The sequence below is a fragment of the Nerophis ophidion genome, linkage group LG02 (genome assembly GCF_033978795.1).
Source record: "Nerophis ophidion isolate RoL-2023_Sa linkage group LG02, RoL_Noph_v1.0, whole genome shotgun sequence".
NCBI classification, from domain to species: domain Eukaryota; kingdom Metazoa; phylum Chordata; class Actinopteri; order Syngnathiformes; family Syngnathidae; genus Nerophis; species Nerophis ophidion.
This window is the reverse complement of record NC_084612.1, coordinates 18,548,273-18,609,220: the sequence shown is the minus strand read 5'-3', so window position 1 is coordinate 18,609,220 and position 60,948 is coordinate 18,548,273. Positions and strand designations below refer to the sequence as shown.

General features: G+C 37.5%; 1 protein-coding gene across 5 annotated transcripts; it reads left to right on the top strand.

Annotated features, from left to right (window-relative positions):
• Window positions 1-22,536: 22,536 nt before the first annotated feature.
• Window positions 22,537-30,998, top strand: LOC133569766 (insulin gene enhancer protein ISL-3). 5 transcript variants are annotated; one of them, XM_061922385.1, is made up of 6 exons: window positions 22,537-22,680; window positions 22,883-23,072; window positions 23,172-23,443; window positions 26,058-26,350; window positions 28,853-29,024; window positions 30,237-30,998. In XM_061922385.1, exons 1-6 carry the CDS (start codon window positions 22,623-22,625, stop codon window positions 30,248-30,250), a joined length of 999 nt encoding a protein of 332 aa, XP_061778369.1. In that variant the 5' UTR covers window positions 22,537-22,622; the 3' UTR covers window positions 30,251-30,998. The 5 variants fall into 5 exon arrangements, with proteins under 5 accessions (XP_061778369.1, XP_061778366.1, XP_061778356.1 ...); XM_061922382.1 differs by having other exon boundaries at window positions 23,172-23,437; window positions 26,058-26,338; window positions 28,853-29,020; window positions 30,237-30,997; XM_061922372.1 differs by having other exon boundaries at window positions 26,058-26,338; window positions 28,853-29,020; window positions 30,237-30,997.
• The last annotated feature ends 29,950 nt before the right edge of the window (window positions 30,999-60,948 follow it).

Sequence of the window (60,948 nt, the reverse complement as noted above, 5' to 3'; positions counted from 1 at the left end):
TTTCTCCAGATTCTCTGAACCTTTTGATGATTTTACGGACCGTAGATGGTAAAATCCCTAAATTCCTTGCAATAGCTCATTGAGAAATGTTGTTGTAAAACTGTTCGACAATTTGCTTACAAATTGATGACCCTCACCCCATCCTTGTTTGTGAATTAGTTAGCATTTCATGGAAGCTGCTTTTATACCCAATCATGGCACCCACCTGTTTCCAATTAGCCTGCACACCTGTTGGATGTTCCAAATAAGTGTTTGATGAGAATTTATCAACTTTATCAGTATTTATTGCCACCTTTCCCAACTTCTTTGTCACGTGTTGCTGGCATCAAATTCTAAAGTTAATAATTATTTGCAAACAAAAAAAAAGTTTCTCAGTTTGAACATCAAATATGTTGACTTTGTAGCATATTCAATTTAATATGGGTTGAAAAGGATTTGCAAATCATTGTATTCCGTTTATATTTACCAACTCATATAGAAACGAGGTTTGTAGATCTACACATTTTTATTTAGTTTATCCTATCAAGTAAATCGATCTGTCCATGCAGCTCGTTAGTTTCACTTGTTTTTAATATTTTTCCTCAAATCTAATCATGACGGGGTTCCAGCCGTCCTCGTGTGGGGTGCAGTGCCGATCGTTACAGGACGCATCATAGCAGGTTTGACTCGAGTTTATTATTTCAACAAACATCATGTCTTGCCAGTCTGTCGCGCCAATTTCTGGCTTGCTGGCTCTTCCTGGTCGTCGCGGCACACCTTTCGGTGTCCGGGGGCTGCGTCTGCTGCGGGGGCTCATATTTCTCTCGGTTGATCCCGTCGCTCTCGTGGTCGTTGTTAACGGGTTGTTCCTCTCCTACTTTTGTCCCAATTGCTCCTCCCTCGCCCTCTTTATGCTGCAGCAGAAGATGTAACGATTGAGCGCAGGTGTGTGGTGTACGCACCTGACGCTGATGGCTGCAGAATCGCTCCAGGCATGCCTGGCCTCTCCGCTCTGCTGCATGCCCCGCCTCCTGGCCGCCATCTTGGTCAGGACAACCATTTGCCCTGTCCCGCTGTCGACTCCGGCTCTCCACACGAATCTTTTGATCTTATATGTTGATGGCTCTTTTTTTGCAGTGCATGAAGTCAACTGCTTTCAACAAGCCTCCCTCTCCACTTAATTAAGTTATTTTACTGTATTTATTTTTTTAATAGGCATTTCCTTCTTTTTTCACACTTAGCTCAGTTAAAACAATTGTTACAGAATATCACACATTAAGTCATATGCTTGTACACTAAAACTACTAACTGCTATGACATTGTTTTACATTCTGGCTGTTGGACCGGTGCTGAGGCACAATCAGGGTCCCGGGTCGGACTCGGCCATGCTTAGGGTGTCTGCCAGGACGCTTGTGTGTGTGTGTGTGTGTGTGTGTGTGTGTGTGTGTGGATGGGGCGCCTGCAACATTTCCATGCAGCCTCTGGGGAGTCACACAGCAATTGCGCTCAGCTAAATGCACTCACATATGAATATTTCAGTTCAATTTAATGTTGCAGCTACAGCCCCACTGGAGCAGAGCATCAATTTGTGAACACAGTTCTCTTGGAGTTAAAAGCCAGGCCAGATAATACACTATGAAAGCCAGTGTCAATCTAAAGGGGCACATACACACACACGCAATTAAAAAAAAGAAAGAAATGCACTTCACATTGCAGAATTCAAATGCTTTTGTATATTTTGTGCAGGCAGCGGCTGTTTAAAAAAAATTAAGGTAATCTTGCCCAGCTTGGTCAGTTTTTCTTTAGCTCTCTGGCTGCTTATCATTCGGTCTTTATGCACACACACACACACACACACACACACACACACACACACACACACACACACACACACACACACACACACACACACACACACACACAGCTGGTGGAGGGAAGAGGGTCCAACAGCCGCAGCATCAGCAACGGTGCACCTGCTGTCCTGTTAATAAAAGACCCCAAAGTGATGCCGGAACGTCTTCTTTCACACAGCCAAGGTCCCCTCAGGTGTGAGAACATGTGTGTTGTACAAAAGACACACACTGTCACACTAACTAGACACATCACCGCCGAGACCGCCGCTGTAGTTGATGATTATTATCATTGTCATCTTGGCCTTATATTTGGAACAATACTAATCATGTGTTTATTTACTCAACTGCCGAGAATGCCTAATAAGGCAAGTATTATAGAGAGGCCTTTTATTTTTCCCCCAATAATAATACATAATAACAATAATGTATGACAAAAAACACTATTATGTCTATTAGTATTATGTCCTCATACTAAAGTCCTTAGTGGCCACAAGCGTGGACAGCACCTTTTAGCGCTTGTTTCCAAAATTGTGTACACTACTGAATTGGGGTCTTATGGCCCTTATGTGGACACTTATACTGTCACCTGGTGGTGTCAGAAGAGTATAAGATACAATGGAATTTGGAAAAAAAAAGGGTAAAAATAAAAATGAGCATGTTACTACACATGAAGTACACGTTTGTATACTCATGGACCAAGTACATCATATCAAAAGATGATTTTTAGTTTTTATTCTAATTAGGGTCTAACAAGCCCAAATAGCGAAGAAAAATTAAAAAAAAAGCATGTAAACAAACAGCTTGGGCCTTAAGGGGTTAATTAAGGTAGCTTTTTATTTTTTGTCTATTTTAAGGGGGTTGGTAGAGCGGCCATGTCAGCAACTTGAGGGTTGCAGGTTCGATCCCCGCTTCCGCCATCCTAGTCATTGCCGCTGTGTCCTTGGGCAAGACACTTTACCCACCTGCTCCCAGTGCCAACCACACTGGTTTGAATGTAATTTAGATATTGGGTTTCACTATGTAAAGCGCTTTGAGTCATTAGAGAAAAAGCGCTTATTTTATGTTGCATTTCAAACTGAAATATAAGAACTATCTCGCAGTGTCACCCCAGTAGACTACGATCACAATGATAAACACATTTTCTAGTGGGGAAGGGTGAGTAAATGTGACGTTTTATCGCAGATGATGCTAACTAATTGGACTTTACTGGCTTAAAGCAACAATACGTAACCACATAAGCTTCATGTTGACTTCCACATTCTCTTGTCATAAGGTGAATTGCATCTCCTGTTACCATGGTGACCCTGCATCCCCTATTTTAGAGGAGCGTAATATTCGTGGACCAGCCAAGAAACCCTCCTCTAGGTTATGCTAGAAGTAACACTCATTTTGTCTTTGTGTGTGCACACATGGTGTGTATCTGCTGTCTATAATATAAATATATATAAATCATATGATGTACGGTATATAAAATTAAATTACATTTATATAGTGAGTTTTCCTTCTTGCCCTCATTAAACTGGTCACCTCACAAAATGAAATAATAGAATAATAGAATGTTAAAGTGTGTTCAAATGCACTTGTTTTCATAAATGTGAATAACATATAATGTTGAAGTAAAAGTATACACATTTGTACATACTCTACTGCGCATCCGGAAAGTATTTACAGCACTTCACTTTATTCACATTTTGTTATGATGTAACATTTTTGTTCTCAAAATTCTTCACAACATAATGCCCATCCATTCATTTTCTACCGCTTATTCCCTTTGGTGTCGCGGGGGGCGCTGGTGCCTATCTCAGCTACAATCGGGCGGAAGGTGGCGTACAGCCTGGACAAGTCGCCACCTCATCGCAGGGCCAACACAGATAGACAGACAACATTCACACACTGACGATGTGAAATTTTATTTTTAGGTGTGCCATGCATGTGGCATTGTATTAAAAAATATTTTAATTGAAGGCTATAACTGCTGCCAGTGTTGACCAAAAGCTGTGAATACTTATGTGACTTTTTTCTTCAATTAGACTTAGACTTAGACTTGGACAAACTTTAATGATCCACAAGGGAAATTGTTCCACACAGTAGCTCAGTTACAATGATGGAAAATGTAAGGATGGAAAGGACAATGCAGGTATAAATGGACTAAATACAGCGATATAAAATATAACATATATACGTAATTTTTACATAATATATATGTTGAGTATATTATATATACTGATATATTATATTGTGTCTATATCATATAAATGTGCAACATTTGAAAATAAAGTAAGTATTGGGTATTGTCTGCAGAATTTTGAGGACACAAATGAATTTATTCCATTTTGTAAAAAGGCTGTAATAAGACAAAATGTAGAACAAGTGATTACTTTCCAGATGCACTGTAAGGGACATGGGCTTGGCATTATTTTAATTCTAAATTGTGTATCAATATTTGAAAAATGTTGTGATCCGATATCCGGATCATACCATATTTCTTGTTTTGTTCCATTTGTTTATTATAGTCTGCCAATGTTTGCATTAGTTCCTTTCTGTATCACATTCTGTTGTTTGGACTTCCTTATTTCCTGTTTATTCTGTCACCATGGTAGCTTATTAGTTCACCTGCCCCTTGCTTTTTACGCACACCTGTTTCTTGTTATCACCTCCCTTATTTACGCTCGCCCCTTTTCGTCATTCATCCTCGGACTCTAATTTGCCTTTGTGCAACAAGTGACGACTGTTTCATATGTATATTCTCGCTAGCTTACATGCTTTGTTTTTTCCTAGCTCTCATGCTAATGGTTTTGTTTTCCCTTTTTGTGCCTTCGTGCCAAGTTTAGTGTATCTGCTCGTTTTTCCTAGCTTCCATGCTAGCACCATTTGTTTGCCTCTCTGTTCAGCTCCAGTGTTTCTGTTTCTAGTCTGTTTTATTAGTTTAATAAATCTCTAATTTTTTACCTCACGCTGTGTCCTTGCCCGATGCATCCCTGGAGGAACAAATCCGGCATCGCTATGCCGCACAAGTCTCACAAAAAAAACTGTACACAAGTCACATGATTTATGCTGAATTGAATTGCATAATCATTATGTGCTGTTTGATGTCTTTACTAAAGTGGTTCAAAAGCACATTCCACTCCACCATAGGTTTTCCCTTACCGTGACTTTCATTTCACAGTTGGTTTCTTTGCATTAATGCACGATATAAAGCACTTCATAGACAATGTCCCATGAATGCAAAAAAAAAAAAACCCTCCTGAACAATCCTAAATTGTCAGTCTATTCCAACCTATCCCAACTATAAGGACAAATTATGTGTAGGTGTGCAGGAAGAGGACCGCAAGTGCGTGACGCTAAATGATGGCATTGTTTTGACTGCGGCAAACACACAAACGTGCCGGTGTGGTCATTGAAGTGACACGGCTTCTTGTTAGCGCCGCTGATAAGCAGCAAGCCAGGACCACAAGCCTCTGATGCTGAAATACAAGACAGTGCATTTGTAAACTAAAGCAGGCGACTGACAGTTACACTAATAAGGTAATAATGGCCGCCTAAGCAATGCAGCACTGCCCTTAGGCGCCAATCAAAAATTAATCCTAATTATCGTGTGAATACTGCATTAACTCTAGCATTGCTATGAATTATGGATCTGCATTGTGCTTCTTTTTCCTCACAAAGGCCTCGCTGGCATCAGGAGGGTGCACGCAATAAATAACTGATAGAAACAAATAATGCTAATTATGTCTTCAACGTACAGTATTTGCAAGGTGATGGAGTTTGTACTGCAGTGATTCACCTTCAGTCCACTACTTGTTCACCTCCGCTTTGTTTAGATCATTTCTGATATTTTTGTCAACAATATCACAAAATGTGGTCTAAACTCAACTGCAATCACGCCAGATTTTAAAATGACATCCGGGAAAAATGTCAGGTATTTCGCGGTCAGCCTTGGACATGGTTCTTCTGAAAAAGCTCCGAACCTGTGGGATGCCTCAAGGCTCAATCTTGGGCCCCAGTGTGACAGTACTATGGAGAACAGGCATGGGCAATTATTTTGACTCGGGGGACACATTTAGAGAAAAAAATGTGTCTGGGGTCCGGTATATCTATTTGTAGGAACACTAATACAAAACCTCACAATAATGTCTGACTGAATGCTAAAAACGTTATGATAGACTGCCTTAAAAAACATAATGGAATTTTACATTTTTCTATGAAGGATAGAACACTGATGTCATGGCTTTGTGACCATGTTCTGTTTAGTATAGCCTGGTTGGTAGAGTGGCCGTGCCAGCAACTTGAGGGTTGCAGGTTCGATCCCCACTCCCGCCATCCTAGTTACTGCCGTTGTATCCTTGGGCAAGACACTTTACCCACCTGCTCCCAGTGCCACCCACACTGGTTTAAATGTAACTTAGATATTGGGTTTCAGTATGTAAAGTGCTTTGAGTCACTAGAGAAAAAGCGCTATATAAATATAGTTCACTTCACTTCACTAGTTATGTTCTTTTTTGTTTTGACTCCTGATTTTGCGCACCCTGGTTTGTTTTAGCTTCCATGACAACCTTTAGTTTCACCTGCTTCAATTTTTTGGACTCACGCACCTGTCAATAATCACAGCACTATTTAAGCCTGTTGTTGCCAGGCAGTTAGCCTGGCGACATCACTCTCTATGCACCCTTGATACCTGATTGCTCACTTCTTGCCATAGATTCATGCTTTTCACGTTACAATACGTGTTTTCGTTATTGTTGTTCATAGTTCTGCCATTGTGCGAGTTTTTGATTTCAGAGCCATGTTTTTGTACCTCCTCTGTGAGCACCTTTCGTTTGTACCTTTTTTGAGTTAAGATTAAAAGATGTCATTACCTTCACGCCATGTCCGGTCCAGTCGATTTGCATCACGGGAAAACAAACCACACCAAAGTCCAAGTCATGACAACTGAATATTGACAAAATATGAACGTCACACCTCATTTCGATCGACATATTTTACAATCAAGTGAAACGCAACAAAAATGCAACAAACAGTGAAATACAAACGCGAAGGGTGAAAAATAAACCCACCTACAATCTGATACATCTGATATTTGCTGAATTTACCCCAGGGATCAATAAAGTACTTTATATTCTATATATCACTAAGCTTTAGAACTTTGTTGTGAAAATCTCTTTCCGCGTCTGTGGAAACGCTTCCAGCCCACACTGCTTGGTGGCTCGTCTGAGCTGCTGTAGCAACTAGTTAGATGACCATGGTAACTAATTAGATTACCATAGTAACTGGTATATCATCCATTTGTGCAGATTACAACCATTGAAGTACTTTGTATATTTCAAGACTTACGGTCATTAGAAAACATCACTGCACATCATAATGGTAGCTACACTTTCCATCCTAAGCATCTAAAAACATTATTTGGGAATGTCTGGCGGGCCAGATTGAAAAGGTCATTGGGCAGCATGTGGCCCCCGGGCCTTAATTTGCCCAGGTCTGATGGAAAAGGAGACGGTACTGAGGCAGGGGCGTCTATAGTTTGAGAAGTGTTTATCAAACACAAGGAAGTGGAGTGTGTAATGAATCTAAATAAGTATGGTGTGAATATGTGTTGTGTTTAACTGAGTGTTACCAGGAGTTGTTGAAGGTGCGTGTGGAGCGAGAAACGGAAGTCCGTGGGCAAGCGAGAGGTCGAAGGTAGGAGCGAAGCGTCAAGGTTTGTGTCCAGGCGTGAGGTCAAGATCCAGGAAGGGAGCAGGGAGTCCAGAGGGGATCCAGGGAGATGAGATACACAACTCAAAACCAGATATGGGGAGAAAGCTGCGAGATAACGACACAGGACACAAGACAATGAGCACAGAGGAGGGGAAACACAGAGAGAGCGAATGCACATATGAATAGCTAGAGACGTGTAGGCTTACAGTACTGAGACAGGTAGCTATGTTCTGGCACTGAAACGCTGGACGCGCTGGAGTGGTGTCCTCAACAGAGCAAAAAACATTACCAAGGACAGCACACACCTTGGCTTCCACCTGTTCGACTGCTACCATCAGGCAGGCGCTACAGGTGCATCAGAGCCAGAAAAAACAGGCTCAGAGACAGCTTCTTTCCCAAAGCTGTCACCATATTGAGCTCTAACTTATAACAATAATAATTCACCCCTGTACAATATCCTGCCCTAATACCCTACTGTGCAATACAACCCTTCGAGTGCAAAACGTCCGACACTGATTGTTATTTATTACTTCGGTACTCTTGTCTTGCTCTGTATATTGAACAGTATTTTGTATTTTGTACTTCTACAGTGTTTTGTATATTTTACAGGATCGCTTATTATTTTTATTGGATAGTAGTCTGTTGATTTCAATTGTTAGTTTTTCCTTTTTACTACTTATGTCATTTATTTCACCCCATATTTGTTCCCACTACCGCACCTTATATTGGAGTCTTTAATCTCGTTATATGCAAATGTAATGACAATAAAGTTAATTCTATTCTATTCTATTCTACTCATCAGCGTCAGGTGTGTTGATTTCAAATTTCTTGCTGCAGCACAGAGGCAGGAGGGGAACGTCTGTGGGCGTGTCCAGGGGCGTGCATAGATGAATGAGAGGCGGCAGGAGTCTGAGCCGTATTAGCCAGTATGATTTCCACAGGACACGTCGCGGCTGTGTCTGTCCGTTTTTATTGAAACCAGCGTGTCCGTTTCTACCGCCTGCGATACGCCACCGCCATGGCGATGCAGTACCGTTCTATTTTTTGCCGTTTTCAGCAATTCGGCGGATCAATTCAGCTAAAATTTGCTTGTGTTGGAGAGGAAGTCAAGCACAAACACAAAATAAATGATCTGGTTTACTTTCAAAATAAAATAGTCCATCTTCAAGGCAGCGCAAAACTGTCGTCTTTTTCACGAGTCAAGTAAAGTCAACCCCCGCCTGTGGGTGCTGATGGATGGCAGAGCTTGAGACGGGTTTACTTCAGTGTTTACATTATCAAGTGATCGCAAGATCTTGTAAAAGTCTGCGCTATTTCCCTGTACCGTGGAGCCGCAACAGAACGGCGGTGAAGATTGCCAGAGGGCAAATAGCAATACAGGTCTGCGGCGATTATGCACCATAGGGCGTCTTCTGGAAATCAGGGGTTATTTTCCCTCTACAACGGGGGTGTACAAACTTTTTCCAACAAGTGCTGCTGACTGAAATTGTTAAACATGCAGGTGCCATTGTACAAACCCTGTTTCCATATGAGTTGGGAAATAGTGTTAGATGTAAATATAAACGCAATACAATAATTTGCAAATCCTTTTTAACCGATACTCATATGAATGCACTACAAAGACAAGATATTTGATGTTCAAACTGATAAACTTTTTTTTGTGCAAATAATCGTTCTTTAGAATTTGATGCCAGCAACACGTGACAAAGAAGTTGGGAAAGGTGGCAATAGATACTGATAAAGTTGAGGAATGCTCATCAAACACTTATTTGGAACATCCCACAGGTGTGCAAGCTAATTGGGAACAGGTGGGTGCCATGATTGGGTATAAAAACAGCTTCCCAAAAAATGCTCTGTCTTTCACAAGAAAGGATGGGGCAAGGTACACCCCTTAGTCCACAACTGTGTGAGCAAATAGTCAAACAGTTTAAGAATAACGTTTTTCAAAGTGCAATTGCAAGAAATTTAAGGATTTCATCATCTACGGTCCATAATATCATCAAAAGGTTCAGAGAGTCTGGAGAAATCTCTCCACGTAAGCGCCATGGCCAGAAACCAACATTGAATGACCGTGACCTTTGATCCCTCAGACGACACTATAAAAAACCAACATCAATCTCTAAAGGATATCACCACATGGGCTCAGGAACACTTCAGAAAACCACTGTCACTAAATACAGTTGGTCGCTACATCTGTAAGTGCAAGTTAAAGCTCTACTATGCAAAGCGAAAGCCATTCATCAACAACATCCAGAAACGCCGCAGGTTTTTCTGGGCCCGAGATCATCTAAGATGGACTGATGCAAAATGGAAAAGTGTTCTGTGGTCTGACGAGTCCACATTTCAAATTGTTTTTGGAGATATTCGACATCGTGTCATCCAGACCAAATGGTAAATTAAATTCATTGTTGAATGACTGAAGCTCTACATAAAACAAGAATGGTAAAGAATTCCACTTTCAAAGCTTCAACAATTCGTTTCCTCAGTTCCCAAACATTTATTGAGTGTTGTTAAAAGAAAAGGTGATATAACACAGTGGTGAACATGCCCTTTCCCAACTACTTTGGCACGTGTTGCAGACATTAAATTCTAAGTTAATTGTTATTTGCAGAAGAAAAAATTAAGTTTATGAGTTTGAACATCAAATATGTTGTCTTTGAACTGCATTCAATTGAATATGGGTTGAAAAGGATTTGCAAATCATTGTATTCTGTCTTTATTTACATCTAACACAATTTCCCAATTCATATGGAAACAGGGTTTGTATATTTTGTAGAAAAAAAAAAAAAGATGAAAACTGACGCTTTTCATATTTGACAATAAAACATTGTTATTGGTGGCAAAGCATATGATTATTATTTATTAGTATCACCATTTCAGGTTGTTCTCGTTACCGTATTTTTCAAACCACAGGACGCACCGTATTATAAGGCGCAGTGCCGATGAGTGGGTCTATTCAGGTCTTTTTTCATTCAAAAGGGGCACCGGATTATAAGGCGCAATAAAGAGGTCATATTATTTTTTTTTTTTCTGAATTGAAAACACTTCCTTGTGGTCTACATAAAATGTAATGGGGGTTCTTTGGTGAAAGTGTTGCCTATATTATGTTTTACAGACCATCTTCAACTGTCTTTCTGAACGTTTCTTCTGGATGCGCCGTTTTGTGGGCGGTCTTACCTACGTGGCTCACCTTCGACAGCGTCTTCTCCCCGTCATCTTTGTTGTAGCGGTGTAGCGTGCAAGGACGGGAGTGGAAGAAATGTCAAAAGATGGAGCTAACTGTTTTAAAGACATTCAGACTTTACTTATATCAATAATCAATCAATCATTCAAAGTTGACTCATATAGCCCTTAATAACAAATAAGCTCCAGTACTCTGGAATGCCCTCCCGGTAACAGTTCGAGATGCTACCTCAGTAGAAGCATTTAAGTCTCATCTTAAAACTCATCTGTATACTCTAGCCTTTAAATAGACCTCCTTTTTAGACCAGTTGATCTGCCGCTTCTTTTCTTTCTCCTATGTCCCCCCTTCCCTTGTGGAGGGGGTCCGGTCCGATGACCATGGATGAAGTACTGACTGTCCAGAGTCGAGACCCAGGATGGACCGCTCGTCGGGACCCAGGATGGACCGTTCGCCTGTATCGGTTGGGGACATCTCTACGCTGCTGATCCGCTTGGGATGGTTTCCTGTGGACGGGACTCTCACTGCTGTCTTGGAGCCACTATGGATTGAACTTTCACAGTATCATGTTAGACCCGCTCGACATCCATTGCTTTCGGTCCCCTAGAGGGGGGGGGTTGCCCACATCTGAGGTCCTCTCCAAGGTTTCTCATAGTCAGCATTGTCACTGGCGTCCCACTGGATGTGAATTCTCCCTGCCCACTGGGTGTGAGTTTTCCTTGCCCTTTTGTGGGTTCTTCCGAGGATGTTGTAGTCGTAATGATTTGTGCAGTCCTTTGAGACATTTGTGATTTGGGGCTATATAAATAAACATTGATTGATTGATTGAATAACAAATAATAAATAAATGGGTTGTACTTGTATAGCGCTTTTCTACCTTCAAGGTACTCAAAGCGCTTTGACAATACTTCCACATTTACCCATTCACACACACATTCACACACTGATGGAGGGAGCTGCCATGCAAGGCGCCAACCAGCACCCATCAGGAGCAAGGGTGAAGTGTCTTGCTCAGGACACAACGGACGTGACGAGGTTGGTTCTAGGTGGGATTTGAACCAGTCACCCTCGGGTTGCGCACGGCCACTCTTCCACTGCGCCACGCCGTCCCTTGTCTCAAAGGGCTGCACAAGCCACGACAACGATAACGGAGCAGCATCTCCTCATCTTTGGCTCAATAATGCGACATCAACACCAGAAATTGTCCCGTGAAAAACTGAGACTGGAACCCTCTAATAACTAAAGTTCCGTGGGTAAATTATGTAAACCCACCACAGTTTTTAGGGCTTTGATAGCTAGTTTACTGACAGATATAAGTAAGAACTTTACATTATTTCATATTAGTAATGGCAACAGTGGAGGATGAATGTCCCATAAGAAGAAGATGGAGACAAAGAAGAAGCTTATGACTAAAGTGTCGCCACGGACTGCAATGGCGGACACGCGCTAATTTTCAGTAATTATGCAGATCCAAAATAAAGATCAGCAGGTACCAGAAGGTAAGAGAAGTTGGTTTTGCATAATATTGCAAAACAAAACACTAGATAATGTCTGCTAATAGGTGCCATTTTGCGGTCCTTATACACGTACCATGGTAATACGTGAAGTTCAATGCGCCGACAATCCATCAAGCGGTGTGGCTTCATAGCTTACCAAAGTTGGACTAGAAAACATTTTGACAGATTTTTGAGAGCTGTGTGTAATGTTCTATATTCTCAATTGAACTGCCGTCTACTAGTCACACATATCATTGCGCCATGTACCACATAAAATAGCTTCGAGGTCGGTAAGCACAACAAGAATTATGCCGTTTATTAGGGACACTGGGTTATAAGGCACACTGTCCATTTTTGAGAACTTTTAAGGATTTTAAGTGCGCCTTATAGTCCCAAAAATACAGTACATTATTTGTTTTTGCTCTTTTTTTCTTACATTTGTACTGTTTTTTTTTTTCCGACAATATGCGGCGGTCCAACAAAATCCGATCCCAGGCTACACTTTGAACACCGCTGCTCAACATGCTTTAAAAACCACAAAATCCCTTTAAGTTTTTTTGCTGCTGATGCACCTTTTAATTCTAGAAAGGACTCACTTGAAGCGCTACCACAAGATGTAAAAGAATGCACGTCCAGAAATAGTCTCAACTGAAATTACAAAAAAACACAACTAAACAATAGTTGTCATTTTTGGCAAAGCTGACCTGAGCAGCGCCCCCTGCCTGCTCATTATAGTCATACTGCTGCCTTTCTGCAGAAAGTCTTGGTGTTTTTTTTGATAATTCTTTGAAACTGCACTAGCAGATAAGTTCAGTAGGCCTTTAAACGTGCTTCTTCCAGGCTCCTTAGGAAGGTCAAACCCTACCCGTCCACATATCAGTTGTAGATTACCATCCTGCTTGGGCTAACTCTATAGTACTTGGGCATTAATCAGTCGTGCACTTGCTTCTTATAACTGCTCCAAAATGTGGCGACACTCTCTCACAGGAACCAGAAAACCTGAGCACATCACTTTTGCACTGGTTTCTCTCCACTGGCTGCAAGTATTTTTTTATTTTTTATTGATAAATCTCCAACTTTTTTATACAAATTACTTTTTTTGCAGCTCTAAGGTCGTCTGACCAGAGTTTCTTAGACTGCCTACGGCCCAGACTGAAGACCAGATGAGTGGCACGGTTCCCTCTGAATCTTAGAGATAGTATATCATCTCTCTGGACTTTTAAATCAACACTAAAAACGCACTTGTTTGATTTTTTTTTTATTTTTACTTTTTGCTACTGTAATGGATATCATTATTTAGTTCTGCTGTTTACTTTTTTTTTTCTTAATCATTTTTGTTGTTTTGTTAGTTTTATTGTGTAAAGCACTTTGAAGCAATATTGACTGTTTTAAAAAGTTATTAGAAAATAAAATTGGACTTTAATCATATTTTTTTGTTGACTTTGTCGCATGTTAAAATCAGCCTCAAAGCACAAGAGTCTGCAAGTTTTTCATTCAGATGAATCTTTTACATATTTAAATTGAATCAATTTCAATTTAGTCACTTAAGTAAAAGTTAATATATTGCTGCCATCCTGGATTTAATTGTGTAAAATAGTACATTTGAATGTGCAAAACCTACGTATTCAAATACTATTCCAATGCTTATAGTGTTGTTATAGTTGAAGTTCTTACCTAATTCATCTTAAATGATGTGCAGTAATTTACCTGTAGTGTTATACAGTAATTTACCTGTAGTGTTATACAGTAATTTACCTGTTGTGTTATACAGTACTACAAATTGTAGCATTGAAGAAAATAAAATACAGTGCCATTTAAAAGTTTGAACACATGTTCTCGTTCAATAGGATACCAAAAAGTCTGTAAACCTTTGACTGCTATTATATAGGTCATGGTATAAACACACAACAAGAATAAAGCACCAAATAAAGTATTTTACATTTAGAATAATTCAATCGTTTGAAAAAAAAAAAAAAATTGTGTTTCAACTTAAAAAAAACCCCATACAAATAGAAAATGGTTTAAAATAATAATGGACATGTTTTTAATTCAATTATGGTCATACGTGTTTCTTATTTTGATAGATAAAATGTTCATTATTTTTTACGTGTATTTTGGCAAATCAAATTCAGATTTAATGTAATTGTACAACTTCTTTTTTTTATTAGAAAATTGAAAACAGTATTTTCTTCATATATGTTTTTCCATGCCACCAAATAGTATTGATGATCATAATAGTTGAATAAATAAATATACATTTTTTATATACCGTATTTCCTTGAATTGCCGGCGGGGCGCTAATTAATTTAAAACCTCTTGTCACTCCTGCGCTTACCAAAGGCATGCGGTAAAGGTAAGCATGCGCTGATTATTTTAAAACCTCTTCTCACTCCGGCACTTACCAAAGGCATGCAGTAACAATTTGAATGTGATGTAAGCTTGGACCTTAAATCCTACTGAATAGTTCTTAATCTTCTTCCCTTTATGCAATTTCAAATTACTGGTATTGAAATCAGCCTCCTCCATTTCGAAAATGATGACAGGGGAAGTGTCACTCGTGACGTCACGAGTTTGACCAGGTGGTACAGTTGTGATCAATATTATTCAACTCCCACACAATTTTGGTGTTTTAGCAAGTTGGACATTTATTCCGTATTTTGTTTATAGTCATATCAAATAAAGATGCATTAAATAGAAAAATGCAACTTGAATTACAACATTATATTTTGTAACATACCAAACAGTGTCACTTCTCTTAATATCTCATTGACAAAATTATTCAACTCCTTGAAGATCATAACTCTTAAGAACAGAATTTGAATAAGGTATTTTCAATCAGGTGTTGAAAACACCTGTAGATGTGATTAGAACCATAACGAGCAACAATTAAACTGATTGAAATAGACTGTGACGCTCAGCTTCTTGTAGATGGTCAGTGGTGTATTTGCAACACTGTGAAGTCCAGGGAGTGGTCAAAGAAGTCAAGAGAGGAGGTAATTTCTCCTCATAAGAAAGGATATGGATATAAGAAAATAGCAAAGACATTACACATCCCAAGAGACACAGTTGGGAGCATAATTCGCAAGTTTTAAGCTAAAGGCACAGTGGAAACACTACCTGGGCGTGGTAGAAAGAGGATGCTGTGTGCAACTGCTGTCCAGTATTTGAAGCGTACAGTGGTGAAAAACCCCCGGGTAACAGCTGAGGAACTACAACAGGACATTGCAGAGGGGGGAACGCAGGTTTCGTCCCAGACAATAAGGCGCGCACTACGAGATGAAGGCCTCAATGCCAGAACTCCCAGGCGCACCCCACTTCTGACTACCAGGCACAAGAAAAATAGACTCCAGTATGCCAAAAATCATCTGGACAAACCCCAAAGGTTTTGGGAAACTGTTCTATGGAGTGATGAGACAAAACTGGAACTCTTTGGGCCTACGAATCAACGTTATGTCTGGAGGAGAAAAAATTAAGCTTACAAAGAAAAGAAAACCATGCCTACTGTTAAGCATGGTGGGGGGTCAATCATGCTCTGGGGCTGTTTCTCTGCCTTAGGTACCGGGAATCTCCAGCGCGTTCAAGGCATTATGAATTATATTTCCTACCGGGATATATTAGCTGCAGATGTCATGAAGTCAGTGACGAAGCTGAGGCTTGGGAGACGTTGGACCTTCCAACAGGACAACGATCCCAAGCATACCTCCAAATCAACATCAGAGTGGTTGCAGAAGAAGGGCTGGAAGTCTCTGGAGTGGCCTTCACAGTCGCCAGACCTAAATCCTATAGAAAACCTGTAGTGGGACTTGAAGAAGGCAGTTGCAGCACACAAGCCCAAGAAAATGAATTAACTGGAGGCCTTTGCCCAAGAAGAATGGGCTAAAATACCTGTAGATCGTTGCAAGAAGCTTGTGTCCAGTTATGTATCACGATTGAAAGATGTAATTACTGCCAAAGGGTGTTCTACTAAGTTACTAAAGATGCATGTAACTAGGGAGTTGAATAATTTTGTCAATGAGATATTAAGAAAAATGTCCTTTTTTGATATTTTGTAAAATACAGTGTTACAATTTAAGTTGCATTCGTATAATTGACACATCTTTATTTGATATGACTATAAAGAAAATACGGAATAAATGTCCAACTTGCTAAAACACCAAAATGGTGTGGGGGTTGAATAATTTTGATCACAACTGTAATACTAAGCATGCGTTAATTATTTTGCGAAGCGAGTTTGACCCGGCAGTAATTCAAGGCAGGCGCATACTATATACCCTGCGGCAATTCAAGGAAATACGGTATATATTTTTTAACACAGTTCATGTTGGTTACATGCATGGACATTTTCTGTTGTCCTTACAGCTTAAACATGACAGTAGCACTTCCTCTTCCTGTTAGCGTTACTTCCTGTATGTTGGCTGCACCTCTCCTTAAAAAAAATGTCTCTCTCAGCCAGAAAACAAACTGGCAACATTTCAGTTTTCAACATGAATGACTGATGAGTCTGACAGTACAATAGAGGCAGAGTGCCATCACAATGGTAAACATTCTCCACTAAACGTGACGCTGAAAAGTGACCGCCCACCAACAAACACACACACACACACACACACACACACACACACACACACACACACACACACACACACACACACACACACACACACAGTATATACACACGCAGACAGACTTCCAGACGTTAGGCTGTTGCCAAAGTTTAAGTGGATGTTTCCAGTCCAGCATTTATATTTGATGAGGTTAATGGGCCCCATCAAAGCCTGATTAGACATTCTTTTGGAGGTGGTCATGTGACTGGCATGGCGGTCCGGTCCAACATGAACAATAACAGTGGCACTTCCTGTCACTGCACTCTACATACATCCATAAACGTGGATGCATATGCGAAAGCGCAATATATTTATATGTACAGTAATCTGTTTATTTATATCTGCACCTTATTGCTCTTTTATCCTGCACTAAAACGAGCTATTGCAACAACATTTCGTTCTTATCTCTACTGTAAAGTTCAAATTTCAATGACAGTAAAAGGAAGTCTTAGTCTAAGTCCAAGTCTAAGTCTACATATGACCTTAACCTGCAACATTAACCAACTGGGTTTAGGAACCCATCCATCCATCCATCCATCCATCCATTATCTACCGCTTATTCCCTATTAGGGTCGCGGGGGGGGGGGGGCACCTATCTCAGCTACAAATGGGCGGAAGGCGAGGTACACCCCTTTTCTATCGATTGACCCTAAAAAAGGGACAAGCGATAGAAAATGGATGGATGGATGGATGGATGGATGTATAACATATTATTGTTTGTTGGAACTACAAACCTATTTGTTCCCATGGCAAATAATAATAATTCCAGAGTCAAGTTGTGGCCAAGCACTTTTGTTAACTGAAGCTGTAATGTTTAATGCAACAGTTCAACCTTTTTTTTTTTGCCTGTCATACAAGTACTAAACTAAGTAATTATGAAGCTAACATATAATAATAGAATATGGTTATATTATATTATAGTAACTCTATTATGATAATATAATATCATTATTATGTTATAATTGATATCTTAAGCCCGTGCTTCTCAACCTTTTTTCAGTGATGTACCCCCTATGAACATTTTTTTAATTCAAGTACCCCCTAATCGGAGCAAAGCATTTTTGGTTGAAAAAAAGAGACAAATAAGTAAAATACAGCACTATGTCATCAGTTTCTGATTTATTAAATTGTATAACAGTGCAAAATATTGCTCATTTGTAGTGGTCTTTCTTGAACTATTAGGAAGAAAAGATATAAAAATAACTAAAGATTTTTTGAAAAATAAACAAGTGATTCAATTATAAATAAAGATTTTTACACATAGAAGTAATCATCAACTTAAAGTGCCCTCTTTGGGGATTGTAATAGAGAATCATCTGGATTTATGAACTTATTCAAAACATTTCTTCACAAAAAAATGGAACATGTCCACAAAAATTCTAGCTGTCAAGACTGAATATTGCATTGTTGCATTTCTTTTCACAGTTTATGAACTTACATTCATATTTTGTTGAAGTATTATTCAATAAATATATTTATAAAGGATTTTTGAATTGTTGCTATTTTTAGAACATTTAAAAAAAATCTCACGTACCCCTTGGCATACCTTCAAGTACCCCCAGGGGTACGCGTATCCCCATTTGAGAACCACTGTCTTAAGCCACAACGCCTCAAATGTTATCTGTTTTTGTAAACTGAATTTAATAGGAAAAACATGGGAAAAAAAGTATTTTCTGACTTTTATATAATAAACAAATATATAATCTAATAATCTGAGTAAAGGGAATCTTTCTAAAGACAGTGGACCTTAGGCATGATCTTTTTGCCTGTCATACAGGTGTAAAAATAAGTTAACCGCTATATCCATCCATCCATCCATTTTCTGCCGCTTATTCCCATCAGGGTCGCGGGGGGCGCTGGTGCCTATCTCAGCTACAATCGGGCGGAATAATAAAACAAATATATTTTGTCATGTGAAGATTATTCCAACCCATGCATGCTATAAACTTTTTTTCACCAAGTACCACCTCAGAAAACACTTGGCTCTCCATAATAACCAACAGTGAAATATAGTAGCACAGTAGGCCCAAGTGTTCATTAAAAACAAGTTTTATTAACAAGTATATTTAATATCTTGGGCCCCTGTAATGATACGCACAGTGTGAAAAGTAACACTGTGTTTCAATGTCTGATTAAATTATTATTTTGCGTACCGCTAGATGGAGCCCACGCACCAGTGTGAAAATCCCTGCTATATGATGTATACCCCCGAAATGTAGAAAATGGATGGTTGGATGGATGGATGTTTATGATGACATACATTACCAGTTGTTTACATGCAGATGTTGGCCTTTCTCTGTGAGTGTTTATCGAGCTGTATTATGTTTGTGTTGTGTAAGAGAAGCACACAAAAACACTGTGAGTTAAAGACATACAGTAACTATTCATGCAAATGACTTAGTTCGGGGGTGTCAAACGTAGGTCCAGCCTGCGAACAGGTTTTATATTTACGTATTTGTTCCTTGTGTTTACTGTTGTACCTTGTTTTTACTGTTGTACCTCGTTTCACTAATGTACCTCATTTTTACTGTTGTACTTCGTTTTTACTGTCGAACCTTGTGACTACTGCTGCAAACCAAATTGCACTTTGGCGACAATAAAGATTTTCTCCGTCTAAGTATCCGGCCTGTGGGATGAGTTTGCTAAGTATAAAAATGAGCCGGAATTTTTTAATGAAAAAAAAAAAAAAGCTGTTCTAAATGTGTCCACTAGATGTCGCTATAGCAATTCTTTGTATCTCTGGAGATGATGCTACATATGTAAAAAAAATAAAAAAAAATAACCATGTGATGTTAGTGCACCAGTCCAGGAAAATGAGCAAACTACATAAATAGCATCCTGTAATTTTGATATTATGTTTTTATCTTGATGGATTGAAAATGAACACCAATGAGTTGACTGATGAACTTTATCACATAATTTATTCAAAAAGTATAAATAACGACAAATAAAGATAGAATACTATTAACCGCATCATGTAAGCGTAAAAAAGAACCCATTATGTTTTGAACATTTTCAGATTGTGTTCGTTCTATTTTTAGACAAAGAAAATAATCCTAAATTGTCTTTATTTTTAAGAGATCGTGCTGTAAATTTGCCAGTCCGGCTCACTTGGGAGTAAATTTTTCTCCCCTCCCCACCCCATCGAAAATGAGTTTGACACCCCTAATTTATTTGGACGTTTCCACTAAAATGTTTGTGACCAAATCTGCAGCGTTTTTTTAGCCAGTCATTTTCAGCCGCCCGCAAGTTCCACAGAAACGTGCTGCGGCTGTAATGCAAACTAACTGGATTGCAACACCATTAGAAATGTGAGCCCATATTGAAGACATGACGTCACCGAGGCATAACAACGTTGAAGATGCGCAATTCAATCTGCATAAAAGTGCTAGGATTTATTGTCAACCTGCAACTGCTTCATTTAAATGCTTTAGAAACAGACACGACGTAACTTTGTTATCGTTGTCGATTTAAGATGGATGTTGTATTCGTGTGTGTGGTTGGCCAGAATATTAGGTACACCTGCACTTTCCAACGAGAAAATGCGTATTTATATCATTGGAGGGTTGCACTGCACTGAAGTTGTTTAATTGCAACAGGTTTCATATTTAATAATCATAATCTCCAGCCATTCATTTCCTACCGTTTGTCCCTCTCAGGATGGCGGTTGGTGCTGGAGCCTATATCCTATAACTGACACTTTCAAGCACTTTTCTAAAAACTCAAAGACACTTGACAGTATGCAATAAAAGTACAAATACAAAAGTAAATAAATAAGTTGTAAACTTAAAAATAAAAAAGCACTAGCAGTGATAAAAAAACCCCATTAAAAAATAAAAGCTAGTTAAAAAAAGTTGGACATGTTAGCGCAGTTAGTTAATTACAATTAGTCATTATTAGGGCTGTCAAATCTTGTTGTTTTTAATCATATTAATCACATTTTGGAATATATTTTCTTGCATAATATTATTATTTTATTTATTTATTTTTAGGAAAATACCGTTATATGTGTATGCATACACAATGTTATTCTCAGCATGTCATAGTTTTTAATTGTTTTGTTCGAATGCATGTCATGAATTTGCACACAACTTGGTAACGGTTAAAGTAAAAAGCAAAAAAAAAAAACAGTTAATTATAGAAACATGTATGTGTCTAAATATATTTTTTAATGTAGAAGCTGCAGTTCTCACGTTTTTCCGGTAGATGTCCTTCTTGGGCAGATGAGCAGTATGAAAGGCGCTGGCCCTTTAAAACAATAACAGTTGATCTGCCACTCATTGAACAGTCATTGTATTATATGCATGTTTGAAAAACACAACAACCCTATATTTATATTTAAACTGCATAAAATTACCATGAATTGATTTGCGTGGACCCCGACTTAAACAAGTTGAAACTTATTTGGGTGTTACCAATGAGTGGTCAATTATAGGGAATATGTACTAAACTGTGCAATCTACTAATACAAGTTTTAATCAATCAATCAAATTAGAATGATTCGAAAGTGTGTATCATTCTAAATTGATTTTAACAAATGTTTATTATTATTGTAATATAGGTTACAGTGGTGTCCTAGCTGCATATCCTAACCATGCTATATAGATGAACTTATGTATAAAAACATATGTATGATTTTTTTTTAAACTTAAAACGTAACAATTATTTGTTTGCATAGGTACATTTGTTTGTATTATTAGACGACCATTTAAATATTATTGTTATTGTTGCATCGTTTACAGTGGTATCGCTCAGTGTCCTTATACTTGTGTACAATATATAAGCTTATTAGAAACCTCTCCACCATGTATATTAATTCATTTTTTAATTTAAAAAAATAGTTTTAAAAGTATAGGGAACATATCTAAAATGATTGGAACAATATTTTTCCTCAGTATTTTACAGTGCCGTCATGCATCTCTGGGTGTCCTTATACTAAAATGCAATTATTAGCATATTAGATACATCTCCACCACATTTATTAATTTATCTTTAATTAAAAAACAACAAATTGTTTTAATAGTGTAAGGAACATATTTATAATGATTTGAACAATATTTTTCCTCACTATTTTACAGTGCTGTCTTGCATCTCTGAGTGTCCTTACACTTGAATACAATATTTGAGCGTATCAGAGACATCTCTGTGATATATATATATATATATATATATATATATATATATATATATTATTAAAAAATAACAAATAGTTTTCAAAGTATAAGGAAATTATTTAAAATTATTTGAACAATATTTTTCCTCATTTTTTTTTTACAGTGGTGTTTTACCTCTCTGAGTGTCCTTATACTTAAAAACAATATTTGGGGATATTAGATACATCTCCACCGTATATGTTAATTTATGTTCATAAAAAAAAAACTAATAGTTTTAAAAGTACAAGGAAAATAGTTATTAATTATTATTTTTCCTCATTATTTTACACTTTGATACGTATGAGCATATTATAAATATTTCCACAATATACATTAATTTAATTCAATTCAATTACTATATTAATATTATGTGGATAACATGCGATTAGTATCTGTAGTATATCCTGCAAAAATAATGACAATATTCTCTGACAGTAGTGAGTGTAAAAAAGCTGCTATTGGAGGGGCCTGTTCGGGGCGTCGTGACGTCACAGCTGCGGCGTATGGACCCTGCAGCCTCCTCTCTTCCCCCTCCTCCTCCTCCTCCTTCTTCTTCCTCTTCCTCCAGTCCGGAGAGACACAAGTTATGAGGGAGGCAGCCTCGGCAAGGGCCAGTCATCTTTTTCTGCACCTCCAACGAGCCCCTTCATCCTTCCTGTATGGTGGATATTATTTTCAGCTCTTCTTTCTTGGGTGATATGGGGGATCATTCCAAAAGTAAGTGTAGGAGGAGGCTTCCACATAATGCACAGTGGAGTCTTGTGTTTTCAAATAATGCAACATTTTGTGTCCGACACGTGACAAGTGCTGCTTAATATGTAGAATTGAACGACAAAAGCAACACAAATGTGTGGAAAAAACCTTTTTTTTAATTATTATTTAAATGTCAATTTGGTGCAAATGTTCTGTTTTGTTGCAGAGAAGCCAGGATTCGCCATGTGTGTGGGGTGTGGAAGTCAGATCCACGACCAGTACATCCTGAAGGTGTCCCCGGACCTGGAGTGGCATGCAGCCTGCCTCAAGTGTGCAGAATGCAGTCAGTACCTGGACGAGACCTGCACATGCTTCGTCCGGGACGGAAAGACCTACTGCAAGAGAGATTACGTCAGGTAAAGGACATTGTTGTTTTGTTTTTTTTCAAATGTTGCATGACAATAAAAAAATATATATCAAATTTAAAAAATATGCAATATCATTTTTTCCTGCAGGCTTTTTGGGATCAAATGTGCAAAGTGCAATTTGGGCTTCAGCAGCAGCGACCTGGTGATGAGGGCCCGGGACCATGTTTACCACATCGAGTGTTTCCGCTGCTCCGTGTGCAGCAGGCAGCTGCTGCCCGGGGATGAGTTCGCTCTGCGAGAAGACGAGCTCCTCTGCCGGGCCGACCACAGCCTGCTGCTGGACAGAAGCTCCGCCGGGAGCCCCGTCAGCCCGGGACACAACATGCACTCCAGTAGAACCCTGCACCTGGCAGGTACACGTGAGTTTTCATTTTTATTTATTATTATTATTGTTATTATTATTTTTAAAATAAAATATCATTTATTGTCATAGTCGTGGTTGACAAAGTGCACGCAGTAGTATTCCATTATCACTTTACATTATGTTATGTAATCATTGTTTTTATTATCATATTTTTTATCTTAGTTACAATGTCTCTGTTGTTGCATCGTGTTATAGTTTACTGTTTGTATTTCTACCATGTGAAGCACTATAAATAAAATGCAGTGCAGTGCAAATAAAACAATACCTACAATTAATAAGTCATAAAAAACCCTATTATATTGAAATATACATTACCTGTTACAATATTGCGTATAGGTCAATTAATACTTTTATTATTATCATTATTGTGATGGTAACATTGATGCTGTAGACCAGTGGTGAACATTTTTTTAATTCAAGTACCCCCAAATCAGAGCGAAGCATTTTTGGTTGAAAAAAAAAGAGATAAAAAAGTAAAATACAGCACTATGTCATCAGTTTCTGATTTTTTAAATTGTATAACAGTGCAAAATATTGCTCATCTGTAGTGGTCTTTCTTGAACTGTTTGGAAAAAAAAGATATAAAAATATCTTAAAAAATAATCAAGTGATTCAATTAAAAATAAAGATTTCTACGCATAGAAGTAATCATCAACTTAAAGTGCCCTCTTTGGGGATTGTAATAGAGATCCATCTGGATTCATGAACTTAATTCTAAACATTTCTTCACAAAAAAAGAAATCTTTAACAACAATATTTATGGAACGTGTCCACAAAAAATCTAGCTGTCAACACTAATTATTGCATTGTTGCATTTCTTTTCACAGTTTATGAACTTACATTCATATTTTGTTGAAGTTTTATTCAATACATATATTTATAAATGATTTTTGAATTGTTGCTACTTTTTAGAATATTTAAAAAAAAAATCTCACGCACCCCTTGGCATACCTTCAAGTACCCCCAGGGTTACGTGTACCCCCATTTGAGAACCACTGCTTTAGACAGAGCAACAAATGGCACTTATAGCATAACAGAGAAGCATATAGGCGTTTTATTTTGTTTAATTTACTCCATGTGTTTTTATTATCTGTGTATTTATTTTGATAGATTATGCAATATTATTAGATTGTGAAATTGATCCTGTAAATGGGCCTTTCAGAATAGAATAGAATATATATTTATTGTCATTGTGCATTGCACATCAAAATTGTAAAGCAAAAACTAATTTAGTGCAAATTCATAAGAACATATAATAAATAAAATCTTACTTGTTGAACCACATTAGAAAAGCTAAACAGCAAACATGTTGTCAAACATAATATACTAGAAATTTAATTCAAACAATTAAGTATAATACCTTATTATTTTGAGTAAGCACACATTTTAAAGAATTATGGCACTAAATGTTTTTTTTTTTTTTAACAAACTTTTAAAATAGTCATACGGTCATAATGGTTGTATTTATGTTTGTTTGGAGACATCCATCTGTTTTTCTACCGCTTGTCCCTTACGGGTATTGCTATTTTGAGAGCAATTTGATCAAATAAGAGACTCAGTAAAATTAAGGATGCTATTTGGAAATACTGAGAACCAATGTGTAAATATTTGTTACTATATGGATGTATTTTTTTTTGGTACTATTAATATTCTATTTTAGATACACATATAAATACATACACTGTTTAAGGGCTAGCCTAACCCAAATGGCTAATCAAAAATTAGGAGAAAAATACAAAGAAGTTAAAAAAATAAAAGTAATATTGCGTATTTATCTGCATTTAAGGTGTACAACTGACATGATGTAATGATATTAGGTGTGTGTTGTCAGCTTCCATCCATCCATTTTACTACCGCTTGTCCCAGCTTCAATTGTTTCAAATAATGTACACACAAACCTTAGGGGAAAATGTAATTTGAAACATTTGTATGCACGTACAACACTTAGAACCTTTAGCACGTCAGTAGAATTAAATTATGCAGTGTATTAAGTAATGAAGTTAAACATTGTACTGATAAGAGGTTGTTCAAATTAATAGTGCTTACAAAGTAAAATAATTATTTTCAACCTTAATGAGAATAAGATATTCTTCATTTTAGTATGTTAATAATGACTGCATTAATAAATTAATTACAGAATTAATTAACAAAACTGTTGTATATACTAATTCACAGATGTCATTCTATTATAAAAAGGTCAGTAAATTATTTGTATTGTATTTGTAAACGCTCAGAAGTGGGAAAGAGGTAGGATTAAATAAGCGTTGCTTCTTCCTACTCCTTTTCGGACATGATGTAAAGTGAATGATATGAAAATTGTGGTATGTTTTTTGCTGTAAGTGTGTTCATGTTCGAAATAAACTATAAGAAAGAAATGTCAAGCATTTATTTTCCATTTAAAAACATGACACATGTCCAGAAACTATTGGAATACTCGCTTTAAACATGACTGAACCGGTTTTATGTAATTTATTCAAATAAATAAAATATATACAAAAATGTCCATCATTTCTGTGCACGCCAGAAAAAAATATTTGATATGAAGACAACTTTGTTATTATTATGATTATTACTATTGGTATTTAAAGGCGCGTCCCTGTTCTCACCAGATCCGGTGACGGTCCGGCAGGCCCCGCACCGGAACCACGTGCACAAGCAGTCTGAGAAGACGACGCGCGTGCGCACGGTGTTGAACGAGAAGCAGCTGCACACGCTGCGCACGTGCTACAACGCCAACCCCAGGCCGGACGCGCTGATGAAGGAGCAGCTGGTGGAGATGACCGGCCTCAGCCCGCGGGTCATCCGGGTGTGGTTCCAGAACAAGCGCTGCAAAGACAAGAAGAAGTCGCTGCTCATCAAGCAGCTGCAGCAGCAACACAGTGATAAGACTGTAAGCATCTTCGTAAGTCACCCGCATCCATTTCTACTCTTTATGTCGTGCTGGCATGCCTTTTATGAACTATATTATTTTTAGTTCTACTGTCGTGTGTGTGTGTGTGTGTGTGCATGTCAAATAATGTCTCATATTCATCATAATTCATAAAGATACACACACACACACGCACGCACGCACACACACACACACACACACACACACGCACGCACACACACACACACGCACACACACACACACACACACACACACACACACAGCCCTGCAAAATTTACAAGCATGAACATGAAGCATATTACTCACTTTTTGGTTGACACTTGAGGGCCCACACTTTGAGGACGCAAGTGGGCGTTTTATTTTGACCCCCTTCCTATTACAAAATAAGATTCACACTTTTTTTTTTGTTTTGTTTTAATGTGAAACGATTTCTATAATTTTTTAATCAAACTTGAATTTAATGCGATGCATGTTTTGTACTCCCAACAAATTCCCAGGGAGAAAAAAAAAATGTGCAAAAAACCCCCACAATGTGAATATCAGCCTGCCACTTATCGGACCCCACATGACTAAACAAAAATATCATTTTTATAGATATTTTGCTTTAATTTGAATTTCTATTCTGTTCATTTTGACCCCCCCCCCCCTCACACACACATTTTTGGCTTTAATATGTGCCTCTCTGTTATGTGCCTGACACGGCCAATTTTGCACGGTTATAATATATCCATATGTGTATTATAACATATCACATTTATATTTTTGTTTTTGTTTGTGGATTATGAATTAATAAAAACACATTACATTTAATGTTATTTTCCGTAACCATGGCGCCACGAGGCACAGTGCAAAAAAAAAAAAAAAAAAGTGGGGGAATTTACCATTACATTTTGTTATCAGTGATGGAGCAGGAAGGGGCTGGGAATACAAACGACTTGTCATTCATTACTCGGCATTTTACGCAGGATCTCAGGGGCCTAAGCTTAATGGGAAAGGACAAGATATTATAAACAAAATTATTCAGGTGTACTTAATGAAATGTCCAGTGTGCTGTGTGTGATAAGGCAGGGCTGTCCATCCACCACCGCATTCTGAAAAATAAAAAGAGGGCCATTTTGATATTTTGAGATTCTTTTTTTTATTGTTTGAAGTGGCAAAAAAAATTCAGCTATATATATATATATATATATATATATATATATATGTATATATATATATATATATACATATGTATATATATATATATATATGTATATATATATATATATATATATATATATATATATATATATATATAGCTGAATTTTTTTTGCCACTTCAAACAATAAAAAAAAGAATCTCAAAATATCAAAATGGCCCTCTTTTTATTTTTCAGAATGCGGGGCCTAAGCTTAATGGGAAAGGACAAGATATTATAAACAAAATTATTCAGGTGTACTTAATGAAATGTCCAGTGTGCTGTGTGTGATAAGGCAGGGCTGTCCATCCACCACCGCATTCTGAAAAATAAAAAGAGGGCCATTTTGATATTTTGAGATTCTTTTTTTTATTGTTTGAAGTGGCAAAAAAAATTCAGCTATATATATATATATATATATATATATATATATATGTATATATATATATATATATACATATGTATATATATATATATATATGTATATATATATATATATATATATATATATATATATATATATATATATATATAGCTGAATTTTTTTTGCCACTTCAAACAATAAAAAAAAGAATCTCAAAATATCAAAATGGCCCTCTTTTTATTTTTCAGAATGCGGTGGTGGATGGACAGCCCTGCCTTATCACACACAGCACACTGGACATTTCATTAAGTACACCTGAATAATTTTGTTTATAATATCTTGTCCTTTCCCATTAAGCTTAGGCCCCTGAGATCCTGCGTAAAATGCCGAGTAATGAATGACAAGTCGTTTGTATTCCCAGCCCCTTCCTGCTCCATCACTGATAACAAAATATATATATATATATATATATATATATATATATATGTATATATATATATATATATATATATATATATATATATATATATATATATATATATATATATATATATATATATATATATATATATATATATATATATATATATATATATGTATATATATGTGTATGTGTATATATATATGTGTATGTGTGTAAGTAAAGATAACAATTTGTGTTACTGAACCCACTCAAAAATTAGATCTGCGTCTCAAGGGGCTATCCTTAATACATTAAATACATAGAAATACAAATAAATAGATATTTATCATTTATTATTATCAACATGCTAGATTTTTCTCTTTACATTCCGCCTATTTCGTATCCCCTTTTGCTGTTTTTTGTGCGTGTGTGTGTAATTGTATTTCTATAAAACACAGCCGGTCCATAAAAATGCACTTTGTGGTATAAGTGATATGTTTATGTGGACGTCTTCTTATCCCTACAAAGAAAGTTGAATGAATCATACAAATGTTTTATAACTTCTATTAGAACCTGCAGGGCCTGACGGGAACCCCTTTAGTGGCTGGAAGTCCAATCCGACATGAGAGCACCGTGCAGGGGAACCCAGTGGAGGTGCAGACGTACCAACCTCCATGGAAGGCCCTCAGTGAGTTTGCACTGCAGAGTGACTTGGACCAGCCCGCCTTCCAACAACTGGTGGGTGTGTCTCTTTATCTATATCTATATCTATATCTATATCTATATCTATATCTATATCTATATCTATATCTGTATGTATATCTATATCTTTATCTGTATCTATATCCATCTATATATCTATACATCTGTATCTGTACATCTGTCCGCCTGTCACTATGTTTTAGTGCTGTTCTTCCACACCAAACCCATCTAAGCGTGCCTCCACAGTCCTGCTTTGAGCACTTTAGCAGAAAAGGGGCCTTCAGTAACCTGAGTTGGAAATATTCAAAATTTCCCAAAATAAATGAAGAATTATGATTATTGAATATTAGTTTAGTTCAATTGAATAAGAATTGTAATTGAATACTTCTGTCTAAATGCGTTGTGCTTGTCTGTACATAATATTGGATAAGGAAAACAAAATATCGTTTTGTTTCAAAACTGCAGGCTTCAGTTTGTATGTTCAGTTGATCATTTATTATTATTATTGTTATCATTATTTTTGTATGTATAATACATTTGCAATAATTGTAAATTCTTAGTAAGTTACTGGTTAATAATTGCAATAATTTTACAGTAACATATGCAGTTATTTACTGTGAAATCTAAGGGAACTGCAATTTTGATAGTAATTTGTTGTCAAGTTACAGTATATTTCCAGGATTTTAATTTAAAAATAATACTGTTAAATGCTGTGAAATTGTGGTACTTTAGTTAGATTTACTTATTATTATTATTATTGTTAGCCCCCCCCAACACCTCGCGTAGAAAATTGATATTTTTGGTTTTTAATGTATGTGTTTTATCATATCTGTGGACACTTTGAACATAAAACATTAAATTACATTAGATAGTACTTTATTTATTCCTTCAGGAGAGTTCCTTCAGGAAAATTAACATTTTCAGCACAATCCCATTCAAGATCAGACAAACATTACAGGTAGAAAGAAAAGCTTGAGTTTAAAATGCTATATTTTCATATAATATATTGATTAAATGTTGTATTTCTATTCTATTTATTTGACACATTTTTGGCTTGAATGTGCGCCTTTCTGTCCAATATCAATACATGTAACATGGCCAACACAACATGTACATTTTAACATATCACATTTATATTTTCCTTTTTGTTTGTGTATTAAAAATAGCTTAATCACATTGATGTAAAAGTTAAATGTAATGATATTCTTATAATTGATTTATATGTTGATAATATGTTATTTTATTGGTACAGGTGTCTTTTTCTGAGTCTGGCTCTCTCGGCAACTCGTCCGGAAGTGACGTCACATCCTTATCCTCTCAGTTACCGGACACCCCCAACAGTATGGTACCTAGTCCTGTGGAGACGTGAAACGGACTCCTCTCATCTGACCTCTGACCTCTGCAAATACAACTGCAGCATGCCCCCCCCCCACACCCCAACACCCGCCCCTCCCCCCTTGCATGTGACCAGCTCATCCCACCAATCAGAAGATGGAAAGGATTTTCTGAGGAAGACTGACGGATGTTGCATGAAGAAAGATGTACAGAAGATCATGTTTTCCCCTCCAAAGTGGATATACAAAATATTATTCCGTCAGGGAACAATTTGGGAACACTTCATGGACTTCCTTCACATTTTATTGTGATCTTTTTTTGTTCGTGTCTTGTTTCCGCCACGTGATCTCTCTCTCTCTCTCTCTTTTTTTTTTTTTTTTTTTAACAAACTAGACTCTCTGTCTTAAAACCCGAGCATGAACAAAAAAAAAAAAAAAGGGGGGGGGGGGGCGGGGGACAAGCAATTTTTTCATGTTGTAAAATACAAGCTTGTTCAAGCTAACGGAAAAAAAAACACTAAATTATTGTTATATTATTTATTGTTAGGAAAGCGATTCATAAAAGGGTATATTAACTGATCTAAATAATATTATTATTATTAATAATAATAAAAAAAATACTGAATACACAACGACGTGTCTCAGTGTTGGCTCCTAAGTGCAAGATTTATTTATTTCATGTTTATTTAAATTGCTATGTATTTTAAATGTTTCAAATAAAAAAACAAAAAACTACTTCTAAGTGTAGGTCATTTCTGACATGTGCATAATATTTTGTATTGGTGCATAATTGAAACGTTTTGTTTTAGTCTTTGTTAAAAAAAAGGATGATATATGAATGTTTTGTTTTATCAAGTTTTTCCTCTTCTATTATTATTTTTATTATTTAAATGATTATATTTATCATTAGTGGCAGACAGGTTTTCCTTTTAGTTGTGCTCAGTCCAGTTCCTCCGGTGTGTGCAGACGGCAGTCAGCTTATCTGCTCCTGGCATCAGCTGATACTCACTGCCGACTGCAGAGACCCACAACAAATACACGACACGACCCCCTTTTCCACGCAAACACAGCCTGCAGCACATGCAGCCTGCAACATTTCTCCATTTTCTTGCAATATCAGCTTGTGTTTTTACTCTTGCGTATTTATTTCTTTAATGTCAACAACAATGTTGCCTTTTAACACACGTTACGAAAGCCAAACCATATTTTTTGTGCATAAAACACAATTTTTAGGACAAAAAAAATAAAAAATCAGCCATTATAAATAAGACACTATTTTGGTGCAAAAGCGAGATAGGAATCAGTGTTTTAATGCGTTGGATTGAAAGACAGGGCAGATAACACATTAGTAATGACCCCCGGCCCCCTACCTAAAATAAGATAAGTACACAATGCAGCTAGATTAAGATAAAGAAGAGATAAGTGCAGAATAACAATAGTGGTTAAAAAAGCAAGAATGCACCAATTCTCTTCTAAACTCCCTTGCGGCTGCTGACAAACACCATTTTTCACCTGAACACGAGATCACTTCATAGGGAAACAAAACATCAAAATTATTTTTATTAAAAAATATGTCCTTGGTTTTAACGCTGGAATTTAACTTCATTTGTTTTCAGGTGGAAATAATGCAGTTGATTTTTTTTTAAGCGTTTACACTGCAAAAACAAGGTTTGAGACAAGCGCGACTTTTTTTTTTTTAACCTCAGACTTGCACGAGGCTTTTAGTGCACGCTCGCATTAACGCTATTTAACAAGCCGGGCTGTGCGCGATCCCGAGCCCCCGTCACTTTGCACGCGGACGCGATAGATTTAGCGGCACACCTGTGAAGTGCGCTGTGTAGTCACGTGTCATTGACGCTCGCGAGGCGCGAATTCGTTCAAAAGTGTGACGTCATCCTCTAATTGACAGCACCGCTGCGTGTGACGAGTGCAGCTCAGACCACGCCCACCTCTTTTACACATTGCCTATTATTCAGTCAATTATGCTATAATTAGCATTCCATAACGAGGACAACAGCACTAAACGAATTCAAATTAAATAATCATCCATCCATCCATTTTCTACCGCTGGTCCCTTATTCAAAAGTAAAATACATAAAGAATAATACATTGTGACTTACTACAAAACTTTTTTGTTTCTGCTAGGTTTGTTTGCTTTATAAATATTCAATTATTTATCTTCATATATATATATATATATATATATATATATATATACATATATACAGTATATATATATATATATATGTATATATAATATATATATATATATATATATATGTATTGCTTTGTATTTGTTGTATATTTAAAAATGACATTGTCTATGATAGAACTGAGGTTTGCACTTTTAGTGATCCTAATTCATTAACTCAACATTTGCGTGACATACATCTTTTTTTGTTATAATTATTATTTATTTTATGTTGATTTGTTTACTTTAAGTGTGCACTTAAAACAGCAGTGAATAATATCATACATCACAATCGGTTTGTAACTATATAGAGTATAGTACCACACAAAAAAAACAAAGTCGTACAAACATCTCAAAGAAGAATATGATATTATTTATTCAAATATCAAACATATATATTATGTTGTAGTCTTTGCAAGATAAAGTGTAAAAAGAAGCACACTGACAATCTCATGGTTTAGTACAATAATTACCTGCAGTGTGTATTTGCAATGTACTGTGGTCCCTCACTAAAAGCCATAAAAACACATGTAAACACGCTTTTAGCATCTTCTAGAAACTAAGTGGCCCAACAAGGTGAAGTTTCAGGTAAAATGTTCACGCTGAGCTCCACGCTGACCTTGGTGGGTTGTTATGTGGGGGATCCTGGTGGGATACAAGCAGAGAGACAGACTCTCAGGGGATCCTCCTGCTAGGCTGACTTAATGCAGAAACTGAAGTGGAAGCTTTAGTTTTCTTTCAATAGCGAGAAGTGCGGAACAAGAGGGACTCAAATTAACTAGAGCAAATACTTTAAAGGCCTACTGAAATGAGATGTTCTTATTTAAACGGGGATAGCAGGTCCATTCTATGTGTCATACTTGATCATTTCGCGATATTGCCATATTTTTGCTGAAAGGATTTTGTAGAGAACATCCAGGATAAAGTTCATAACTTTCGGTGCTAAGAAAAATGCCCTGCCTCTACCGGAAGTCGCAGACGATGACGTCACATGTTTGATGGCTCCTCACATATTCACATTGTTTTCAATGGGAGCCTCCAACAAAAAGTGCAATTCGGACCGAGAAAACGACAATTTCCCCATTAATTTGAGCGAGGATAAAAGATTTGTGTTTGAGGATATTGATAGCGACGGACTAGAAGAAAAAAAAAACGCGATTGCATTGGGACGGATTCTGATGTTTTTAGACACATTTACTAGGTTAATTCTGGGAAATCCCTTATCTTTCTATTGTGTTGCTAGTGTTTTAGTGAGTTTAATATTACCTGATAGTTGGAAGGGTGTCTCCACGGGTGTCTTGACACGCAGTGTCTCAGGGGAGTCGACGGCAGCTATGGACGGCACAAGCTCAGCTTTTCTCCGGTAAGAACTGACTTTTTAACCACAATTTTCTCACCGAAACCTGCTGGTTGACATGTGGTCGGGATCCATGTTCTCTTGACCGCGCTCTGATCCATAGTAAAGTTTTACCTCCAGGAATTTTAAAAAAGGAATCACCGTGTGTTTGTGTGGCTAAAGACTAAAGCTTCTCAACTCCATCTTTCTACTGTGACTTCTCCAATATTAATTGAACAAATTGCAAAAGATTCAGCAACACAGATGTCCAAAAAACTGTATAATTATGCCTTTAAAGGCCTACTGAAATGAGATTTTCTTATTTAAACGGGGATAGCAGGTCCATTCTATGTGTCATACTTGATCATTTCGCGATATTGCCATATTTTTACTGAAACGATTTAGTAGAGAACATCCACGATAAAGTTCACAACTTTTGGTCGCTATTAAAAAAGCCTTGCCTGTGCCGGAAGTAGCAGACGATGTGCGCGTGACGTCACGGGTTGTGGAGCTCCACATTGTTTATAATCATAGCCAGAGCAAGAGCGATTGGGACCGAGAAAGCGTCAATTTCCCCATTAAATTGAGCGAGGATGAAAGATTTGTGGATGAGGATAGTGAGACTGAAGGACTAGAAAAAAAAAAAGAAAAAAAAGGCGAGGGCAGTGAGAGCGATTCAGATGTTATCAGACACATTTACTAGGATATGTCTGGAAAATCCCTTATCTGCTTATTGTGTTACTAGTGTTGTAGTGAGATTATAAAGTCATACCTGACAGTCGGAGGGGTGTGGTGACCGCCAGTGTCTCTGATGGAGGCCAATGAGGAGCCAAGAAAGTCCCAGCTGCCTCTTTGACAGCTGCAGGAGGACGCAAGCTGAGCTCATGTCTCCGGTAAGAGCCGACTTATTACCACAATTTTCTCACCGAAACCTGCCGGTTGACATGTGGTAGGGAAACATGTTCGCTTGACCGCTCTGTTCCATATTAAAGCTTCACAACAAACAAAGAAACACCGGCTGTGTTTGTCTTGCTAAAGACAGCTGCAATACACCGCTTTCCACCAACAGCATTCTTCTTTATAATCTCCATTATTAATTGAACAAACTGCCAAAGATTCAGCAACACAGATGTCCAAAATACTGTGTAATTATGTCATTAAATCGGACGACTTTTAGCCGTGAGTGGTGCTGGGATAAAATGTCAGCTTCAACCAATAACGTCACAAGCACGCGTCAACATAAGCGTCATCATTCCGCAACGTTTTCAACAGGACACTTTGCGGGAAATTTAAAATTGCAATTTAGTAAACTAAACCGGCCGTATTGGCATGTGTTGCAATGTTAAGATTTCATCATTGATATATAAACTATCAGACTGCGTGGTCGGTAATAGAGGGTTTCAGTAGGCCTTTAATGATGCTGTGAGGGTGGAGTTTGTCCACATTAAGTCCCCAAGTAATGTGTTCTTTTCACAAAGGGCATAAAAAAGGCCTAATAGCAAACATGAATTACACAAACAAACAATCATTAGACAACACGGCGCCAAACATCATGAAATAATAAATACACAACAAATCTGTTGGTTTAAATGTTAACAATTTGAGTCCTTGAATCCTTAATCAACCACTGGACTCTCAATATTATGTTGGATCCTCAATGGACTGGATTTCACAATATGTTAGAATCACTCAGTCCATTGCATTTGGTCTACCCTAGAAGAGGGGGGGGGGGGGGGACCACACATATCTGCGGTCCTCTCCAAGGTTTCTCATTGTCATTCACATTGACGTCCCACTGGGTTGTGAGTTTTTCCTTGCCCTTTTGTGGGCTCTGAAACGAGGATGTCGTTGTGGCTTGTGTGGCCCTTTGAGACACTTGTGATTTAGGGCCTTATAAATAAACATTGATCGATTGATTGATTAATGATAGAATAAAATTAAATGACCCTATGTCGGGGATGCCCGAAGTGGGGCCCGCAGGCTAGATTTGCCCCTCCGAGTTGTTTTGTTTTCCCTTCCAAAGGGTGGCTCCCCAAGTGGAATTCATATTCATACTGACTTCTTTCACGCTCACACAATTATTGATGGCATGGCCAGAAGGTAACTTTGCTATCCATAATAAAATAAAGAAACTTATTATTTACAGTTAGCATATTTGTGTTTCACACTTCAAATTGTTGTTTGGTCCATTGTTAAAAAGTTAAAAGTTAAAGTACCAATGATTGTCACACACACGCACACACACACGCACACACGCATGCACGCACGCACGCACGCACGCACGCACGCACGCACGCACACACACACACACACACACACACACACACACGCACACACTTCTGACGAGTTGACTTCCACCATGTCGTATCTTGCGAATGTCAGGATGGTGTCAGCCTGTCTTAGAGATCCCTTTGTGTGATCAGAAATGCTTTAAAAGTGTCCAAAGTCTTACAGTCTCGCCGTATAGCGTCTGGTTGCTAGACAACCGCTTTGAGATAGTATTTTAGCTAAATAGGCCAATACCTTCCAGTGGAGGATTTTATCAGCAAAGTGGGATTCGTTCCGCAGTAAGTCTTTAATTGTGATGAAGTGAAGTGAATTATATTTTATATAGCGCTTTTCTCTAGTGACTCAAAGCGCTTCACAGAGTGAAACCCAATATCTAAGTTACCTTTAAACCAGTCTTGTCGGCACTGGGAGCAGGTGGGTAAAATGTCTTGCCCAAGGACACAACGGCAGTGACTAGGATGGCAGAAGCGGGATTGAACCTGGAACCCCCAAGTTGCTGGCACGGCCACTCTACCAACTGAGCGATTGCGCCCCCGTGATAAAACAAAAAGCGATGCCGCAGCGGACCTTTATTACAGCGAAGGAGAAGGCCCTACCGGGACACAAGCTGTTAAAGGATCGCCTCACACTGCTAGTTTGTGCTAACGCTGGCGGTGACTACGTGACGCCACTGCTCGTTTATCTCGCCACAAATATTCACAGACAAAAGGTAAAATGATTTTCCTTTTTAAAAATATATGTATATTTTAGGATTGTGGTGGTCAACGTTCAGGAGTGCTGCATCAAGACTTTTGTGTGTATGTGTGTGTTTTGCATTTAGGTTTGCTGTAATGTTGTTGTGTTGTTTGGGTTAAAGGATATATGTATATATATATATATATATATATATATATATATATATATATATATATATATATATATATATATATACACACACAGTGGTGCAAAAAAGTATTTAGTCAGCCACAGATTGTGCAAGTTCTCCCACTTAAAATGATGACAGAGGTCTGTAATTTTCATCATAGGTACTCTTCAACTGTGAGAGACAGAATGTGAAAAAAATCCAGGAATTCACATTGTAGGAATTTTAAAGAATTTATTTGTAAATTATGGTGGAAAATAGGTATTTGGTCAACCATTCAAAGCTCTCACTAATGGAAGGAGGTTTTGTCTCAAAATCTCATGATACATGGCCCCATTCATTCTTTCCTTAACACGGATCAATCGTCCTGTCCCCTTAGCAGAAAAACAGCCCCAAAGTATGATATTTCCACCCCCATGTTTCACAGTAGTTCTGGTGTTCTTGGGATGCAACTCAGTATTCTTGTACCTCCAAACACGAAGGGTTGATTTTATACCAAAAAGTTATATTTTGGTTTCATCTGACCACATGACATTCTCCCAATCCTCTGCTGTATCATCCATGTATCGATTTTGGTGTAAACTCAACTCGTCGTGTTTGGAGGAAGAAGAATACTGAGTTGCATCCCAAGAACACCATATATATATATATATGGGCTTATATATATATAAGCCCATATATATATATATATATATATATATATATATATATATATATATATATATATATATATATATATATATATATATATATATATATATGGGCTTCACGGCGGAAGAGGGGTTAGTACGTCTGCCTCACAATAAGGAGGTCCTGAGTAGTCCTGGGTTCAATCCCGGGCTCGGAATCTTTCTGTGTGGAGTTTGCATGTTCTCCCCGTGAATGCGGCTTCCTCCCACTTCCAAAGACATGCACCTGGGGATAGGTTGATTGGCAACACTAAATTGGCCCTAGTGTGTGAATGTGAGACTTGTCCAGGGTGTACCCCGGCTTCCGCCCGATTGTAGCTGAGATAGGCGCCAGCGCCCCCCGCGACCCCAAAAGGGAATACGCGGTAGAAAATGGATGGATGGGGTGTGAATGTGAGTGTGAATGTTGTCTGTCTATCTGTGTTGGCCCTGCGATGAGGTGGCGATTGGTCCAGGGTGTACGTTGCCTTCTGCCCGATTGTAGCTGAGATAAGCACCAGCGCCCCCCGCGGCCCCAAAGGGAATAAGCAGTAGAAAATGGATGGATGGATATTTATATATATACAGAGTTAAAAACACTGAGTTAGAAATACATCAAATAGACAAAGATTCTATTAAAAAAGTAAAAAAAAGAAAAAAGCCAAGGTCATGGACATAGAAATAATCTATTTCAGGATGAAGCTGTGCTCATTATAAAACCTTAAAAACTGTACATTCAATGTTTTTCAGTAACACTGCAGCATTTACAAACGTAGAAAGAAATTAACTACAGTAAAAAATCCACATAAAACCCCTCAAATCTTTAGAGATGCGATCAAATGAAATATTAAAAGCTAATTGGTGTCGTTTTGTATTTAATACCTTTTTCAAAAAATTTTTTTACATTCACAAAAGTGTAAAAAAAATGTGAACCAAGGTAAAAGTTGACAAAAAACACTGATGTCAATAATAATGAAAGTGCAGTCACAATTGGTTGATATGTCCTTTATAGCATTACTAACTGTCATTCAAGTGTAAAAAGAAGTGCAGCCCTGCAAAAAGAATACACACAAGAAGTGTCCTGCCAGTGTAAGTGACCAAAAGCCAAAGAAAAGGCCCAATTAGGTTAGTCTTTGCAAGACTGTTTGAAGTTTTCCAGAACATTTCAAATGGCCAAAATATCTGGCGCGTAAAAGCGCTACTCCCAGTGTTGTTTACATGCAGTGTCTGGCCAGAAACAAATACTTTATTAAGGCGGAACGTTCATCCTTAATTGAGGCCGTAATGCAAAGAGTTTTATTGTCAGCGTCATTAAAGCTCGCAGCAGCTTTGCTTCTTTGTCAGCTGATTTATTGTGACTTTGAAAGATGGATTCATGTCACACGTGCAACGGCCAGCTTGAGATGGCGCTCCCAGCAGTTACAGCCTCAAGCAATCGCCATCCATCTCCAGCGCATCTTATTAATGGTAAAGCGACACAATGAGTAATTAATCTACTTTTTATACTCGCAGCTTAAAAGCATGCAGGAGTGACAAAAATATAGAAGGAAGGTGCATTAAGAAGATTCATTTCAATACCTGACTGCACGGCCATTAGATGCAATGTAAGAACTTGACTATTTGACAATGGGACATAATACATTGGAGCAAACACATGAATACATAAATGCGTATCTCTTTTATAATCAATGAGCATTATTGTCTTTGTAAACGCATAATTCTTCCATAGAATCTGCAGGTGTACCTAAAGTTGTGTCTGGGGCATAATCAACAATTTTTGGATTCTGCAGAAAAAAGAAACAAAACTAATAATAAATAAACTCAAATTGTATGAAGCAAGAATATATCTCAATGGTATTGAACATTTGTTGAATATACAGTAAAATAAAATGTATACAGTTAATATATACAAATTTGGGCTGATTAAAATATTTGACTTCCGGTTAATCGCATTGCCTATAATAAATAATAAATCACGATTAATTGCAAATGGAAGTTTTTTTAATCTTTAATATGTGTTTTGCTTTCAACGAGAAACAGAAAAGCAAGCCCAAATAAGGAACCCATGCTCGAATATAGGCCCAAAAACTGCAACATGAAACCCACAAACTTTGCAAGCAACTTTTTTCTGAAGTCGCTTTTCGTCCTTTTTTGTCTTTCTAAAGCAGACTTGGAAAAAATACGTCCCGCCAGACGTTTCCAAATGATTTTTTGCGACCTTCAAATCGAATCTGTAGCTGCCATTAAGACGTGCTGTGCTGTTTTCAAATTACCATAAGGTTTAAACTATAGAAAGTATTTCAATGGTTGGAATCTGTGAGTATCTGTATATTATAATATACCAGTTATTACGGTAATCTGCGTCACAGCAGTTCCATACAGACGAGGCACAAATCATATGTATGTATATATACTGTATGTATATATATATATAAATATATATATATATATATATATATATATATATATATATAAATATATATATGTATATATATATATATATATATATATATATATATATATATATATATATGTATATATATATATATACATTTATATATATTTATATATATATACATAATACAATTCTTAAAATTTAATTAATTTTTTTACATTTTTATGTTTTTTATTTAATAATAAAAAAATAAAAATACAACTTTTTTCTTCACCTACACACTGGCCCCCAGACATATTTTTTTTCTCTCAATGTAGCAAAGTCAAGATATATTCCCAGGTCTGTTCTAACGACTTCAGAAAAAAGTAATTTGCAATACGTAGACTAGGCAACAGTCTACTAACTTTGACAGCCGTTCTAAAAAATATGTATGATCGATAATCAATGTCAATATCAACGATGATAACATTTTAAATATTGACAAAAAAAACTCACAAAAGATATAATGAAAGCAATTACCGTATTTCCTTGAATTGCCGCCGGGGCGCTAATTAATTTAAAACCTCTTCTCAGTCCTGTGCTTACCAAAGGCATGCGGTAAAAGTAAGCATGTGCTAAATATTTTAAAACCTCTTCTCATTCCGGCGCTTACCAAAGGCATGCGGTAAATTAAGGCCTGCGCTTATAAATTTGAGTGTGATGTAAGGATACCATCATGAAAAGCACATTTAAAAAAAAAAAAACTTTAATGTACGGGAGCCTGTAAAGGTCTGTATTTTACCTTGGGGGATCCTCCAATTATTCACTATTTACCCAATAAATCTAGTCAAAGAGAGAGTGAGAGGAGTCGGCTTATATAGTTGAACAATTTACTATATACAACACATAAACATACAATAACCAGACAATAATAAACACACATTAATTACACTCATACACTCGTCCCCACTCACACGCTACCTCCCCAACTCGCGCTGTCCACTTCCCTCGCAGCATTGTAGCCACGATAGCACACAACTCAGATCTTTATAATGTTCCACACTCGCTCTCCAAATAGTAAACAGTCACAGGGGAGAGGGTCTCTTTAACAAACTTAACAAATACCTGACTAAACTTGCCGTTCGGGAAGTCACTGTGCAGCAAACAAACATACGTGCGAGCTGCGGTTAGCACACCCGTCCCATCTACTGGCAACGTGACTGCCCAAACGTCCTAAACTTTAACGAGTGCAACTTATAAACTGTCACTTATAACACACTGAAATAGGAAGCTTACTGTGGCTATTTCTCTGAACTGCAACCGCGGTGAACTATCTCCCGTGTAGTATTACCGACGCTACGTTACTTGTTAATGCCGGAGCCCTTTTTACACTTTGTTTAATGTGCCGGCGGGAACGGAACTGCCCGTAAGCATAGCAACTGGAAACCATTGCAACCGAACCCATAGCAACGGTTAAACAACTTAAAGAAACACGTTTTACCTTTCCAAACGACACATATGAAATAGAAATAAATAATAATAATTAAACCCTTAACAGAAACAATCTCCTATTTGTAGAACTAAAAGAACAATTACATAAATATGCAAACCTTCAGAACAGTTAATATGTAGCATAAAAAATGCAGATGGGCTTAAAACGTCACAACACTCAGTCACCGTATGCAAGTACCTAAAATAAAGACTCGACATAAATATAAATTCAATCGGATCAGAAACATTGGAGGAAACAGGATTAAAACTCGATGCTAACCGCCCATAGAAAATACATGGGTACGGCTAGTAGCTACTATTAACAAACAAATACACTTACCAACTCGGCTTAATAGCTTAACATCGCCACACTCTCTCATCGCAACTCGGCCCTGATGAGCGGCCCCTATAAGTTTGCAATTAGTTGTAAAATGTTGGACGGTTGTTTTTACGATATGCAGGCATATGACAACTTCCAAACATACCGGCTTCAGATGTCCTCAGGCTTAGCTACCGCACCTGGCAGCCATCTTGGAATGCTGGATAATATAGAGTGCGATAGGCTGCAGCGGGTCACGTGAGCGCCTGTGTTAAACTCGCGAGATTAAACGTGGAAACGGCGCAGGTAATATGAGGGGATGCCATGACAGAAAATATGGCTTATCTCCCACCCGTGTTACACACTCTTGACGTGACGAGACGAGTATGACCCGGCAGTAAACCGAGAAATGCGCTAATTATTTTGCTAAACAAGTTTGACCCGCCAGTAATTCTAGGCATGTGCTAATTCTAAGCATGCGCTAATTATTTTGCAAAACGAGTTTGACCCGGCGGTAAAACGAGGCATGCGGATAACATTTACCCGGCGGCAATTCAGGGAAATACGGTATGGATAATTATAATAATTATAAATAAAGATATCGATATTAAAAAAAACAAACATTTTATTATTGTGATAAATATAGTAAATATACATATATATTGTATAAAATTCTGCTTAGGCGCAAATTTTTTTTTGGGGAGTCAACATTTTTTGGTTGCAAATCTTTTTTTTTGGGGTTACAACTATACTTCGATCTTGTGGGTGTGGCCTCCTCTGAACAATATGTTAGAAGCCTTTTTATTGGTCAGTCTAAGACTGCTGAATGCGCCTGCCCACAACACATTTGGGCCCTGCGATGGGTTGGCGACTTGTCCCAGGTTGTACACCGCCTTCCGCCCGATTGTAGCTGAGATAGGCACCAGCGCCCCCCGCAACCCCAAAGGGAATAAGCAGTAGAAAATGCATGGATGGATGGATGGACAACACATTTGAAGGGTAAATACCAAAAACAAGGACTGGGCGATGTTGACCAATAAAAATAGTGCTCCTAGCATGCCCCGTTCACAATATCAAAGATAAGCCATAAAAAAAAAATGGATTTGCCACACCCTCAAAAAATATTTGTAACCATACCTTTTTTTGTTTGAAAAAACATCTGTTTTTATTTCAAATTAAAATTTTTGTTTGTAATTTTTTTGGGTTGCATAAAATGCACAAATCTTTCTCCATAAGTGGCTGTCAACACAGATGTGATTGTACAGTGATACCTCAACTTACAACCACATTGCATTCTGCGAATTAACCCCTAACTTTGTATACTCCTGTCTTTTAAAGCGGCGGCCCTGCCCATTCAAATGAATTGAAATCCATTTAATCTGTGCTTGCTCTCACAGAAAAGCACCTGTGGAGGGGGGGCGTGGCCTCTCGGGCCTGCCGCGGAATGTGGTGTGCCAGGACCGGCCTCGAAGACAGCGACAGGTGAGTATATGGCCCAGGTGGGCCTTGTTATCTAATCACCTGTCGCTTTTATTAGTAGCAGACACGTTGTTGGAGTTGGAAGTGCTGATGAGCGGACGCAAGGGAAAATACATTTTTCTGGAAAGCAGAAACCTGTTGATATTGATGAAAATAAAACAGTGTTATACCCTGAATTCCGGGTTCTCCTGGCAGTGTGTGGTGGTCCGAAGAACCCACTACAGGGCAACTTCTACAGCACCTTTTTAACATTTAACAAGACTTTTAAAGAGAAATACAAACTTTCAGATAAGAAATATTTTTTTGAAAAACAATACAATAGTAATACAAGCAACTACAGTACATTAGTTTTATGAATGTAACAGGTAGGTAATGGAACAATCCCATGGCCAGCACTCTTGTGAACGCATCACCTGTTTGTCTGCGTTAGCTGTTATAATAAAAATATCACTAATACTTGGTTAATATTCAAGTCACAAAATGTAAATGGAGTGTCTTTGGCGCTTTTTGGATGGTTATTTAATGGATTTTTTGGGCGGAATAGTGAACCTCCCATTGGCTCTGCTGTACGCAGACCTTTATTTACTTTTATTTACAAGTTAGAATGCGTTTTAAAAAATGCACCCATCGTCATGTCATTCATAATGATTGTGAACGATAGGCAAAATTCCCCCAAAAGTGCGGTTCCCATTTGAAGTGTAACACAAAGCTGAGACCCACCTCCTATCCCAAGTTACTCGTAAGTTAAGGTACTCTTAAATTGAGTGTGTACAGTAAATATTAGTACTGTCAAACATTACCTTTTCTAAATAGGATTAGGTACACATGTGTCTTTGGATTAATCAGGATTAATTATAGGTTATTTCTTGCATAATTTAAATTAACTTAAAAATACCACCTAACATTTTGACACATGTATTGTCAGAATGTCATACATTGGAGCAAACAAATGAATACATAAATGCATATCTCTTTTACAGTCAATGCACATTATTGTCTATGGAAACGTACAATTATTCCATAGAATCTGCAGGTGTACCTAGTGTTGTTTCTGAAGCATAATCAAAAATGTTTCCGCAGAAAAAAGTAACAAAACAAATAATAAATACACTCAAATTACATGAAGTAAGTATATATTTCAATCACATTTAACTTTTTTTTTTGAATAAACAGTAAAATACAATGTATAAAACTAATATATACAAATTTGGGCTAATGAAAACAGTTGGATTATGCATGACAAAATTGCAGATCAGTTTAAGAACAACATTCCTTAACGAGCTGGGGCAGCACGGTGACACAGGGGTTAGTGCATGTGCCTCACAATACGAAGGGCCTGAGTTCAATCCCGGGCTTGGGGTCTTTCTGTGTGGAGTTTGCATGTTCTCCCTGTGATTGCGTGGGTTCCCTCCGGGTACTCCGGCTTTCTCCCACCTCCAAAGACATGTACCTGGGGATAGGTTGATTGGGAACACTAAATTGGCCCTAGTGTGTGAATGTGAGTGTGAATGTTGCCCGTCTATCTGTGTTGGCCCTGTGATGAGGTGGCGACTTGTCCAGGTGTACCCCGCCTTCCGCCCGAATACAGCTGAGATAGGCTCGAGCAACCCCCACGACCCTGAAAAGGACAAGCGGTAGAAAATGGATGGATGGATGGATGGATGGATGGATGGACATTTCTCAAAGAGCTATTGCAAGGAATTTCGGGATTTCACCATCCACGGTCCGTAATATAATCAAAAGGTTCAGAGAATCTGGAGAAATCACTGCATCTAAGCGATGAAATTACCGTACTGCATCAAAAAAAACCCAACGACATTAGTGTGTAAAGGATATCACCACACTTATTTAATTCAGTAAGTCAGAAAATACTTTTTCACCCCATGTTTTTCCTATTGAATTCTGTTAAAAAAAACAACAACAACAACAACCACAACAACATATGAGGCACTGTTACTTGAATGCACATCATTTTTTAAATTTCTATTTTTCATTTTTTCCCCAACAATGAATGCACATAATTTATGTTCTCTAGAAATTGTTAACAATATTACCTAAAGTTAAGGCTGTGTTTGGAAGCCACATTTTCCACACCACAGCAATCTGAGTCCCATATGCATTAATTAGCACAACACACAGTGGACAAAAGTGAGCAATATTATTTTTTCAACAGCATCATTTTGGATTATAGATAGTAAAGGTGCACCTAATATTGTGCCCATCATGTACTGTATTGTAGGTCCTCAACATGACCTGATCATTTGTGTACTTTCAGTGAACCTGCAAGAGCAAACGACAGCCTGGGGCAGCGCGGCAAAAAGCTTGTTTCGCTCTGTGTGTGCGTGTAGGTTCATCTGGAACACACACACACACACACACACACACACACACACACACACACACACACACACACACACACACACACACACACACACACACACACACACAAAGAGCCTCAATAAGCGAGACAGTGTCAGAGTATTGTAAATCACAGTGCCACACCCACACATAAATCTGGAGCAAAAACAACACATTAGGAGGACAGAGCTCCACAATGACTGCGTGTAAAACACAGCTCAGGTCCACCTGTACCGCCTCTTTGCAGGGCGACAGGCAGCCATTAGGCCACAGAGGAAGACACTCACACGTCAACGGAGGCAAACAGCGATGCCAACAAGAATCAAAAACTCAGCTCTCCCCCTCTCTGGCATCAGGTCAGGAGTTCAAGAATTTCCCCAGGAAGTCTTTGTTTTTTTAGATTTAGTGCCAAAGTTCAATTAACACTGTGACTCATGAGTTCACCAACTTTAATGATACAGTCGCAGCGGATGCAAACGCCGCTGATTTATAGTCGCTGTCAAATGACAACACTGTAAGTCACACATGACATCTCACTGATGCCACTTATTATTTATCTGCTCTCTCCCAGCAAGTCAAAACTAGAACAAATGTTAGAACATGACAATAAAGTCATCATTGAAGTATGGATAGGATTGCAACATTTTTCTGAAAAATACAATGTAATTTTTTTCATAAGATTTTGTCAATCTTTTTCCAAAAAAAGAAACTTTGCTTTAAAAAATATTTAGATATTTTTTGGGAAAAAAATAAATATTTTTCTTAAAGTACAGTATGTATAAATTTTTTTTCTCGAGGTAAAAAAATACAATTATATATATATATATATCAATCAATCAATCAATGTTTACTTATATAGCCCTAAATCACTAGTGTCTCAAAGGGCTGCACAAACCACTACGACATCCTCGGGCAAGGAAAACTCACACCCAGTGGGACATCGGTGACAATATATATATATATATATATATAAGATACAATTATATATATATACTGTATATATATATATATAAGATACAATTATATATATATATATTAATATTATAAAGTGAAGTGAATTGAATTATATTTATATACCTTTTTTATTGTTATTTCTCTCCCAACAAATAGCATTTCCCACCCGGAATACTGCTTTGACAGTTTTTTGTTAAATTTGGATTTAAAAAAATATTACAACACTCTCCCACTATATATATATATATATATATATATATATATATATATATATATATATATATACATATATATCAATCAATCAATGTTTATTTATATAGCCCCAAATCACAAATGTCTCAAAGGACTGCACAAATCATTACGACTACAACATCCTCGGAAGAACCCACAAAAGGGCAAGGAAAACTCACACCCAGTGGGCAGGGAGAATTCACATCCAGTGAATTACACTATATATGTACATATATATATACATATATATATATATATACATATATATATATATATATATATATATATATATATATATTTTGTGATTGTAGCTGAGATAGGCACTAGCGCCCCCGTGACCCCAAAAGGAATACGCGGTAGGAAATGGATGGATGGGTATAGATATATATATATATATATATATATATATATATATATATATATATATATATATATATATATATATATATATATATATACTGTGTATATGTGTGTGTGTAACCACCGGGTTACAGTGGCGGACCGTGCTTTTCCCACATAGGCCTCCCGTGATGTCCAATTTCAAAGATTACCCCTCAAAAGACCATAATTGATGTCACCACATTGCTGGAGAAATACTTTACAGGAACACATTTACGCACTACTGGGTATCATAGCAACAGTGTACAAAATGAATTATTTTCTGCAGCATTTAAAAATCAATTAAAACACATCAGCATTCATAACATGCAATGTAATGTGAAAATCAAAATTGCAAAAAACATTAAAAGTGAAAAAATAAAATATTTGAACTCACAATTAGTAGGGCCTATTCGACACCATATAAGCCAGTGGTACCCCTCATCGTCAGTTTATTCGAGTGGAAATGGCGGGCATTTCCCCATTTCATCACCAGAACAGCTGAGCCAGCTTCCGGGGTAAACCGACATCGTCTCACAACAAGTAGTTTCTCTTTAAATATCCTTCTTGAAAATGGCCTTGCAAATATATATCTGCCACCTAATTAATGTCCCGGTATGGCTACGGCGCAACATTTCCTGCTTCTTGCTAAATTTAAACTTGTGAAAGGATACTCGCTTTGGAATGACAAATGAGTATCCAATCACTCTCGTTACCATCAGGCTACCTAGATAGGCTACTGTCAACAACTTGTGATCTGATTGGCTATCGCAACAGTCTCTCAACTCCGTCCCGGTGAGTATCCAATCACAGGACGCGTAAACATCACGTTCAACGTGAGGCCAACTGGAAGGCCTTACTGACAACAACTCGTGATCTGATTGGCTATCGCAACTATCTATCAACTGTATGTGCCCGCATTGTTGATTCTAAAGGCCTCGGGCAGATTTCGTACAGCATGGCAACATAAGTTAGCTGAATTCTGATTGGATACAAACTAAAACTAAAAACAACAGCACTGGAATGGGCATAATAAGACATGTAGAGAATATTTTTAGAATATTGATCTATATATATATATATATATATATATATATATATATATATATAAATATATATATATATATATATATATATATATATATATATATACATATATATATATATATATATATATATATATATATATATATGAACCCAAAAATGACCCATTTTTCCTCTTAAAAACTTTTTATTGAATTTTTTTAAAATATGGCTTTTTTTGATAAAAATACTACATCTTAGTGTCCCTTGTTTTTGTACATTTTCAACATTTGGTAAAAAAAAACAAATTGAGATTGAGACTTCTTTGGCCGTAGAATCTGACCGAGGTAGGGAGCAAGTCCAAGCAGGATGCTGCCTGCAGATCAGGCTCTCGGGACTGACTCCCTGGCAGAGGCAACAATGGGTCAGTGCCCCTCTTTGTGTGGTTTCTCTCCTTAATCAAACTAGTCGGAGGAGTGATTGGATTTTAATACTGCTGGGCCCATCGTAATGGTGTGATGGACGGGGTCCGGTGAATTGGAACAAGATGTCAGCCCTCGGAGACTTCCATTAATGATATTGCTTCATTTCTTAAAGTGGCAGCGTCCACGGCAACGCCAGGCGGGGCCCCCGACCCCTCCCTTTACACTTTATATATATATATATATATATATATATATATATATATATATATATATATATATATATATATATTTATATATATTTATATATATATATATATATATATATATATATATATATATATATATATATATATATATATATATATATATATTTATATATTTATATATATTTATGTATTACAGTAAATCCATTTATTTGTGTGTTGCTGCATTTTTGGCAATGACTGTGTTTTTGTTCCCTTAAAAGTTTCATAAATGTTCTTTATGGCCAATGAGTAACATTTCATGCAATTTTCATTTGTGGAAAAAATACATAGTTCACTTGAAATGTTTTTTTTAAAAAGAAAGATTTACAAAAACTTAAAAATGTTCTAAGTTAAAACAATTGCAGAATAACACATTTTTGTAACATAATACATAATTTTCTAACAGCTTTTCTAACAATTTTGAGGAACGTGTTTGAGCAAGTAAGTTAAGTTTGTCCAAAAAAACATTTAAAGGTGTACTGCACTTTTTGGGGAATTTTGCTTGTTGTTCACAATTATTATGAAAAACATGACCATCCATCCATCCATTTTCTACCGCTTATTCCCTTTTGGGGTGGCGGTGGGCGCTGGCGCCTATCTCAGCTACAATCGGGCGGAAGGCGGAGTACACACTGGACAAGTCGCCACCTCATCGCAGGGCCAACACAGATAGACAGACAACATTCACACTCACATTCACACACTAAGGCCAATTTAGTGTTGCCAATCAACCTATCCCCGGGTGCATGTCTTTGGAAGTGACAATGAATTTTATTTTATCTAATGGTTTCAAAATATTAGATACATGCGATCAAAAGTCCGCTTACAATAGAGCCTATGGGAGCCGTTCAATTCTGCCTATAAAGCTTGTAAAATAAAAACATGCAAACACTTCCATTAGGGTTTTATATAGATGATGTAATATGTAATGTAGTAACGGGCAAATTTCTAATAAAATTTAATATTTAAGTATTTTGATAATTTCAAGCATACACGGCGCATTAATTTCAAAAATGCAACACAATCTTTGCTTTATTATTCTTCATCACTGATTATTACGTACTGTAGACCTAATGAGTGTTAACAAACATAATGAAGTATCACTTACTGTACAAACTCTGCTGTCATTGGTTTTCCAACTGCTAGGATGTTCTTATATTTCAATTTGGGTGAAAAATGTCTCATAATCCTCGTGAAAAAACAGGGTAGGGTCGGGGTGATGGAGAAATGGCACAAGTTCTTTTTGTGTCGTCTTCGCCAGTTTTATGTCCGAAACGGCTGTCAAAATGTATCAATTTCTCGGATTATATTCTCAGCCTTCTTCTGTCCAGGTGAGATGCATGATTTATGATCTTGAATAAACTTGCAGGGAGCAAGGAAGCGAGGAAACAGCAGACCACTTGATGTAAACATAAGCACATCTGGAAGTGATCACGGCGCTGTTCTCAATAGTTTGTCTGTGTTAACGCTAGTAACAACATCACCAATACTTGGTTAATATTCCAGTCACGAAATATAAATGGAGTATTGTTGCCACTTTTTGGATGGTTATTTATTGGGTTTTATGGGTGAAATAAAAGCGCTCCCACTGGCTCCACAGTAAGCATAGTTTTATTTACGTTTATCTAATATTTAGAATGCTTTTCAAATAAACATCTATTGTCATGTCTTTCATAATGATTGTACCAGATAGGCAAAATTCCAAAAAAGTGCAGGTTTCCTTTAAATACATTTTTATTGATACATGGGATTTTTGGAATTTTATGCAATTTAAAAGAGTTTTAAAATCATTTTTATTAATTTACAAGTTTTTATCCCGTGAAATATTAAAAAAAATCTTCAAATGTAATATTTTTATTACAGCACTACTACATGGTTTGTGGCCAATTGAGTAGAATTTTGTACAAAACAATTAATTAAATGCTTTTTTTGGGTATTTTTTAGAATTCTTTTTACAAGAAAAAAATTGAAAAATAAAAATAATAATAAAAAAAACTTAATTTAACAAGAAAATGATGTAAAATAATGCATGTTTTGATTTATTTTTTAATAGTACAGAATTGTAGAAGAACATTTAAAAAAACAATTCAATGTTTTTACATTATTAAATTTTCTAAAAGGGAGTGTTTTACAAGAACATTTTATAATAAATAAAATGTTTTCAAATGAGAAAATTTACAAAAATAAATGTTTTTTTTTTTTTTAATGGGAGAGTTTTGCAAGGAAATAGTGTGGAAATTCATTAAAACATATTTTTATATGTTTTAAAAGGGAGAATTTTACAAGAACATTTGAAATAACATATATATATATATATATATATATATATATATATATATATATATATATATTTTTTTTTTTTTCTTTTTAAAAAGGATAATCTCACAATGAATATTTGTAAAGAAAATGTTTCTTTAAAAAAAGAATTAAACGGCATTAAGTTAAATAAATATTTTTTATAGCCGCTTGTCAGCCATTTTTATGGTGATTGAGTAAACTATTGTAAAGAAAATAAGAAATACAATACAATTTTTTAAATAATTTCAAATTTTGTTTTCAAAATTTTGGAATGTTTTTGGTTTTAGATTGTTGTCGTCCAATGAAAACCAGGTAAGTTCTAGTCTGATAGCTAATTAATATGTATCATTTGGACTGAGAGAGTAAAATAAATGCATCCTCATTTCACTTGACTGTCTTGTCTCATGTCAGATCAGCAACAGGAGGAGGTCACATGGGTCATCTTGCAGCAGCGCAGGTACGACTCTCAGAGGGCGGAAGCCCTGCCTCAAATTAGAAGCAGAAGGCCCCGACTGGGGTGAACCTCCACGACCGCACGGACATAAATTACGGAGATTTACAAGATTTTTAAAACACTTTTAACAATACTCTCCTGTTTAATGTGCTCTCTGTTTAATAATGCACTTGTGGCTTTAAGAGCACGATAAACAAACCAATAATTCACTGGTTTTTTATCATCTGAGGGTAAAGCCCTTCAGGCCCGTGTTCAAAGAGCAGAGGGGCTTGATGTTGTTGCCAGCACTTTGAGACGTAGTCGCTCGTGTCAACATACACAGAAAGAGGGTTCGTCTTCCCCAGGAGTGAGATGCATGGAAAAGGATGCTGAGGGGAAATAAACACTAGAAGATACTTTGCTCTTGTGGATCGCATCCACGTACTCTAATGTTTTATACAACACGGTCAAATAGGATACCTTTTAAAAGAGGAACCTTTCAACAACACAATCTGTTCTGGGTTAATGGAAATAGAAATGCTCTGTTCCCATCAGACAAGTTAACTGTTTGCCAGTAAGGCAGGGACAGTAGTAGCCTCCTTCACAAAGCGATGCTGCAAAATAGCCGCATTAAAGCCTAAATAGACGATTACGCGTTTTATTCCCGTGCATTTTATACAGCAATCCAAGAAACAGATAACTACATATGTGATGACATCTGTCAGAGGTATTTGTTGTCAAACCCCAAGATGCAGCGATGGAGGCAGGCATTTTATCTGAAGACATGATTTAATATAAGTAATAGAACAAGAACAAACAAAAAGCACGCACAATGGGCGGAATAACAAACTAAAGGAGCTAGCACTGGGAGCTAGAAAAACAAAAAGGAACTTTAGCATGGAAGCTAGTGGAAAACAAACAGAAAAACTGGAAATAGCTAATGCTAACAGAAACAGCTTACCGCTACAACGACCAGCACAAAATGTAGCACGACAGGTAATAGCTGTAACAAAATGACACGACAGGTCGCACGACAAGAGTGACATGTGGCAACGACAATGCAATACAATGATCCAGCAACTGACACAAGACAAAGCAGGTACAAATAGGAGCGGGCTGATTGGCATCGGGTGTGGCCAGGTGCCAATCAGCCGCAGCTGAGGAGGAACACAGCACTCAGGGAACAAGACAGGAATCTGACAAAATAAGAGCACTAGACAGAAACTAAAGACAGGAGATACTAAACACAGAGGAAACAGACAAATGCAGAGGAAAAAACTAAAACATAGACAAACTGTCAGGGGAAAGCCTGACAACATCAAAACCTGCATGGTAAGCGGTGCTGCAAAATAGCCGCATTAAAGCCGAAATAGACGATTACGCGTTTTATTCCCGTGCATTTTAAACAGAAATCCAAGAAGCAGATAACTACATATGTGATGACATCAAAGCCTGCATGGTGTGAGGTTAAAAAAAATACTTTCTGGACATTGATTTTAACACAACAAAGTAGCAGATGTGAGTGTAAAACGTCACAGTATTCAGTAGCACTGTTCGGAAAATTACTCTGTAAATGTAATTAAAGTTACTTTCCCAAAACAGTAATTGAAATACCATGAATTTATTTACGTGGACCCCGACGTAAACAAGTTGAAAAACTTACCGTTTTTTTCGGGTTATAAGTCGCTCCAGAGTATAAGTCGCACCCGCCGAAAATGCATAATAAAGAAGGAAAAAACATATATAAGTCGCACTGGAGTATAAGTTGCATTTTTTGGGGTAAATTTATTTGATAAAACCCAACACCAAGAATAGACATTTAAAAACAAATAAATAAATGATAAATGGGTTGTACTTGTATAGCGCTTTTCTACCTTCAAGGTACTCAAAGCAGTTTGACACTACTTCCACATTTACCCATTCACACACACATTCACACACTGATGGAGGGAGCTGCCATGCAAGGCGCTAACCAGCACCCATCCGGAGCAAGGGTGAAGTGTCTTGCTCAGGACAGAACGGACGTGACGAGGTTGGTACTAGGTGGGGATTGAACCAGGGACCCTCGGGTTGCGCACGGCCACTCTCCCACTGCGCCACGATGTCCCAAATAAAGAAAAGTGGATAAGTGTATGTTATATGACGCATAAATAACCAGCTTAGAAGGTGCCTGGTATGTTAACGTAACATATTATGGTAAGAGTCATTCAAATAACTATAACATATAGAACATGCTATACCTTTACCAAACAATCTGTCACTCCTAATTGCTAAATCCGATGAAATCCTATAAGTCTAGTCTCTTATGTGAATGAGCTAAATAATGTTATCTGATATTTTACGGTAATGTGTTAATAATTTCACACATAAGTCGCTCCTGAGTATAAGTCTCACCCCCCGGCCAAACTATGAAAAAAACTGCCACTTATTGTCCGAAAAATATGGTATTGGGGTGTTACCATTTAGTGGTCAATTGTACGGAACATGTACTGTACTGTGCAATCTATTAATAAAAGTTTCAATCAATCAATCAATCAATCAATCAATCAATCAATCAATCAATCAACATAATGACTCTTTATCACATGTAAATAATTACGCTACTTATAAATGCATTACTTCCAGATATTTGACGTGTGCACTTGAGAGATGTTTCATGAGAGCACAATGCTTTAGTGTGTGACTTTAAAAGGCGGTGCCTGTTGCCAAGTGACATCAGTGGGGGCACACTAACAGCATTAATACTCACTGATTTATTGATTGATTGAGACTTTTATTAGTAGATTGCACAGTACAGTACATATACCGTACAATTCACCACTAAATGGTAACATTTAGATAAGTTTTTCAACTTGTTTAAGTCGGGGTCCACGTTACATGGTACAAAAAAATACTATCAGCATAATACAGTCATCACACAAGTTAGTCATCAGAATATATACATTGCACTGATTGCAATATGTTGTTAACGGCAGCTCCTGATTGTTGACAAAGTGATGGAACATGCGTCAATGGCTCTGTCTCTCCTTATCCACAAACACGGTTTTGTAGGATTACAAGATTATCACTTCATTAAATTTCATTCATAGAAAGTTCAAGTTAGTTAAAGTTAAAGTACCAATGATTGTCACACACACTCTGCATTCGACCCATCCCCTTGTTCACCCCCTGGGAGGTGAGGGGAGCAGTGGGCAGCAGCGGTGGCCGCGCCCGGGAATAATTTTTGGTGATTTAACCCCCAATTCCAACCCTTGATGCTTTTTCAGTCTTTTAGTCGGGGTTTGAACTCACAACCGACCGATCTTCGGGCGGACACTCTAACCACTAGGCCACTGAGTAGGTGCTAGGTCTGTCTCAAAAAAGGCTCAAAATAATTTGCCTGCTACACCACTAAAATGTGGAACTCCCTACCAATAGCCATAAAGGAGTGTACAACCCTTACTTCCTTCGAAGCCGCATTCAGTTCAGTTTAGTTCAGTTGCCGTTTATTTTGAACATCCATTCGATACAATGTACTGCATCATATGTATCCAGTTGTTCCATTACAGCACGTGCAAAAAGGAGTAGGAAGAAGCTGAGCTTATTTAGTCCTACCCTTTTTCATGCCATAGCAGTTTTATCCCATTTCCTTATTTTCTGTAACAGAACAGTGAATAAATAGTAAATAAATAGTAAGTAAACAAATACAAAGTACATTGAAAAGCCACCTACAGGCGGCGGTGGGCTACCTGTAACTGGGAATAGACAAAGCCATTTGCTTATTTTTTTCACTTTGCAGCCAAAGTGATATTCACACAAGTGTAAAAAGAAGTTAACCACTGTTCATAGTAAAACGTACAAACAATTAAAACCATTCAGTCTTAAAGGGGAACATTATCACAATTTCAGAAGGGTTAAAACCAATAAAAATCAGTTCCCAGGGGCTTATTTTATTTTTCGAAGTTATTTTCAAAATTTTACCCATCCCGTAATATCCCTAAAAAAAGCTTTAAAGTGCCTGATTTTCGCTATCTGTGAAGCCATCGTCCATTTTCCTGTGACGTCATCCAGTGATGCCAATACGGATAGCACAGCAAGATATAGCGACATTACCTCGGATTCAGACTCGGATTTCTGCGGCTTAAGCGATTCAACAGATTACTAATGTATTGAAACAAATGGTTGGAGTATGGAGGCAGATAGCCAAAACGAAATTGAAGAAGAAACTGAAGCTATTGAGCAAATAGCTATTGACGCTCTTCGGACATGTTTGCCTTAGCATCGCTGGTAAAAATGTGCAGACCAAACGATCGGAAGTTTCGCATCTTGTGACACTGGATCAACTTAAATCCGTCGATTGGTAAGTGTTTGTTTGGCATTAAATGTGGGTGCAGGGAAGCGCTGGATGTAAATATAGTTTCAAATGTACATACAGCTAGCCTAAATAGCATGTTAGCATCGATTAGCTGGCTGTCATGCCGCGACCAAATATGTCTGATTAGCACATAAGTCAACAACATCAACAAAACTCACCTTTTTGATTTCGTTGACTTTATCATTGGAAATGCATCTGCACGTTATCGGTACATCTCTGTGCCATGTCTGCCTTAGCACCGCCGGTAAAATATGCAGACACTCCGGCACATTCAATGGGGGTCTGGCGGCAGATTTCTTTGACTTTATCGTTGGAAATGCATCTGCTTTGAGTGTCGTAGTATATCTACACAATCTTGCCATCTTTGTAGTAGCATAGCTTTCGTCGGTAAAGTGTGCGGAACAAACGACTGGTCATTTCGTCGGCTTTCCCCACACCCTCGTATTTTGAACACATTTCGTTCAATTTCTTGCCACTTTCGTATCTTTGGGCCAGTGGTGCAACTTGAACCCCTCCCTGTTAGTGTTGTTACACCCTCCGACAACACACCGACGAGGCATGATGTCTCCAAGGTTCCAGAAAATAGTCGAAAAAACGGAAAATAACAGAGCTGAGATGCGGTGTTTGTAATGTGTTTGAGAAAATGGCGGCTTTATTACCTAGGTGACGTCACGTTCTGACGTCATCGCTCCGAGAGCGATAAATAGAAAGGCGTTTAATTCGCCAAAATTCACCCATTTAGAGTTCGGAAATCGGTTAAAAAAATATATGGTCTTTCTTCTGCAAAATCAAGGTATATATTGACGCTTACATAGGTCTGGTGATAATGTTCCCCTTTAATTTTGCTCACAAGGGAATTCAAAGATTGTCATTTTTTTCAACACCATAATGTTCCTGAACATTAAAAATAAAAATCAGAATTGCACAACTTCTGGGGCTTAATTCAGAAATTGCTGTGTAGTGTGAGGTGTGATATTGTGAAATCAGAGGGAAGTTAATAGCAGCCTCAGATCGGCTCTGCAAAAAAAAAAATGGCAATGATTGGTTGCCAAGAAATATAAAAGTATAACAATATTCAGAGAATGTTTGTCTTTCAGCAGTCTGCAGTGGATGTTATGCTTGGTCAGGAAAAAAAAAAAAAGACAAATGTGCGAGGGATGTTTTCCCTTAGGGCACAAAGGGCACTTGTAAGAAGACAGCTGATGTCTGTGTTAGGGCGAAGACCTGGAACTGATCACACACACAGCAGGTTTGAAAACACACACACGCTCTTACACAAACTAACACACAGTTGCGCTGCTCCACAAATCACTGGGCCATCTCATATAATCCTCCACCAGCAGCGAGCAGCATTAAACATCCAAACAAATTGCCTCTCGTCAGGCGCTCGCAGCGGGAGGATGGCGGGAAAGGTTGGAGGTCCTGCAACTCATCTACAGTGTAGTTCTCTGCAAAATAATCAACAAAAATACTGAACTAGTTGGTTTAAATGGATATTATTATTTTTTTCCTACATTTAAACCACTTTTTTGTGGTCTACATCAGTGTTTTTCAACCTTTTTTGAGACAAGGCACTTATTTTTCATTAAAAAAACCGGAGGCACACCACCAGCAGAAAAATAAAAAATGAAACTCCACCAGGTCTTCGTGCTTTATTTTGAGTTTGTTGGTGTTTTCTTGTGTGTATTGCTTTAGTTCTTGTCTTGCGCTGTTTTTTGGTGGCCTTTCCTGTTTTGTTGATGTTTTCCTGGAGCAGTTTCATGATGCCTTAGGCGCTAGTTCCTGCACCTGCTTAATGTTAGCAAGCAAGGCTATTTAAGTTGTTTCTATCCTTCTTTATGTGGACATTGTTGATTGTCAAGTCATGTACGGATGTACTTTGTGGACGCCGTCACTGCTCTACACGCTGCAAGTTTTTGCTGTCGTCCAGCATTCTGTTTCTGTTCACGTTGTAGCCAGTTTAGATTTACTTCCGTTTTGCATAGCTATCCCTCTGCTTCAATGCCTTTTTCTTTTCCTTTTGTTCATTTTTGTTCTGAGCGTTACATACCGTTTTCCTTTTGCATATTGGGATCACAACAAACCATCCTCATTTCATCCGACACATTCCGACTTTTACAAAGCAATTAAAGGCCTACTGAAACCCACTACTAGCGACCACGCAGTCTGATAGTTTATGTATCAATAATGAAATATTAACATTGCAACACAAGCCAATACGGCCGGTTTAGTTTACTAAATTGCAATTTTAAATTTCCCGCGAAGTGTCTGTTGAAAACGTCGCGGAATGATGACGCTTATGATGACGCGTGCTTGTGACGTTATTGGTTGTAGCGGACATTTTATCCCAGCACAACTCACGGCTAAAAGTCGTCCGATTTAATCGCATAATTACACAGTATTCTGGACATCTGTGCTGCTGAATCTTTTGCAATTTGTTCAATTAATAATGGATACTACAAAGAAGAATGCATTTGGTGGAAAGCGGTGTATTTCGGCCGGCTGTAGCAACACAAACACAGCCAGTGTTTCTTTCTTTGTTGTGAAGCTTTGATATGGAACAGAGCGGTCAAGCGGACATGTTTCTCTACCACATGTCAACCGGCAGGTTTCGGTGAGAAAATTGTGGTAATAAGTTGGCTCTTACTGTAAACATGAGCAGAGATTGTGTAATTTTTCCTGCAGCTGTCAAAGAGGCAGCTGCGACTTTCTTGGCTCCTCCATGGCTTCACTCAGAGACACTGGCGGTCACCACACCCCTTCGACTTTTAGGTATGACTTTATAATCTCACTAAAACACTAGTAACACAATAATCAAATAAGGGATTTTCCAGACTTATCCTAGTAAATGTGTCTGATAACATCTGAATCGCTCCCACTTCCCTTGTCTTTTTTTTTTCTCTTCTAGTCCTTCACTCTCACTATCCTCATCCACAAATCTTTCATCCTCGATCCAAATAATGGGGAAATTGTCGCTTTCTCGGCCAGAATCGCTAGCGTTGCTGGTGGCCATGATTGTAATCAATGTGAGGATGTGAGGAGCCCTCACACCCATGACGTCACACGCACATCGGCTTCTACTTCCGGTACAGGCAAGGCTTTTTTATTAGCGACCAAAAGTTGCGAACGTTATCGTCGATGATCTCTACTAAATTCTTTCAGCAAAAATATGGCAATACCGTGAAATGATCAAGTACGACACATAGAATGGACCTGCTATCCCCGTTGAAATAAGAAAATCTCATTTCAGTAGGCCTTTACCTACCTGCTATCACCTACTGACTTGGAGTATTACACGGTTACCCTGCCGAGCTCTACACTGCACAGACACGGCAAATTATTGCAGATTATAATTATTGATTCGCAAAAAATTTTTGGGGGATCAATTAGGTAAAAGTTGCAAAATTTCCAATGGCACACCAGACAATATCTCACGGTGCACTAGTGTGCTGCGGTACAGTGGTTGAAAAAAACTGGTAGTGAAGTACCCCCTAATCAGAGCAAAACATTTTTGGTTGATAAAAAGAGATAAAGAAGTAAAATACAGCACTATGTCATCAGTTTCTGATTTATTAAATAGTATAACAGTGCAAATTATTGCTCATTTGTTGTGGTCTTTCTTGAACTATTTGAAAAAAAAGGTATACAAATAACAAAAAATATGTTGAAAAATAAACAAGTGATTGAATTATAAATAAAGATTTCTACACATGGAAGTAATCATCAACTTAAAGTGCCCTCTTTGGGGATTGTACTAGAGATCCATTTGGATTCATGAACTTAATTCTGAACATTTCTTCACAAAAAAATAAATCTTTAACATCAATATTTATGGAACATGTCCACAAAAAAATTTAGCTGTGAACACTGAATATTGCATTGTTGCATTTCTTTTCACAGTTTATGACCTTACATTCATAAGTATTATTCAATAAATATATTTATTAAGGATTTTTGAATTGTTGCAATTTTTAGAATATTAAAAAAAAAATCTCACGTACCCCTTGGCATACCTTCAAGTGCCCCCAAGGGTACACGTACCCCCATTTGAGAACCATTGGCATGGATGATGTGATACAGACGCTTTCTAACCGTCTTTTCAGGATGTGTCGTTTCGTGGGCGGTCTTATTTACATGCCTCTTCTCGCCGTCATCCATGTTGTCGTTTTTAACGCTTCCATATGGAGTCTACTTGCGGATATAAATGGGAGCTACATGCTAGTTTGTATAAGAAATGGCAACGGGGGAGGAGGCATGTGCATGCACGAGTCTGCCCCACAACAAGAGGATAGGTAAAAAGAAGCTTATTGACTACAGCAGGGCTATTCAACTACATAATGAAGAGGGCCGCAGTTTCAAGAGCCCAAAGTCTCAGGGGCTGGACATCAATATTTGGATGTTTCTTTTGAAAGTATCTCCGCAGGTTATGTATCTTTAAGACTGTATTTATTTATTTGGGAAGTAAACACATCGGTTTTCAAACTACTGTCAATGTATTCATTATTCTGCCCTCGCAACTCGTTTCCAGAGTGTGCAGCTAAACATATAGTTAAAAGCCGAAGAAACAGAAGTTCCAGAAGTTTTGTTGAGGATTGAATTATTTTCCTTCCTCAGTTTTATTTGGGGTGGCTCGGTTGGTAGAATGGCCGTGCTTGAGGGTTCCAGGTTCGATCCCTCCTACCGCCATCCTAGTCCCTGGGCAAGACACTTTAGCCACCTACTCCCAGTGCCACCCACACTGGTTTAAATGTAACTTAGATCAATGGTTCCCAACCACCGATTGGTACCGGGCCGCGGAAGAATTTTTTATTCATTTTTATTTAAAAAAATAAATACATTTAAAAAAAAAATTCAACATGAAAAACACAATATACACTTACAATTAGTGCAACAACAACAAAAACCTCCCCATTTCATTACAA

Bases quoted from the DNA above. Each gene is read 5' to 3' on its own strand.
- LOC133569766 (XM_061922357.1), top strand. From the start codon at position 22,623: ATGGTGGATATTATTTTCAGCTCTTCTTTCTTGGGTGATATGGGGGAT. The intron at 26,351-28,852 runs GTAAGTCACCCG...AACTTCTATTAG, and splicing joins ATAAGACTGTAAGCATCTTC to AACCTGCAGGGCCTGACGGG. The intron at 29,021-30,236 runs GTGGGTGTGTCT...TTATTGGTACAG, and splicing joins AGCCCGCCTTCCAACAACTG to GTGTCTTTTTCTGAGTCTGG.